This window comes from Oncorhynchus gorbuscha, linkage group LG07 (assembly GCF_021184085.1).
Source record: "Oncorhynchus gorbuscha isolate QuinsamMale2020 ecotype Even-year linkage group LG07, OgorEven_v1.0, whole genome shotgun sequence".
Classification (NCBI taxonomy): domain Eukaryota; kingdom Metazoa; phylum Chordata; class Actinopteri; order Salmoniformes; family Salmonidae; genus Oncorhynchus; species Oncorhynchus gorbuscha.
Genome location: NC_060179.1, coordinates 66,159,895 through 66,231,983, shown reverse-complemented (window position 1 = coordinate 66,231,983; position 72,089 = coordinate 66,159,895). Strand labels below are relative to the sequence as shown.

The 72,089-nt window shown below is 42.5% G+C and overlaps 3 protein-coding genes across 3 annotated transcripts; 2 read left to right on the top strand and 1 right to left on the bottom strand.

Moving 5' to 3' along the window:
* Positions 1–5,482: 5,482 nt before the first annotated feature.
* tmem101 (transmembrane protein 101) lies at positions 5,483–9,639 on the bottom strand. Its single transcript, XM_046355291.1, has 4 exons — positions 9,446–9,639; positions 7,388–7,568; positions 6,889–7,035; positions 5,483–6,574 (listed from the first exon to the last, which is right to left on the bottom strand). Exons 1-4 carry the CDS (start codon positions 9,574–9,576, stop codon positions 6,266–6,268), a joined length of 768 nt encoding a protein of 255 aa, XP_046211247.1. The 5' UTR covers positions 9,577–9,639; the 3' UTR covers positions 5,483–6,265.
* An 8,368-nt stretch (positions 9,640–18,007) lies between these two features.
* Positions 18,008–19,452, top strand: gngt2b (guanine nucleotide binding protein (G protein), gamma transducing activity polypeptide 2b). Its single transcript, XM_046355290.1, has 3 exons — positions 18,008–18,138; positions 18,623–18,711; positions 19,060–19,452. Exons 2-3 carry the CDS (start codon positions 18,628–18,630, stop codon positions 19,186–19,188), a joined length of 213 nt encoding a protein of 70 aa, XP_046211246.1. The 5' UTR covers positions 18,008–18,138; positions 18,623–18,627; the 3' UTR covers positions 19,189–19,452.
* A 13,629-nt stretch (positions 19,453–33,081) lies between these two features.
* si:ch1073-13h15.3 (inactive all-trans-retinol 13,14-reductase) lies at positions 33,082–43,096 on the top strand. The gene is given in 11 exon segments (XM_046354915.1): positions 33,082–33,339; positions 35,725–35,857; positions 35,860–35,931; positions 36,126–36,335; positions 39,841–39,960; positions 40,111–40,245; positions 40,352–40,685; positions 40,687–40,726; positions 40,854–40,883; positions 40,886–41,015; positions 41,430–43,096. Coding segments are annotated over 11 exon segments (1,599 nt in total). The 3' UTR covers positions 41,567–43,096.
* Positions 43,097–72,089: the final 28,993 nt, after the last annotated feature.

Here is a 72,089-nt window from a genome sequence, read left to right as displayed (position 1 = left end):
GATCAGTGCAGTAAAGTTCAGGGAATGAATGTACAGCTGTGGGAGGAGTGTTGTCATGATCAGTGCAGTAAAGTTCAGGGAATGAATGTACAGCTGTGGGAGGAGTGTTGTCATGATCAGTGCAGTAAAGTTCAGGGAATGAATGCTTGTACAGCTGTGGGAGGAGTGTTGTCATGATCAGTGCAGTAAAGTTCAGGGAATGAATGCTTGTACAGCTGTGGGAGGAGTGTTGTCATGATCAGTGCAGTAAAGTTCAGGGAATGAATGTACAGCTGTGGGAGGAGTGTTGTCATGATCAGTGCAGTAAAGTTCAGGGAATGAATGTACAGCTGTGGGAGGAGTGTTGTCATGATCAGTGCAGTAAAGTTCAGGGAATGAATGTACAGCTGTGGGAGGAGTGTTGTCATGATCAGTGCAGTAAAGTTCAGGGAATGAATGTACAGCTGTGGGAGGAGTGTTGTCATGATCAGTGCAGTAAAGTTCAGGGAATGAATGTACAGCTGTGGGAGGAGTGTTGTCATGATCAGTGCAGTAAAGTTCAGGGAATGAATGTACAGCTGTGGGAGGAGTGTTGTCATGATCAGTGCAGTAAAGTTCAGGGAATGAATGCTTGTACAGCTGTGGGAGGAGTGTTGTCATGATCAGTGCAGTAAAGTTCAGGGAATGAATGCTTGTACAGCTGTGGGAGGAGTGTTGTCATGATCAGTGCAGTAAAGTTCAGGGAATGAATGTACAGCTGTGGGAGGAGTGTTGTCATGATCAGTGCAGTAAAGTTCAGGGAATGAATGTACAGCTGTGGGAGGAGTGTTGTCATGATCAGTGCAGTAAAGTTCAGGGAATGAATGTACAGCTGTGGGAGGAGTGTTGTCATGATCAGTGCAGTAAAGTTCAGGGAATGAATGTACAGCTGTGGGAGGAGTGTTGTCATGATCAGTGCAGTAAAGTTCAGGGAATGAATGTACAGCTGTGGGAGGAGTGTTGTCATGATCAGTGCAGTAAAGTTCAGGGAATGAATGTACAGCTGTGGGAGGAGTGTTGTCATGATCAGTGCAGTAAATGTTCAGGGGGAATGAATGCTTGTACAGCTGTGGGGGAGGAGTGTTGTCATGATCAGTGCAGTAAAGTTCAGGGAATGAATGCTTGTACAGCTGTGGGAGGAGTGTTGTCATGATCAGTGCAGTAAAGTTCAGGGAATGAATGTACAGCTGTGGGAGGAGTGTTGTCATGATCAGTGCAGTAAAGTTCAGGGAATGAATGTACAGCTGTGGGAGGAGTGTTGTCATGATCAGTGCAGTAAAGTTCAGGGAATGAATGTACAGCTGTGGGAGGAGTGTTGTCATGATCAGTGCAGTAAAGTTCAGGGAATGAATGTACAGCTGTGGGAGGAGTGTTGTCATGATCAGTGCAGTAAAGTTCAGGGAATGAATGTACAGCTGTGGGAGGAGTGTTGTCATGATCAGTGCAGTAAAGTTCAGGGAATGAATGTACAGCTGTGGGAGGAGTGTTGTCATGATCAGTGCAGTAAAGTTCAGGGAATGCTTGTACAGCTGTGGGAGGAGTGTTGTCATGATCAGTGCAGTAAAGTTCAGGGAATGAATGTACAGCTGTGGGAGGAGTGTTGTCATGATCAGTGCAGTAAAGTTCAGGGAATGAATGTACAGCTGTGGGAGGAGTGTTGTCATGATCAGTGCAGTAAAGTTCAGGGAATGAATGTACAGCTGTGGGAGGAGTGTTGTCATGATCAGTGCAGTAAAGTTCAGGGAATGAATGTACAGCTGTGGGAGGAGTGTTGTCATGATCAGTGCAGTAAAGTTCAGGGAATGCTTGTACAGCTGTGGGAGGAGTGTTGTCAGCTGTGGGAGGAGTGTTGTCATGATCAGTGCAGTAAAGTTCAGGGAATGAATGTACAGCTGTGGGAGGAGTGTTGTCATGATCAGTGCAGTAAAGTTCAGGGAATGCTTGTACAGCTGTGGGAGGAGTGTTGTCATGATCAGTGCAGTAAAGTTCAGGGAATGCTTGTACAGCTGTGGGAGGAGTGTTGTCATGATCAAATTGCCATTCAGCTCCTCGTGTTGTCATCTGTTTGAAATACAGCATAATGTCCAATCCATCGAGAGGGATAAAGTTCACAAGATACGGTTCTGCTACAATGACACATGCAGGCAAAGGAATTATGTTTCTCTGCATATAGAATCCACTCCAAGAAGAAGCCCAATCACTACACGGTATTGTCTGCAAGACAAAAAAATTGACTATTGAACAGTTGGAATTACAGTTGAACTGTGCCAGCATAACATCAACATTAGCGTAGAATAGTTGAACATGCATACATGTTACATTTAGAACAATAGCAAGCCTAATAGAAATAAATATTGCATAACCCTCAACCTTTGCACAGTGAACAGCCCGTACAAATGTACCTAGGTACTGTAGGCAGACAGTATCTAAATGCACAGCCATGTCTATCAGGCATGCTTAGGCAAATATTTTATTTATAGTAAAACCAGTTTCAATTTGAGATTTACAACAGTAAATTGTTGTATTGTTTCTTCTCACTGCTATCTAGTAAACTTAGCTAGCTGGATAGCCAAAAATTGTTATTTACATCTGTTTGGAATCCTATCTTGTGTCAAACCTATACATTTTGTGAGATTGACATGCATCCATATTCATAATCATAACCAATGTCAAACCTTTTAAATTGTTATATAACTAGCTACTAAAATGATTTACAGTTGCTGATGTTACACGTTTTCTAACAAGCTACAAACGCAAGGCACGGTGCATAAGTTAGCAGGCATCAGTATAACGAGCTAGCCAACTCCAGTCGTGCTAACGTTTGCTGGTAAACCTAGCTGAAACTTTGTAGCTTCCTGTTCAATCAAATCAAAGTTTGTCACGCGTGCCGAATACAACAGGTGTAGTAGACCTTACAGTGAAAACTTACAGGCTCTAACCAATAGTGCAAAAAAGGTATTAGGTGAACAATAGGTAGAAATAAAAGAAATAAACAGTAAAAAGACAGTGAAAAATAACATTAGTGAGGCTATATACAGTAGCGAGGCTACATACAGACACCGGTTTGTCAGGTTGATTGAGGTAGTATGTACATGTAGATATGGTTAAAGTCACTATGCATATATGAAGAACAGAGAGTAGCAGTAGCGTATAAGAGGGGTTGGTGGGTGGCGGGACACAATGCAGATAGCCCGGTTAGTCAATGTGCGGGAGCACTGGTTGGTCGGGCCAATTGAGGTAGTATGTACATGAATGTATTGTAATGAAACAGCAGGAAGCAAGTCTCGAACCCTCGACCTTCGAGCCTGAGGCCGGCGCGCTATCGACTGTGCCGCAAAAGCATGCTCATGCGACAGAGTCGATTTCCGCGCTTGTAAACCCAGGGGTGTTACACTATAGTTAAAGTGACTATGCATATATGATAAACAGAGAGTAGCAGCAGCGTGAAAGAGGGATTGGGGGGGGGGGCACAATGTAAATAGTCCGGGTAGTCATTTGATCACTTGTTCAGGAGTATTATGGCTTGGGGGTAAAAACTGTTGAGAAGCCTTTTTGTCCTAGGCTTGACACTCCGGTACCGCTTGCCATGTGATAGTAGAGAGAACAGTCTATGACTGGGGTGGCTGGGGTCTTTGACCATTTTTAGAGCCTTCCTCTGACACCGCCTGGTGTAGAGGTCCTGGATGGCAGGCAGCTTAGCCCCATTAGTAGCCATATCTAGGACTAAAGAGAAGAGGTTTTCAATTCAGATACAATAGATGTCCAATTTATAAAACCGCTTCTATTTTGCCATATGACTAACTCTAGTTGTTTAGCTAATTTAGCTATCCTGCTAGATTAGCTAGCTACCTAAATTAGCAAACAGAAAAGGTATTTGATCCCCCCCCCCCCCCCCCCCTGTTACACAGTAGTATGTTAGCCAGCAATACACACTATGGGTTTCAGTAGATTAACTAGTTAGCTAGCAGGTGGCTTGCAGGAAAAATAACTTACTTAGTCACTGTCATTTGTCATCTGCCCTCTTGGTGCTGGCATCAGCTGTAAATGAGCTTCTAGCTAAATCCAAGTCTTCAATTTCCAAACCGCTTCACTATATCTGGTTGAAACATGGTTAAATGTCACCATGTAGCTAATAGAACATCAAAAAATGCTCCCTTGTCAAATTCATGTTGATGAAAGGAATTACTTGAAGTCATTGCCGTCTGGTCAGGCCCTTCAGTTTTGCCCAAAAAAGCCACCACCCCACCCGAGTTGTAGTCTTTCAGAGATTGGAAATAATGTCAGTTTGTATATTTAGCAATTCATCCTCTGATAGGAACCTCACTGAAAGACATCCAATGGCTCTATCGAACAAGGACAACCATATCTACATGCACAAAAACACATAGTGCAATCAGTATAACAGTCTTCACGAAATGCCACAAAGCAGGATTACATTTATTTTATCCAACTTCCCAACAGGGTGGGGGGGCCTAGCCCCCCTCTGGACAATCCCGCAGCCATCCTCACATACTTTGTGCCCCCTCAGATTTTTGAGGTACATGACACCCCTGGATATTTCTACCATTTGTCCATTAGTTCAGGTAATCACTAGTTACGACTGACACAAAGTTAAAATTGGCTGTAGTAAAAATGCATGCAATCTAAAATGAGCTTTTTGGTCTTAATTTAAGGTTAGTCATAAGTTTAGCAGTGTGGTTAAGGTTAGGGTTAAAATCCGATTTTAAGGGACATTGTAGAAATTGGCTGGGTTTATGACTTTGTTACTGTGGTAACTAATGACAACCATCAGGTCTTTTCTGATTTCGTTGTGCATAAAAATACAGATTGATAAATAATGAATTACTATTGTGAAAAGTGAATATACACAGAATACACAATATACAAAACCAAACCAGTAGTTGTTTATTTAGTTGTATGACAACCTACACTCAGGAATGTCGTCAGGAATGGAAACAAATGATATTGAAAAATAAATATGATCCTATATTCATATTGCATTAGGTACAAAAGGAGTACACTGTAGTTCTATTATTTGATAGAAAATATGCAAAATGTCAAGTTGCAGTAAAACATTTGACAACTAAACCACGATATAACCCCCCAAATACTCAAACTGAAATCTGCTATAGCCATATGTAAATACCAGGTTTCCAAACATAATTTATTTTTTACAGAATTCTAGCTAAGTTAAATATACTGAACAAAAATATAAATGCAACATGTAAAACTGAAATAAAAGATCCCAGAAATGTTCCATACTCACAAATCTAATTTCTCCCAAAACTTGTGCACAAATTTGTTTACATCCCTGTTAGTGAGCATTTCTCCTTTGCCAAGATGATCCATCCACATAACAGGTGTGGCATATCAAGAAGCTGATTAAACAGCATGATCACTATACAGGTGCATCTTGTGCTGGGGACAATAAAAGACCACTTTAAAATGTGCAGTTTTGTCACACAACAATGCCACAAATGTCTCAAGTTTTGAGGGAGCGCGCAATTGGCATGCTGACTACAGGAATGTCCACTAGAGCTCTTTCCAGATAATTTAATGTTCATTTCCCTTCCATAAGCCACCTCCAACAACGTTTGAGAATTTGGCTGTACGTCCAACCGCAGACCCATGTGAAACCATGCCAGCCCAGGACCTCCACATCCGGCTTCTTCACCTGCAGGATCATCTGAGACCAGCCACCCAGACAGCTGTTGAAACTGAGTATTTGTCTGTAATAAAGCCCTTTTGTGAAATCCATAGGTTAGGGCTTAATTTATTTATTTTAATTGACCGATTTCCTTATATGAACTGTAAAATAGTTAATTGTTGCGTTATGTATTTTTGTTCAGTATAAAAAAATAAAAAAACTCAACAGGGCTCATATCTATTTTCTGCAGAAGCAAAGTTGGACAGGTAGTTAACGATAAGGTCTACCCACATGGCTGTCTGTCAGGCAGGGATTAGCGTCCAATCACCATGTATCTCCTGCTGTAAGTGAGGATCAGTTCATCTGAGGATCCAGAAAGACTGTATAAGTCTCACATGGCACCTTATTCCCAATATAGTGCACTACTTTTGACCAGGTGGCACCGTATTCCCAATATAATGCATTATTTTGGCCAAAGCTTTGGTCAAAAGTAGTGCAATATATAGGGAATAGGGTGCCAATTGAAACACTAAATGTAGCTTCAGTCACATGTTAAGTATTGGCATCTCTTCTGATAGTCTGCCAAGGTGTCCATTCCATTCAACCGTCTGTAGCCAGAATCAGCACAGCCCCGAAAATACCCACGTTATGCCCCATCAGCTTCAACTGGTTCCAGAACTCTACATGGCGCGTGTTGTGCCAGTAGCCCAGGTTACCGTCGATGAAGAGCAGGATGAGGGGCAGGACCACTGCCAGGATCTGTGAAGCTAGACGGATATAACAGCCAGAGAGGAAGGCCAGGGCCAGCACTCCAAACAGCACCACCAGTAGCATTAGGGTGATCTCCCCACCAGGGATGTGGTTCAGGTAGGCCATCCTGTCCTCTTTACTGTGCTGGAGGGAGTACACCTGGTGGAGGGAACACAGCGCTGCATTAAGTTGTTATTTAGGCTGCTACTGTATATTTGTTGGACTCACCATTCAGTTTATTGCACCTAGTTGTACAATGATTTGATCTCTATCTCTCTCATATCTGATTAGGACACAAATGTCAAACTTGACACTGGGCTATTTAAATCAGGGAAAATCTAGGCCTTTTGCTATCCAGGTTTCTAGGTCTGCAGTAATTGATTTTAAGGATGGAGGAAGGGGATTCCCACCACAGTGCTTCTTTCTAGGTCAAACACTGTAGCTAATTCAATGATGTAGGTTGTTTGTCTTACCATACAGATGAGGTAGACCCCTATGAAGACCTGTCCGGTGGACTGCAGCGATCTGGTGCGATGTTTCTGTCTGTATACCTCCCCCGCACCACTGGCTAGGACCAGGAAACCCCCGATGATAGCCAGGGTTCTGGAGTACATCCTTACCTACAGGATCACATAAGACACAGAAGGTCAGTTGAGCATTCCTAGAGATGTAGTGAAGTGGGGATGCAAACACTTACTACATTTCTTCAACACAATGTTTTAATTCGTCCTAAAATAGGATCATCTTAGTCATGTCCGTTTTTTTTGGCCCAGCACCCAGTATTAACCCACAATAAGTTATGACTAAATAGAGCCCACTATTTATTGTCTTTCGACAGGTGGTGTCATTCCTACACAATGCACAGCTCTCAATGTAGACAGAGTTGTCACTCTCCACAAAACATTTCTTACCCCCAGGATACTTCAGCTGGAGTTGTCACACTATATACTCCTCCTCACAGGCAGTACTCACCTTCAGCCAGTCACTATAGTGCACTTGTTCACCAATATAAGAAGCGTAGGTGCTGATAGCTAACTGTATGGCGGCCCCCAGTGCAAACCACCTCCTCTTCACCCCAAAGGACATGAAGCTGGCACAAAGAACTGATACCCCCATGTCAAAGTACAAGTAGGGAACCTGGATGTCAGGTTTCCTGGAGATTAAGAAAAAAGCACATATATTACAACACTGAAATGGTTAAATATTCAAAAATCATTGTTCAAATCAACTAATTGATTACACTCATGGTTAACAATAGCTATGATTTCATACCTCCAAAGACAATGATTTGTCTCACTTAGCTACCTTGAAGTGGAACTGACAGCGTTTTAACTACTTTGCAGATATGAAACAAACATACAATCATAATCAGTCAAAAATATCAAATTTCCAGTTCATGCTACAAAACCAACTTTATAAGAGGAGGCTATAAAAACAGTTTATATTTGACTCAATTCCATGACGTTCTGTAAGGCATTGTTGGCAGTAGTCTCAGGTGGTTTACTGTGTATACACACACTGGGGTATTTGGAAAAAGCCATGGGATGGTTTTCAATACCGTTGAATCTATTTATTTGAAAGTTTTAATACATTTTGAATAATTGTAGCTACTTTAAGTAAACACCTGCAGTCAACTTGTGCAATATGTTAGGAGATAAAGAACATTGCATTCTTCATTTCAGCTGTCACACTGAGTCACAACTGTTTGCCAGCTAGATATCAGTAACAGTAATCATGAGTAGAGGTCGACCGATTCATCGGAATGGCCGATTGATTAGGGCCAATTTCAGAAGGCTACCTGAAACGTTTGACCCAAGTTAAACAATTTAAAGGCAATGCTACTAATTGAGTGTATGTAAACTTCAGACCCACTAGGAATGTGATGAAGGAAATAAAAGCGAGAATAAATCTCTACTATTATTCTGACGTTGCACATTCTTAAAATAAAAGTGGTGATCCTAACTGACCGAAGACAAGGAATTTTTACTATGTCCGGAGTTCCCAAATATAAGAAGACTCCTGTTTTATTTATATATTTGAAGAAATCTATTCAGGTGTATTTTGTGAATGCATTCTAATGATCTAAAGTTGCTCTGTTGCTACTTCATGTAAACACACAATCCAGTTCAAAGTTAATGATGGCAGGCCCATGTGGCAAATGGTTTATTTGCATATAGGCCTACTGTAGCTCTGATTGGATATGGCACACTGGTCTGTGTAGACTCCAGTCCTGGACAAGATAGGTGTTTCTAATTAGGTTTGATTCACTGCAGTGTCTGTTAAATTGTCCAAGCAAAACAGCCACTTCCAACTCTATATTGATATAGAATTTTCAGAAATGCTGTACTATACGTAATTCCCAAACATTCTATGAATTTATGAAAATTACCATATAGTGCTGGCTTGTCAGATTTTTTTTTTAACAACATGTAATATTATTACTGAGGGTGTACATGAACAGATTTGAATACGATTTCATGTTAAAATGCTGTCAGTTCCACTTTAAACTGAATACACCAACTGTAAATCGCTCTGGATAAAGCATCTCCTTAATGACTAAAATATTAAGGACTTGGCATTCTTCGAAAAAAACAATAATACATGAATGAATGGTTTATATGCCACGTGAGAAGATATGCCACACAGTCACTGTTACTGTATATTTACAGTTGTAGACCATATCAAAGTAAGGTAACTGGAGACTCCACCAGCTAGATTACAGGGTGGTGCACTCCTATTTAAAGATGACAGAAATATCACCCTGCCATAACTAGAGCCAGATGGCCCACAATCCCGGAAGTTGTAGCTTCTGTAGTTCTATGTTCTTTTACACAACCAAATGACCACGTTCATAACCCAGAAAACAGTACCTGGCATAGAAAAGCCACACTAGTGTAGTAAATATATCTGTCAATAATGTAGCTCAACTAACAAGCAAAGTGACGCTGTAAAGCCAACCCTCTGTTTAGCCGATTAGCGGCTAGCCGACGTCTGCAGAAACGTACTCACATACATATCCACCGCGCTTACCTTTTTACATCCGCGCGCTCGGCAAAGAGCATCAGCATTGTAAAGCAGTTCCAGAAACCAAATCGGGTCAAAATAAAGGCGCCAAATTGACAGAGGCGCCGGAGAACTTGCCTACTGCTAGGGGCAGCCATTATTGTTACTACAGTGTTACGTCGGCAGTGGGCAAACACTTTACAACTTCCTGTCTAGAATTTTCGATAATTTTCAAAATAAAAGTTTACCATTTTACATTAAAGGTAGACTCCGCGTAACGACATTTCCACGAGCAGCACCGCATGCGCACGTCCAAGCGGGTCACGTAAATTGTCTGGCTTGTCGACTGCATGAACTTTACAAAAACCATGTCAAAGGTCATGAAATTGCAGTTGCTCTTCACCAAATTCATCCTGCAGCCATTTCCTGCATTGTAGGAGGCTCTATAAAAACGGCACAGTGGACATATCATAATACCCACAAAACTTAGCTGTAGGTAATGTTCCAATAATGTTTTCCCAATTCATTTGTGCTTCTGGAATTTTAGAACTACATTACATTACATTTAAGTCATTCAGCAGACGCTCTTATCCAGAGCGACTTACTACTTCATATACAGTGCATTTGGAAGGTAATGCCAACCCCTTCCCCTTTTAGACATTTTATTACATTACCCTTATTCTAAAATTGATAAAATACATGTTTTTAATCTACACACAATACCCCATAATGACAAGTTAAAAAGGTTGAGACATCTTTGCACATTTAAAAAATGTAACTATTCAGACCCTTTGCTAGGAGACTCGAAATTGAGCTCAGGTGCATCCTGGTTCCATTGATCATCCTTGAGATGTTTCTACATCTTGATTGGAGTACACCTGTGATAAATTCAATTGATTGGACATGATTTGGAAAAGCACACACTTGTCTATATAAAAGGTCCCACAGTTGACAGTGCAAACCAAGCCATGAGGTCGAAGGAATTGTCCGTAAAGCTCCAAGACGGGATTGTGTCGAGGCACAGATCAGGGGAAGGGTACCAAAACATTTCTGCCGCATTGTAGGTCCCCAAGAACAGAGTGGCCTCCATTATTCTTAAATGGAAGAAGTTTGGAACCCCCAAGACTCCTCCTAGAGCTGGCCACCTGGCCAAACTGAGCAAATGGGGGGAGAAGGGCCTTGGTCAGGGAGGTGACCAAAACCCAATGGTCACTCTGACAGAGCTCCAGAGTTCCTCTTTGGAGATGGAAGAACCTTCCAGAAGGGCAACCATCTCTGCAGCACTACACCAATCAGGCCTTTATGGTAGAGTGGCCAGATGGAAGCCACTCCTCAGGAAAAGGCACATGACAGCCCGCTTGGAGTTTAACAAAAGGTACCTAAAGGACTTTGACCATAAAAAACAAGATTCTCTGGTCGGATGAAACCAAGATTGAACTCTTTGGTCTGAATGCTAATCGTCACGTCTGGAGGAAACCTGGCACCATCCCTACGGTGATGCATGGTGGTGGCAGTATCATGCTGTGGGGACGTTTTTCAGTGGCAAGGACAGGGAGACTAGTCAGGATCGATGGAAAGATTAATGGAACAAAGTACAGAGAGATCCTTGATGAAGTCCTGGATCTGCAGAGAAGAATGGAAGAAACTCCCCAAATACAGGTGTGCCAAACTTGTAGCATCATACCCAAGAATACTCAAGGCTGTAAATTGCTCCCAAAGGTGCTTCAAGAAAGTACTAAGTAAACAGTCTGAATACTAATGTAAATGTGATATGTTTAAAAAAAATTGTAATACATTTGCAAATATTTCTTAAATCCTGTTTTTGCTTTTTTATTATGGGGTATTGTGTGTAGATCAATGTGGGGGAAAAAACTATGTAATCAGTTTTAGAATAAGGCTGTAACGTAACTAAATGTGGAAAAAGTCATGGGGTCTGAATGCACTGTAAATTCTGTGTTTCGTGTAGGATTACCCTGGCGTGACATTTTGCTAGCAATGTAATTGTCTCTTGGACAAAGTAAATTCTTCATATACTCAAAAATTCTAAATGCTAATTAGCAACAGGGAATCTGGGTTTGGCAGATGCCATGTGAATGCTACCTGCCCCAATGCAGTGCCAACTAATGGTTTTTGGAGGAGGAATAATGGTCTGGGGCTGTTTTTCATTGTACGGGCTAGGCCCCTTAGTTCCAGTGAAGGGAAATCTTACATTTAAATTTAAGTCATTTAGCAGACGCTCTTATCCAGAGCGACTTACAAATTGGTGCATTCACCTTATGACATCCAGTGGAACAGTCACTTTACAATAGTGCATCTAAATCTTAAAGGGGGGGGTGAGAAGGATTACTTATCCTATCCTAGGTATTCTTAAATCTTAAATGTTACAGCGTAAAATGACATTCTAGTTGGCTTTGGGGATGACCAGTGAAATAAATTTGCTGGAGCGTGTGCCTGGGTGGGTGTTGCTATAGTGATCAGTGAGCTGAGATAAGGTGGGGCTTTACCTAGCAAAGACTTATATAGATGACCTGGAACCAGTGGGTTTGGCAACGAATATGGGCCAGCCAACGAGAGCATACAGGTCGCAGTGGTGGGTAGTAAATGGGGCTTTGGTGACAAAACGGATGGCACTGTGATAGACTACATCCAACTTTCTGAGTAGAGAGTTGGACACTATTTTGTAAATGACATCGCAGAAGTCAAGGATCGGTAGGATAGTCAGTTTTATGTTTAGCAGCATGAGTGAAAGAGGCTTTGTTGAGAAATAGGAAGCCAATTCTAGATTTAATTTTGAATTGGAGCTACTTAATGTACACTTTCATAGTATTACCACGACAACCGGCAAAACATTTAGTCTTTCAATCACCCACGTGGGTATAACCAATGAGGAGATGGCACGTGGGTACCTGCTTCAATAAACCAATGAGGAGATGGGAGAGGCAGGACTTGCAGAGCGATCTGCGTCAGAAATAGGAATGACTTCTATTTTAGCCCTTGGCAACGCAGACGCTCGTTGTCGCCCGCGAGCAGTGTGGGTGCAATAATTGAAAAACAGATTTCTAAATTTATTTTGCAACGCTCGCACACGTGACGTGTCTGGTCTGGTCAGCATGTTAGAATGTAGTGATTGACAGAATTGAAAGCCTTGGTCAGGTCGATGAAGACGGCTGCACAGGGTTTATATACATCATTGTTCAATGCTCTTAGTTGTTGCGGAAATTGGAGCGGCAGTTAACATGCAACCAATATCATGGTTCTATTCAAAGTTCTAGAAGGATCTACTTGAAGAAAAACAGAGCGCCCCTGGAGGCCAGGGTCATATTCAGTAGTGCACACTAAAGCAAACTGTAGCAAAGCGGTTTTCAACGGAAACCGTTTGTCACGTTAAAAGATTTTGCGACATGAACCGTTTGCTACGCTGTGCACTAATAACTACGACCCATGGGTCAGCCTGGGCATAGTTACCCTGGAACAGATTATGGGTTAAGTTCCCTGCTCGAGGACATAACAGCAGGAGAGGGTATCCAGAATACATTTCTTACCAAATATTCCCAATCAACCTGATTTCACTACCACTGTGTAATGAATTTCATCTGCTGTTTGAAGAGAGTCAGACCGAAATGCAGCGTGTAGGTTACTCATGACTTTTAATGAAGAATAATGCGGTACATGAGATAACTGAAAATACGAAAACAACAAACGAGTGAAACAAATACAGCCTATCTGGTGACTAACACTAAGACAGGTACAATCGCCCACGAAATACAACGCGCACTCAGGCTGCCTAAATACGGTTCCCAATCCGAGACAACAAGAATCAGCTCAACAAGAATCAGCTGACTCCAATTAGGAATCGCCTCAGGCAGCCAAGCCTAACTAGACACACCCCTACTAATACACACTCCTAATTAATACAAACCCCAACACGAAATACAACATATAAACCCATGTCACACCCTGGCCTACCCAAACATATAACAAAAACACAAGATACAATGACCAAGGCGTGACACACTGGCGAAACGATAGGGATTAAGCTCTAACTTTATTAACCAATTAACCTGAGAAGTGACTAAATTACAGCCAACGTAGATAGTTTTAATTGCCTTATGGCAGTAATAAACTTGAGGGGAATATGTTATAATGCACTGTAGCTCTGCTGCATTTGAAGCAACAGAATACTTTATTGTATTTCACACACTGTGTGGAAGAGCAATTCAGAGGTATCCATATGAATAGAATATATCATACTTAAATTGTTCAGCTGTTCAGTTAAGACAGAAATTCTTCCTCTGGAATGCACAATGGAATACACAGTCCAATTCAGAACTGGCTCTGCAGCACAGTCTTAGTTTACAGTAAAGGTGGTCAGTTAAGTCGCTTTGGATAAAAGCGTCTGCTAAATGGCATATATTATTATTATATTATTAAGTGGTAGGCCTATCTTTTGCCTCACAGGTTTTGTCCATTGTTTAACTCTTACCATGTGGCTTATCAGGTGAATGTCTGCGAAAGACAGACCCACCTGCGGTACATTAAGTCCAGAGTGACGTCCGTTTCACTGCCTAATCTATTTGGGGAGGGGGGGGTGAGACTAACCCAGATCCTGAAATGTCATAGGGGCGAAATGAGTGCCAGTTGAAGGCTTTTCCAGGGATCAATGGCCGAGAAAGAGAGACAAGACACACAGAGTGAGAGAGTGTGAGAGAGAGTGCTAGTGAGCAAAACCAGGCTACACCGGACTAGTGTAATATGTTGACTGTCAACATTAGAATGTATAACATGCCTGATTGGATATTGGCTATTGGCTATTGAATCTGTGTTACATTCTTTCTTGAAAGGCAATGTAGCTTAATTATGTATTGCATTTTACAGTTAGTTGTTCTTCACTATTTATCCTATACAGTCAGGTTGGAAGTAGATTTAATTTATTCCTGTTACAGGACCTCTCAGGGGTGTCATGCACCCCAAAAATCTGAGGGGGCACAAAGTACATAAGGATAGCTGGGGGGGTGGTCCGGAGGGGAGCTATGGCCATAAGTTAGAGAATTTTGCATTTTTCAAACACCTGAAACAGCTTTTTCCTGCAGTCTGGAGCCATAATCATTATGCTTAATTCTGTCCAAAATATGTTTATCATCTTAGCATACCTCTTGAGCGGTCTGTGGTTCTTTAAAAAAAAGCTTAATATGCTTCTCTGCTAAAATATGGGTGAAAGATATATTCCTTTGAGTCTTATTTAGTAATTGCTTGCTTTTCTAGTCTAGTCTACCAACCTTGCCAGCGGGCATGCCAGCTAAGATAGTTAGACAAGCTAGCTACTCAAATCAAATCAAATGTATTTATATAGCCCTTCGTACATCAGCTGATATCTCAAAGTGCTGTACAGAAACCCAGCCTAAAACCCCAAAAAGCAAGCAATGCAGGTGTAGAAGCACGGTGGCAAGGAAAAACTCCCTAGAAAGGCCAAAACCTATGAAGAAACCTAGAGAGGAACCAGGCTATGTGGGGTGGCCAGTCCTCTTCTGGCTGTGCCGGGTGGAGATTATAACAGAACATGGCCAAGATGTTCAAATGTTCATAAATGACCAGCATGGTCAAATAATAATAATCACAGGCAGAACAGTTGATGAAACTGGAGCAGCAGCACGGCCAGGTGGACTCTAACTTGATTGATAGCCTGAAATGGCTTCCTGGTAGCTAGTTATGAGTTTGGGAATCTATCTGGGCTAGCTAAAGCCGACTTCATGAAAATGCTAGGTGGCTAGTAGTATTAGAGAAACAACAAAAAAAAAATTATAGGACAAATCTGAGGGGACATGTGCCCCAAAGATTTGGATGGGCCAAATCATAGAATCCCTATTAATTCAATGGGATCTCTGTGGGCCTTGTCGAAAGATTTGTCATTTACCTTTAAAAATGTGCCCCTTTTATTACCTGTTATTGTGGCATAAACACAACCATTCATGATTTCATCTAATTGTCTGACAATCACTTCAAAAAGGGCTCCACCTGCAACATATTTCCAGCCTCCAAACACTGGTGAATGGAGAGAGACATCTGTTACAACAAAACATCAAAAAGTGTTATGACATTTGGCCACAATTTATGCGTCAGTGTGCTTATCAAACCACATCATATTTTGGAGCATATACCACCTGTTTACTATTCCTCTGACATGCGGTAATGATAAATAATGGTGTAGTTCTTTTGATATTTTGTTGGAATTATTGCGATAGTAGCGTACCGCCACTATTTGTTTTTCCGGAATGCCGTACCGAACTGGCTTACTTTCACCCCTAGATACAGTATGATCAATACTTGTTGTATAACCGTATTACATTTGATTGGAATATGACTTAATGGAGGTGGGCCCATGATTACACTAATTATAGCAGACTATAGGCTACATCAGGGGATCTGACATCATTTGGTTGGAATGACAGAGAGATGCGGTGAACGGATTGGATTGTGTATGAGATCAGATCCTCCTCATGTAGACTGTAGTGTTCTCTAATTGGTGTAATCATGGGCTCACCTCCATGTGTGGTATGCCAAGGGCCTTTGGCATTAAGTGAGGTTAATGACGCAGGGACTGCCAGGGATTGTAATTGTTTGACCTGCTCTATGGTACTTCTTTTTCATTTCCCTCTGAAAACTGACAAAACAAGTATTATTCTTTATGCTATTTACTATGTGATTGTAGGACCATGTTTGAAATGTTGGTTTGCTGAATTAGAATTAAATCTGATAACATGAAATTATATACAGTACCAGTCAAAAATTGACACCTACTCATTCCAGGATTTCTTTATTTTTTACTATTTCCTACATTGTAGAATAATAGTGAAGACATCAACACTATGAAATAACATGGAATCATGAAGTAACCATAAGTGTTAAAAATCTAAATATATTTTATATTTGACATTCTTCAAAATTAGCCACCCTTTGCCTTGATGACAGCTTTGCACACTTTTGGCCTTCTCTCACCCAGCTTCATCACCTGGAATGCATTTCAACTAACAGGTGTGTGTTGTTTAATGTGGAATTTCTTTCTTTCCTAATGCATTTGAGCCAATCAGTTGTGTTGTAGTGGTGGTATACAGAAGATAGCCCTATTTGGTAAAAGTCCATATTATGGCAAGAACATCTCAAATAAGCAAAGAGAAACGACAGTCCATCATTACTTTAAGACATGGTCAGTCAATACGAAACATTAAGAACTTTGAAAGTTTCTTTAAGTGCAGTCACAAAAACCATCAAGTGCTATGATGAAACTGGCTCTCACGAGGACCGCCACAGGAAAGGAAGACTGAGTTAGCTCTGCTGCAGAGGATAAGTTCATTCGAGTTACCAGCCTCAGAAATTGCAGCCCATATAAATGCTTCACAGAGTTCAAGTAACAGACATCAACCTCAGCTGTTCGGAGGAGACTGTGTGAATTAGGCCTTCATGGTCAAATTCCTGCAAAGAAACCACTACTAAAGGACACCAATAAGAAGAAGAAACTTGCGTGGGCCAAGAAACACAAGCAATGGACATTAGACCGGTGGAAATCTGTCCTTTGGTCTGTTGAGTCCAAATTTGAAAGTTTTGGTCCCAACCGCCATGTCTTTGTGAGATGCAGAGTATGTGAATGGATGATCTCTGCATTTGTAGTTCCCACCATGAAGCATGGAAGAGGAGTTGTGATTGTGTGGGGTGCTTTGCTGGTGACACTGTCTAATTTAGAATTCAAGGCACACTTAACCAGCATGACTACCACAGCATTCTGCAGCAAAACGCCATCCCACCTGGTTTGCGCTTAGTGGGACTATCATTTGTGACCCAACACACCTCCAGGCTGTGTAAAGGCTATTTGACCAAGAAGGAGTGATGGAGCGCTGCATCAGATGACCTGGCCTCCACAATCACCCGACCTCAACCTAATTGAGATGGTATAGGATGAGTTGGACTGCAGAGTGAAGGAAAAGCAGCTAATAAGTGTTCAATATATGTGGGAACTCCTTCAAGACTGTTGGAAAAGCATTTCAGGTGAAGCTGGTTGAAAGAATGCCAAGAATGTGCAAAGCTGTCAAGACAAAGGGTGGCTACTTTGAAGATTCTCAAATATATTTTGATTTATTTAACACTTTTTTGATTACTACATGATTCCATACGTGTTATTTCATAGTGTTGATGTATTCATTATTCTACAATGTAGAACATAGTAAAAAAAGAAAAACCCTGGATTGAGTCGGTGTCCAAACTTTTGACTGGTACTGTATGTACAGTATGTACAGTTGCATACATGTTATGTACAGTTTATGTACATGCAGACATTCTACGTGATAGCCTATGACGCCCCCCTGAACTGCACAGGACCCAATTGCTTGTTATGACAATACCACCCACTCAGTGTCCGAATCCTCTAAGATGGTACATACACATTGATGTTATGTGTGTTCGTCTCATCCCGCTCATGGTGCTTGTGTTGAGGATTCGGAGGTTTACAGCCCCTTGATTGTTTAATTAGATCATAGAGGATTGGTGAAAATCCTGTACCGACCTCTCCCCAAAGCAAAGCCTACCTGGATCAGCTTTGCAGCTGAAGAGGGGTGAGGCGGAGACCCATCAGCAAGTCAGTCAATGCAGTTACTGTCTGTCAGAAAGCAGCTTACAATAGCCAAGCCCCTAGGAGCTAAGACTCTCTCTGTTGGATACCCACCATTCAACAGGTAAGAGCTGGGTTACTTTAATTCTTGTGTATTCCTTTTATTTCTGATTAACATGGTCTGTTTAGAGTAGTCCGTTTTGGTTAGATAAATATTTTTATCAGATGAATGTGCAATAATTAGAGCAACAATAGAATATGGATTTTGTTTTAAACCTTTATTTAAACAGGCAAGTCAGTTAAGAACATGACGGCCTAGGTGGGTTAACTGCCTGTTCAGGGGCAGAACGACAGATTTGTACCATGTCAGCTTGGGGGTTTGAACTTGCAACCTTCCGGTTACTAGTCCAACGCTCTAACCACTAGGCTACCCTGCCGCCCCATTGAAAATGTTGAGGATGTATGTGAAAGAGAAACTTGAATTGATGAGCCTACATTAATGGATTAGTCTACATTACTCATCTGCCAGTGATGCTCTAGCTGTCTAAATACCACATCTATTCCTGTTTTCCTACTAACCTTTTTCTGCGTACATTTTCCTTTCAAAGGCAAGATGGCTCGTGATATGTCTGATAAGGAAATCCTGCAAATGGAACTGGCTCAGCTAAAGATTGAAGTTAGCACAACACGCACAGCTGTGAGTATCTCTTTACAATATTACATCATATCTGAAGTGAAATGTTGCCAAATCATAGAACATTTATCATGAAAGATGGCAGTATAACAGTGTTCTATTTGATTTAGATCGAGATAAATCAATATACGTTTCATAGAAAGATGATTACAAGGAGTGAAATAAACATTTGTAAGAATGTACAGTTAAATAATATTTCACTGCACACAATCTGCATTTGTATTTCCTGTTGTACTGCAGATGAATGTGAACATTACATTTTTTATGTAACCACAAAACAAGCAAAGAAATCGTGGTGCATTCTCTTGCATGAGAAAAGTATTCTCATTCTTTTGCTCTTCACATCACCAGGTGTCAGTAAATTGCAAGGAGACAATGGAATGGGTGGAGGCCCAAACAGAGGGCGACCCACTCATAAAGGGCGTGTCAGATGACAAGAACCCCTACAAGGGAGACAAGGGAGGCTGCATTATAACCTAGAATACACAAACCCAGGGAAAAGAAGCCACACATTTTGATTTAATGAGAAACAGTGGAGGGCATTCAACCACATATGTAATCTGATATTTGGACAGACAGATAGACAGCTCAGAGACAAGGACAACTACAACATTTGTGGTGATGTTGTATTGTTACAAGACGCCAGATTTCCCTTTTCCCCATCTCTGGATATTTTCTGCTGATATCATTGTGTCTCTGTCAAATTGTAAATAAACACATCTAGGTGTGTAAGGCTGTTACCTAGCTCATCTTGTGGTCTTATTCACTTTACTCTGCTAAATTAAAAGCACCTTCATTGTGATTAGTCTTCTTGCTGCTTGATGAAACTATAACAAATATTGCGGTATAGTAAGTATAATAATTGACATGTATACTATGTATGGAAAGTATAGTATCCACACTTAAACATGAACAGTCTACGGGAGTCGGGACAGTATCACGATGAGACGATTGAATCTCACAGCAACAGTCACACCATGGAGAAACTGTTTTGTCTTACTTAAACAATGGACTACACATGCCCTTCACCTTCTTCTGTGATACCTGACAGCTGTAAAAGTAATCTCAGTAGTTCTTAGTAAATGTACAATAGGATCTATGAGTCAGGACAAGGAGGGGGCCTTATGGGCCTCTACTTTATAGCTGCCTCCTAACCTCCAAGTACTTAGCTTATAACCAGTACTTCAGCCCTGGCTTCCATTTAGAGTTTCTCATCTACTCTTAGACCAAATTTCACCCTCTAGAAAACTGTACACACACAAAAACGTTCAAAAGTTTGGGGTCACTTAGAAACGTCCTTGTTTTTAAAGAAAAACACATTTTGTCCATTAAAATAACATCAAATTGATCAGAAATACAGTGTAGACGTTGTTAAATGTTGTAAATGACTATTGTAGCTGGAAACTGCTGATTTTTTAAAATGGAATATCTGCATAGGCGTACAGAGGCCCATTATCAGCAACCATCACCCCTGTGTTCCAATGGCACGTTGTGTTAGCTAATCCAAGTTTATCATTTTAAAAGGCTAATTGATCACAAGAAAACCCTTTTGCAATTATGTTAGCACAGCTGAAAACTGTTCTGATTAAAAAAGCCATAAAACTTGCCTCCTTTAGACTAGTTGGGTGTCTGGAGCATCAGCATTTGTGGGTTCGATTACAGGCTCAAAATGCAGAAACAAAGACATTGCTGATGGGTCAATTTGATGTTATTTTAAAGGGACAAAAAAATGCTTTATCAGAAGCGAGGACATTTCTAAGTGACCCCAAACTTTTGAACAGTAGTAATATATATATCTCATGTGTAAGCTGTGATACTTTACAATTCTGGCATAAAGAATATGGAAACTAGGTAACTGATGCAAAAGGTGTGCAAGTCCACCTTTTCACTCTTTAAATGATCATTTGTCTTAAACAATGACATGTGCAGCTCAACACATGAAGATCTTGACTGCACCAGTCAGAGTTTAGAGAACCTGTCTGGAAAATATAGGAAACCACAGTCCAAACATATTGCAATATACTCCAAAACACAACCATTGAACCAATACTTCAACCTAATTGCAAAAGTGTTATAATATAAAAGGGTAAATGGTCAAGTGGTTCACTACTGAAGCTGAGAGCACCTTCAGCTCAACCAATTGACTAATTGCTTTAACAGCAACAAAACACACAGCTTACTGTAATCTGTGAATCCTCTGTTAGTGTGTGGCAGTGGGTCAAAGTGTATTTTAGTACTTGCACTGCAGACACAGGCCTTACCAGCCAACATGGAAAAAGTGCTAGATCAAACAATGATGAGGTGATATACAAAGTTAGGCTCAATTGCATGTAAAATTTTGATTTTTTTAAAGGCATATTTCAACAGGTTAAAGTTCAAATCTGAAAATAATGGAAATAGTGATAAATTTGGGTAAAAATCCTGAAATTCTCAAACTGAGTGGAATAACAAACAAACACAGTCTATGGAATGGATGGATTTATAGTTACTTTTCATATATCTATGATTTAAGACAAGCAAATATACAGAAATGATGACAATTCTGATGACGTAGACCCTCTTAGAAAACTGTGGTAGACCCAACTGAACCAGGATTACTTGACCTTGTAACAATCTGACTTTCTGGGCCAGAAATATTGAAAATGTAATGCTGTTTTAAGGGGTAAAACGTACAAGTAGCCAAATAGGATAGTCAAAGATTCTGAGCAATTTTCCTACATTAACTGAGAAAGGTCCTTGGTGGTGCTACAGTTGAAAACATTTGAATGTTCATCCTTTCTGTATTTGCTTGTCTTAAAGCATAATAAAACATATGAAAACATTGTCATGTGTTTAGTTGTTCAATTTCTGTATCAACCATGTACATACACTATAGTTCAAAGTCAACATCTACTTGTTTTAGGACTTCAAAGTCCATGAATAGATTATCAGCACTCTGCATTTTCTTATCAGATGGATAAGTGGAGGCTTGTGGGCCTCAATACATAACAATGACACATATGGAGTGATTTTAGTGTCACCAGAAATTGAATATGAATTTACTCATTCTGAATTGAAATTGTGTTTAAAATTATTTTCTTTTTTTTGCAATCATTAAATTGAACAATTTCATTCATAAATTGGACTTGAATTAATATTGCATTCAGTTTTCAAATTCAACTTTAATTGAATGTTCACATTGAATATATATACATTCATTGTCTGCGTATCATGTTTTCAAATGAGCATTTCAAGTTTATCAAAGTATACAGTTGAAGTCGGAAGTTTACATACATTTAGGTTGGAGTCACTAAAACTCGTTTTTCAACCACTCCACACATTTCTTGTTAATTTGTAAGTCGCTCTGGATAAGAGCGTCTGCTAAATGACTTAAATGTAAATGTAAATGTAAATGTTAAACAAACTATAGTTTTGGCAAGTCGGTTAGGGCATCTACTTTGTGCATGACACAAGTAATTCTTCCAACAATTATTTACACAGAGATTATTTCACATATCATTATCATATCCCAATTCCAGTCGGTCAGAAGTTTACATACACTAAGTTGACTGTGCCTTTAAACAGCTTGGAAAATTATTGAAAATTATGTCATGGCCTTAGAAGCTTCTGATAGGCTAATTGACATCATTTGAGTCAATTGGAGGTGTACATGTGAATGTATTTCAAGGCCTACCTTCAAACTCAGTGCCTTTTTGCTTGACATCATGGGAAAATCAAAAGAAATCAGCCAAGACCTCCGATTTCTTTTTGTAGACCTCCAGTAGTCTGGTTCATCCTTGGGAGCAATTTCCAAACGCCTGAAGGTACCACGTTCACCTGTACAAACAATAGTACGCAAGTATAAACACCATGAGACCACGCAGCCGTCATAACGCTCAGGAAGGAGACGCGTTATTTCTCCTAGAGATTAACGTATTTTGGTACGAAAAGTGCAAATCAATCCCAGAACAACAGCAAAGAACCTTGTGTAGATGGAGGAAACAGGTACAAAAGTATCTATATCCACAGTAAAACAAGTCCTACAATCGACATAACCTGAAAGGCCGCTCAGCCACTGCTCCAAAACCGCCATAAAAAAAGCCAGTCTACGGTTTGCAACTGCACATGGGGACAAAGATCATACTTTTTGGAGAAATGTCCTCTGGTCTGATGAAAGAAAAATAGAATTGTTTGACTATAGTTATGTTTGGAGGAAAAAGGGGGAGGCTTGCAAGCCGAAGAACACCATCCCAACCTTGAAGGACGGGTGAGGCAGCATCATGTTGTGGGGGTGCTTTGCTGCAGGAGGGACTGGTGCACTTCATAAAATAGATGGCATCATGAGGGAGAACAATTCTGTGGATATATTGAAGCAACATCTCAAGACATCAGTTATAGCTTGGTCGCAAATGGGTCTTCCAAATGACGCCAAGCATACTTCCAAAGTTGTGGCAAAATGGCTAAGGACAACAAAGTCAAGGTATTGGCGTGGCCATCACAAAGCCCTGACCTCAATCCTATAGAAGATTTGTGGGCAGAACTGAAAAAGCGTGTGTGAGCAAGGGGGCCTACAAACCTGCCTCAGTTACACCAGCTCTGTCAGGAGGAATGGGCCAAAATTCACCCAACTTATTGTGGAAGCAAGAGGAATGCTACCAAATACCAATTGAGTGCATGTAAACTTCTGACCCACTGGGAATGTGATGAAAGAAATTAAAGCTGAAATAAATCACTATTATTTTGTGGTGGTGATCTTAACTGACGTAAAACAGCGTTCAGATGTAGTTTTTAAATTCAGCTAAAGGCATAGAAGAATTGGGAAACAGAAGCTAGTGATACCAATGGAGTGGTTTCTAAAGCCAATGTGACAGGTTTAATAGTTTTTACCCCCCTCTGAATTGGCTCTAGCATTTGAACGGTTAGAGCAATACTTTTATGACCCCATTTCTGAAAGCTAAGGAACATGTTTGTTCCCTCTGTTATGCTCACAAGCCGCATGATGCTCACAGGACTCTGCAAGTTTTGTCCCAATCCCTTCCAATTTGGGATAATCAAACACTCTGTTGTAAACAGAAGCTTTCTCATAGCCCCTCCAGCCTTTCCAATCGATGAAATCTTACGCTTGTGACTGACTGGGTTTAACTAGGTCTCCTGCATGTCACAAGACTGCGTTAACCCTGTTATTAAACCACCTTACTAGTCTTCAGATACTGCTACACTCACTAAGTATAGGGGTCATAGGCCTAGCTAAATGGTCTGCAACCTGATTTAATGTGTTTGTTTACCTGAGAAGTCAGAGCATGTGGACCGTGTTGAATGCACTTGTCCCAGAAGACCGCAAACTTTACCTGAATCCAGGGCGAGCTCCATCTTGACTCTTTAGTTATTGATGTTTCTAAGTGATTACCAACATATAGTAGTAACTGTCATGTTTGTCATTTATTATCATGTCTTGTCCCTGTGCTCCCCATGCTATTCGTTTCCCTCTGCTGGTCTTATTTGGTTCTTTCCCTCCTTCTATCCCTCTCTCTCCCCCTCCCTCTCTCACTCTCTCGCTCTCTCTTCTCTCTATCGTTCCGTTCCTGCTCCCAGCTGTTCCTATTCCCCTAATCATCATTTAGTCTTCCCACACCTGTTCCCGATCCTTTCCCCTGATTAGAGTCCCTATTTATTCCTTTGTGATCCGTTCCTGTCCCGTCGGTTCCTCGTTTTGTATTCACCATGCTGTGATTGTGTTTCGCCCTGTCCTGTCGTGTTTTTGCCTTCATCAGATGCTGCGTGTGAGCAGGTGGCTCTATCAACTACGGCCTGCGCCTACCCGAAGCGACCTGCAGTCTGTGGCCGCTTCTCTAGTTATTCCCCTCTACAGACTAGAGGATTTTTGTTATTCCCTGTTTGGATTTAGATAAACTCTGTTTCTGTTAAGTCGCTTTTGGGTCCTCTTTCACCTGCATGACAGAAGGAACCGACTGAGGAATGGACCCAGCGACTTCAGACGCTCGTTACACTGCCGTCGAGATCCAAGGAGCCATGCTCGGCAGACACGAGCAGGAATTGTCTGCTGCTCGCCATGCCGTGGAGAACCTGGCCGCTCAGGTTTCCGACCTCTCTGGACAGTTCCAGAGTCTACGTCTCGTGCCACCTGTTACTTCCTGGCCTGCCGAGCCTCCAGAACCTAGGGTTAATAACCCACCTTGCTACTCCGGGCAGCCCACTGAGTGCCGCTCCTTTCTCACGCAGTGTGAGATTGTGTTCTCTCTCCAACCCAACACATACTCTAGAGAGAGAGCTCGGGTTGCTTACGTCATTTCACTCCTTACTGGCCGGGCTCGAGAATGGGGCACAGCTATCTGGGAGGCAAGGGCTGATTGCTCTAACAAATTCCAGAACTTTAAAGAGGAGATGATTCGGGTTTTTGACCGTTCAGTTTTTGGTGGGGAGGCTTCTAGGGCCCTGGCTTCCTTATGCCAAGGTGAACGGTCCATAACGGATTATTCCATTGAGTTTCGCACTCTTGCTGCCTCAGAGACTGAGCCCATGCAGCTGGGAGGGATTCGCATCTCGAATAAGGAGAGGGAACGGAGGATCACCAACCGCCTGTGCCTCTATTGCGGAGTTGCTGGACATTTTGTTAATTCATGTCCAGTAAAAGCCAGAGCTCATCTGTAAGCGGAGGGCTACAGGTGAGCGCAACTACTCAAGTCTCTCCATCAAGGTCCTGTACTACTTTGTCGGTCCACCTACGCTGGACCGGTTCGGGTGCTACATGTAGTGCCTTGATAGACTCTGGGGCTGAGGGTTGTTTCATGGACGAAGCATGGGTTCGGAAACATGACATTCCTTTCAGAGAGTTAGATAAGCCTACGCCCATGTTCGCCTTAGATGGTAGTCATCTTCCCAGTATCAGATTTGAGACACTACCTTTAACCCTCACAGTATCTGGTAACCACAGTGAGACTATTTCTTTTTGATTTTCCGTTCACCGTTTACACCTGTTGTTTTGGGTCATCCCTGGCTAGTATGTCATAATCCTTCTATTAATTGGTCTAGTAATTCTATCCTATCCTGGAACGTTTCTTGTCATGTGAAGTGTTTAATGTCTGCCATCCCTCCCGTTTCTTCTGTCCCTACTTCTCAGGAGGAACCTGGCGATTTGACAGGAGTGCCGGAGGAATATCATGATCTGCGCACGGTCTTCAGTCGGTCCCGAGCCAACTCCCTTCCTCCTCACCGGTCGTATGATTGTAGTATTGATCTCCTTCCGGGGACCACTCCTCCTCGAGGTAGACTATACTCTCTGTCGGCTCCCGAACGTAATGCTCTCGAGGATTATTTGTCTGTGTCTCTTGACGCCGGTACCATAGTGCCTTCTTCTTCTCCGGCCGGGGCGGGGTTCTTTTGTTAAGAAGAAGGACGGTACTCTGCGCCCCTGCGTGGATTATCGAGGGCTGAATGACATAACGGTTAAGAATCGTTATCCGCTTCCCCTTATGTCATCAGCCTTCGAGATTCTGCAGGGAGCCAGGTGCTTTACTAAGTTGGACCTTCGTAACGCTTACCATCTCGTGCGCATCAGAGAGGGGGACGAGTGGAAAACGGCGTTTAACACTCCGTTAGGGCATTTTGAGTACCGGGTTCTGCCGTTCGGTCTCGCCAATGCGCCAGCTGTTTTTCAGGCATTAGTTAATGATGTTCTGAGAGACATGCTGAACATTTTTGTTTTTGTCTATCTTGACGATATCCTGATTTTTTCTCCGTCACTCGAGATTCATGTTCAGCACGTTCGACGTGTTCTACAGCGCCTTTTAGAGAATTGTCTCTACGTAAAGGCTGAGAAGTGCTCTTTTCATGTCTCCTCCGTTACTTTTCTCGGTTCCGTTATTTCCGCTGAAGGCATTCAGATGGATTCCGCTAAGGTCCAAGCTGTCAGTGATTGGCCCGTTCCAAGGTCACGTGTCGAGTTGCAGCGCTTTTAGGTTTCGCTAATTTCTATCGGCGTTTCATTCGTAATTTCGGTCAAGTTGCTGCCCCTCTCACAGCTCTTACTTCTGTCAAGACGTGTTTTAAGTGGTCCGGTTCCGCCCAGGGAGCTTTTGATCTTCTAAAAGAACGTTTTACGTCCGCTCCTATCCTCGTTACTCCTGACGTCACTAGACAATTCATTGTCGAGGTTGACGCTTCAGAGGTAGGCGTGGGAGCCATTCTATCCCAGCGCTTCCAGTCTGACGATAAGGTTCATCCTTGCGCTTATTTTTCTCATCGCCTGTCGCCATCTGAGCGCAACTATGATGTGGGTAACCGTGAACTGCTCGCCATCCGCTTAGCCCTAGGCGAATGGCGACAGTGGTTGGAGGGGGCGACCGTTCCTTTTGTCGTTGGACAGACCATAAGAACCTTGAGTACATCCGTTCTGCCAAACGACTTAATGCCCGTCAAGCTCGTTGGGCGTTGTTTTTCGCTCGTTTCGAGTTTGTGATTTCTTACCGTCCGGGTAGCAAGAACACCAAGCCTGATGCCTTATCCCGTCTGTTTAGTTCTTCTGTGGCTTCTACTGATCCCGAGGGGATTCTTCCTTATGGGCGTGTTGTCGGGTTAACAGTCTGGGGAATTGAAAGACAGGTTAAGCAAGCACTCACGCACACTGCGTCGCCGCGCGCTTGTCCTAGTAACCTCCTTTTCGTTCCTGTTTCCACTCGTCTGGCTGTTCTTCAGTGGGCTCACTCTGCCAAGTTAGCTGGTCATCCCGGTGTTCGAGGCACTCTTGCGTCTATTCGCCAGCGCTTTTGGTGGCCGACTCAGGAGCGTGACACGCGCCGTTTCGTGGCTGCTTGTTCGGACTGCGCGCAGACTAAGTCGGGTAACTCTCCTCCTGCCGGTCGTCTCAGACCGCTCCCCATTCCTTCTCGACCATGGTCTCACATTGCCTTAGACTTCATTACCGGTCTGCCTTTGTCTGCGGGGAAGACTGTGATTCTGACGGTTGTCGATAGGTTCTCTAAGGCGGCACATTTCATTCCCTCGCTAAACTTCCTTCCGCTAAGGAGACGGCACAAATCATTATTGAGAATGTATTCAGAATTCATGGCCTCCCGTTAGACGCCGTTTCAGACAGAGGCCCGCAATTCACGTCACAGTTTTGGAGGGAGTTCTGTCGTTTGATTGGTGCGTCCGTCAGTCTCTCTTCCGGGTTTCATCCCCAGTCTAACGGTCAAGCAGAGAGGGCCAATCAGACGATTGGTTGCATACTACGCAGCCTTTCTTTCAGAAACCCTGCGTCTTGGGCAGAACAGCTCCCCTGGGCAGAATACGCTCACAATTCGCTTCCTTCGTCTGCTACCGGGTTATCTCCGTTTCAGAGTAGTCTGGGTTACCAGCCTCCTCTGTTCTCATCCCAGCTTGCCGAGTCCAGCGTTCCCTCCGCTCAAGCGTTTGTCCAACGTTGTGAGCGCACCTGGAGGAGGGTGAGGTCTGCACTTTGCCGTTACAGGGCACAGACGGTGAGAGCCGCCAATAAACGCAGGATTAAGAGTCCAAGGTATTGTTGCGGCCAGAGAGTGTGGCTTTCCACTCGCAACCTTCCTCTTACGACAGCTTCTCGTAAGTTGACTCCGCGGTTCATTGGTCCGTTCCGTGTCTCCCAGGTCGTCAATCCTGTCGCTGTGCGACTGCTTCTTCCGCGACATCTTCGTCGCGTCCATCCTGTCTTCCATGTCTCCTGTGTTAAGCCCTTTCTTCGCACCCCCGTTCGTCTTCCCTCCCCCTCCCGTCCTTGTCGAGAGCGCACCTATTTACAAGGTACATAAGATCATGGACATGCGTTCTCGGGACGGGGTCACCAATACCTAGTGGATTGGGAGGGTTACGGTCCTGAGGAGAGGAGTTGGGTTCCGTCTCGGGACGTGCTGGACCGTTCACTCATCGATGATTTCCTCCGTTGCCGCCAGGATTCCTCCTCGAGTGCGCCAGGAGGCGCTCGGTGAGTGGGGGGTACTGTCATGTTTGTCATTTATTATCATGTCTTGTCCCTGTGCTCCCCATGCTATTCGTTTCCCTCTGCTGGTCTTATTTGGTTCTTTCCCTCCTTCTATCCCTCTCTCTCCCCTCCCTCTCTCACTCTCTCGCTCTCTCTTCTCTCTATCGTTCCGTTCCTGCTCCCAGCTGTTCCTATTCCCCTAATCATCATTTAGTCTTCCCACACCTGTTCCCGATCCTTTCCCCTGATTAGAGTCCCTATTTATTCCTTTGTGATCCGTTCCTGTCCCGTCGGTTCCTCGTTTTGTATTCACCATGCTGTGATTGTGTTTCGCCCTGTCCTGTCGTGTTTTTGCCTTCATCAGATGCTGCGTGTGAGCAGGTGGCTCTATCAACTACGGCCTGCGCCTACCCGAAGCGACCTGCAGTCTGTGGCCGCTTCTCTAGTTATTCCCCTCTACAGACTAGAGGATTTTTGTTATTCCCTGTTTGGATTTAGATAAACTCTGTTTCTGTTAAGTCGCTTTTGGGTCCTCTTTCACCTGCATGACAGTAACAGCTCTGCAAGCTGCCACACCCTGATCAACCACACCTGTGTACAATCAATACTTAACAAGACATCTTTGCAGCGCACAGCACCTGACCCAGTTGCTGGCAACTCTTTAGGTCTCAGACAAATTACTCATCATGCGAGCGTGTTCACTGAACCACTTGTGTTGCACTTCACCCTCCCCTTTGACCTCTTACTTGAAGAGACCGATCCATGTCACAGCACCTTGCTCAGCAAGCTAACACAGTTTTATACTACGAAGGAACCCAGTCAGTCACATGTTATCCTTATAATGAGTAACCTTACCAGACACTTGAAGACTTGTATTAGCTCCCCAAATGTATCCCCTAGGGATGTAGCTAAGTGGGCTAACACAATATTGTGACATACAGGTGACCCGGTTCAAACCCAGTCAGTCACAAGAGCAATATTTAATAAGGAGTGGAGATGTTATCTTAGGGATATGAGCTAGCTTCTGTTTCCCATATAGAGTGTTTGAGTCTATCAAATCAGATAATGCAGAATTGAGTTTTGTTGTCACACTCACTTCTTGGAATAGGGGCGTAATATTTTTTATAGCTCAAACCGTTCAAACAGTAGAGCCCATTCATAGGGAGAAAAATAATTCATCATGCCATATTGGCTTTTGAAACTGCTCCGTTGGTACCGCTAATTTATATTTCCCACAGAGAGCGTTTAATTCCATCTGTTCTCCTCTAATTTTGTCTGAGGGAAATTAAGTTATTAACTTCTACGGGATCAGTGTCTCGACCTCGGGACGGTTGAGCTAATGTAGGCTAATGTGATTAGCATGAGGTTGTAAGAAACAAAATAAATTCCCAGGACATCTGATATCCTTTCTTCAGGTCCCGAGCTACATGCAGTTAGATTTGGGTATGTCATTTTAGGCAACAATTGAAAAAAAGGGTCCGATCCTTGTTGAAGTTAAAATAAAGGATATACTGTATTTTATTGTAACGTTATATATGGTGATTAAGCGCTACAATCTAGCATCGTACTTATGTCATTGGGCCAAAGTTTTAATGAATAAGTTTACAAGCGATAAGGTTGTAATAAGGTTACAATAGGTGACAACCTTATATTTAATTAGTTTACAATATGTGGGTTACACGATATAACAGATACTGTGCCATACCAAACCAGTCTTGGTCTTTTCTGAATCTCGCTAAACCAATTCCAACTTGTTCTATACTTCAAGCAGGTAGATAAGCATTTAGAAAGGTAAACCCATTTGAACCTGTAGTTGAGGTAATAATAAAGTACATTCAGCAATTTGACTCCATTATTATGTGAATGCTATAGGCCCATATGTCACGTTCTGACCTTAGTTCTTTTGTTATGTCTTTGTTTTAGTATGGTCAGGGCGTGAGTTGGGTGGGTTGTCTATGTTAGTTTTTCTATGATTTGCTATTTCTGTGTTTGGCCTGGTATGGTTCTCAATCAGAGACAGCTGTCAATCGTTGTCCCTGATTGAGAACCATATTTAGGGAGCCTGTTTTCTATTGTTTTTCGTGGGTGATTGTTTTCTGTTTTGTGTTGTGTGTCTGCACCAGCCAGAACTGTTTTCGGTCATTGCTCTTTGTTATTTAGTATTTTCCGTGTTCATCTATTAAATATGGACACATACCACGCTGCACCTTGGTCCTCACCTTCTTCCACCACCAACGACCGTTACACCATAGGCGTATCCGATGGGTGTAGTGAAGGTAGCTAGCCTTGCATCACCACTTGGAATAGTATAAATGACATGTGTACAAGATAACTTTTAGGCAATTATTAAGAAGCTGAGAGACAAAGAGCTAATATCTTGCAATAAATGTCCTAGTATTAAATTATTGAGTTAACCTTAGCTCAGAGCTGCACGTTTAAAGGCCAAGCATATACAGTGCATTCGGAAAGTATTCTGACCCCCTTACTTTTTCCACATTTTGTTATGTTACAGCCTTATTCTAAAATGTATTCAATTATTTCCCCCCCCTCATCAATCTACACACAAAATCCCATAATGACAAAGCGAAAACAGGTTTTTGGAAATGTTTGAAAATGTATTACAAATAAAAAACAACTTATTTACGTAAGTATTCAGACTTTGCTATAAGACTTGAACTTGAGGGGGGTGAAGGGCCTTGGTCAGGGAGGTGTGCAGCCAGACTTATTTGCCATTCCTGTTGTCTCATCCCTCTCAACCATAAAATGGTTCAATTCCTCATCAATCCACTGGGATTTAACAGTTTAACAGTAATTTTCTTAATGGGTGCAAGCTTATTAGTAACTGAAATAAGTCATTTCATGAATGTGTCAAGTGCAGTTTCTGGTTGTCATCATTACAGACCAACAAAGTATCCTTAACATCAACAACATAGGAATCCCTACAAAACTTATGTTTGACCTCTTATACACTATATTAGGCCCAGCCTTTGGAACTTTGGTTTTCCTACATATGGCTAGTATATTGTGATCACTACATCTGATAGATTTGGATAATGCTTTAAAGCAAATTTCTGCTACATTAATAAATATGTGATCAATATATGTTGTTGATTTCATTACGATCCCATTTGTAACTACCCTGGTAGGTTGACTGATAACCTGAACCAGGTTTCAGGCACTGGTTACAGTTTGAAGCTTTTTCTTGAGTGGGCAGCTTGATGAAAGCTAGTCAATATTTAAATCACCCAGAAAATATACCTCTCTGTTGATATTACATACATTATCAAGAATTTCACAGATGTTATCCAGATACTGACTGTTAGCACTTGGTGGTCTATAGCAGCTTCCCACATCAATGGGCGTTAGGTGAGGCAGATGAAACTGTAGCCATTTTACTTCAACAGTAATTGAGATCCTCTCTATGCTTTACAGGAATGTGGTTCTAAATATAAACAGCAACACCTCCACTTCTGTATTTTCTGTAAATGTTATAACCATGTATTGCTCCCACTGTATCATCAAATGTATTATCTAAGTGAGTTTCAGAGATTGTCAGAATATGAATGTCATCTGTTACTAGCAAATTATTGATTTCATGAACCTTGTTTCTTTAACCTACATATGTTAAACGTGGGCTATTTTTAGCACTTTTTTAGGATGCTTGACTGTTTTCATTGCTTTACTGGGAAGCTTAGCAGGAGTAGACATGCTCATGTTATTTATGTTAGTGCAGGGTGGGCTGCACACAGTGGACTTCCTACTAGGGCACACTGGCTCAGTGCTACCAGTATAACTCTTGTTCATAGGCACATGATTACTGCATACAATAGCTGTAGGATCTGCAGAGGCATTCAGGGCAGCTAGATTAGTTTACTTACATTTTGTCTAACAACGCTCATAGGATAATGTACATTTGCTGAATCATTATGACAACTCAGCGACACAATGGTAGGGGTTAACCAAGCGGGGCTTGGGTCATTGTTTTGTCATTCTCATACTGATAACTACTACTGTATTCAATAGACACGTCATAGGACGTTTACTATGACTTATTCCAAGTATTAAATGTATGATGCATTGCTTTGGAGTGAACACATTTGAAATGAGCACAAATGCCATCTAAATGTAATTAATTTACAAACAAGAAGCTGTGTTGAGAAGAAGGGCCGCCTGCTTCTTTCTCTAAAAAGTAGATGGGCATTTGGCAAAGTCAAAATTGGCTATATCTTGAAAATGTACATTGGTCTTAATTTAAGGTTAGGATTAGGCTAATGTTTACTTAGCAATGTGATTAAGGTTTAGGTTTAAAATCTTTAAGAAGATTAATTGTAGAAACAGGCGGGTTTATGTTTTTGCCACTTTCCCAGATAGTGGTGCCCCAGTCAATGACTTTGTGACCTGATGTAACATCTTATTGAAGCATGATTTATTCCCATTGTCCCATCCAGGTCTCCACTTCATCGGCCAGCAGTCTGCTGCGTATTGTCTTCGACCAGATCACAGAGGGCCAGTTGGAGTTTGTGGAGCTGGACCAGCACTTTGACACCATCCAGATCGGCGAGGGAGAGGACAAACGCGAGTACACCATCTTCACTGGCAAGACAGAGATGGAGGCTCACCTGAAAAATCAGTTTCCAGATGACATCACTGCCATTGAAACTTTTTTCAAAATCATGAAGGTACTTTCTTTTTTCAGTTCAGGGGCTTTGTTGGTAATGAGAACACTGAAGTGATCAAATGAGTATCAATAGTATGGTAGTCGAATGTACCAATTTGTAAGTCGCTCTGGATAAGAGCGTCTGCTAAATGACTTAAATGTAAATGTAAATGTAGTCACCTCAACCCATCACCTAGCAACCTCATCCAGAGATTTTGATCTCTTGGCGTAACAGCTGAGGGCTCCGGGCAGCCGAGCGGAAATGGAGGAAAACTCGCCTCCCTGCGGACCTGGCATCCTTTCACTCCCTCCTCTCTACATTTTCCTCCTCTGTCTCTGCTGCTAAAGCCACTTTCTACCACTCTAAATTCCAAGCATCTGCCTCTAACCCTAGGAAGCTCTTTGCCACCTTCTCCTCCCTCCTGAATCCCCCCCCCCTCCTCCTCCCTCTCTGCAGATGACTTCGTCAACCATTTTGAAAAGAAGGTCGACGACATCCGATCCTCGTTTGCTAAGTCAAACGACACCGCTGGTTCTGCTCACACTGCCCTACCCTGTGCTCTGACCTCTTTCTCCCCTCTCTCTCCAGATGAAATCTCGCGTCTTGTGACGGCCGGCCGCCCAACAACCTGCCCGCTTGACCCTATCCCCTCCTCTCTTCTCCAGACCATTTCCGGAGACCTTCTCCCTTACCTCACCTCGCTCATCAACTCATCCCTGACCGCTGGCTACGTCCCTTCCGTCTTCAAGAGAGCGAGAGTTGCACCCCTTCTGAAAAAACCTACACTCGATCCCTCCGATGTCAACAACTACAGACCAGTATCCCTTCTTTCTTTTCTCTCCAAAACTCTTGAACGTGCCGTCCTTGGCCAGCTCTCCCGCTATCTCTCTCTGAATGACCTTCTTGATCCAAATCAGTCAGGTTTCAAGACTAGTCATTCAACTGAGACTGCTCTCCTCTGTATCACGGAGGCGCTCCGCACTGCTAAAGCTAACTCTCTCTCCTCTGCTCTCATCCTTCTAGACCTATCGGCTGCCTTCGATACTGTGAACCATCAGATCCTCCTCTCCACCCTCTCCGAGTTGGGCATCTCCGGCGCGGCCCACGCTTGGATTGCGTCCTACCTGACAGGTCGCTCCTACCAGGTGGCGTGGCGAGAATCTGTCTCCTCACCACGCGCTCTCACCACTGGTGTCCCCAGGGCTCTGTTCTAGGCCCTCTCCTATTCTCGCTATACACCAAGTCACTTGGCTCTGTCATAACCTCACATGGTCTCTCCTATCATTGCTATGCAGACGACACACAATTAATCTTCTCCTTTCCCCCTTCTGATGACCAGGTGGCGAATCGCATCTCTGCATGTCTGGCAGACATATCAGTGTGGATGACGGATCACCACCTCAAGCTGAACCTCGGCAAGACGGAGCTGCTCTTCCTCCCGGGGAAGGACTGCCCGTTCCATGATCTCGCCATCACGGTTGACAACTCCATTGTGTCCTCCTCCCAGAGCGCTAAGAACCTTGGCGTGATCCTGGACAACACCCTGTCGTTCTCAACTAACATCAAGGCGGTGGCCCGTTCCTGTAGGTTCATGCTCTACAACATCCGCAAAGTAGGACCCTGCCTCACACAGGAAGCGGCGCAGGTCCTAATCCAGGCACTTGTCATCTCCCGTCTGGATTACTGCAACTCGCTGTTGGCTGGGCTCCCTGCCTGTGCCATTAAACCCCTACAACTCATCCAGAACGCCGCAGCCCGTCTGGTGTTCAACCTTCCCAAGTTCTCTCACGTCACCCCGCTCCTCCGCTCTCTCCACTGGCTTCCAGTTGAAGCTCGCATCCGCTACAAGACCATGGTGCTTGCCTACGGAGCTGTGAGGGGAACGGCACCTCAGTACCTCCAGGCTCTGATCAGGCCCTACACCCAAACAAGGGCACTGCGTTCATCCACCTCTGGCCTGCTCGCCTCCCTACCACTGAGGAAGTACAGTTCCTGCTCAGCCCAGTCAAAACTGTTCGCTGCTCTGGCCCCCCCAATGGTGGAACAAACTCCCTCACGACGCCAGGACAGCGGAGTCAATCACCACCTTCTGGAGACACCTGAAACCCCACCTCTTTAAGGAATACCTAGGATAGGATAAGTAATCCCTCTCACCCCCCCCCCTTTAAGATTTAGATGCACTATTGTAAAGTGACTGTTCCACTGGATGTCATAAGGTGAATGCACCAATTTGTAAGTCGCTCTGGATAAGAGCGTCTGCTAAATGACTTAAATGTAAAATGTAAATGTAAATGCATTTGGTTGACAGTCCCAAGTTCTTAGGTTCAAGCCCTGGTTGGGACTACCCTCTGACTTCACTACAGTATAATAACTTTTTACCTCAAATGTCCTTTAATATCATGCCAGGTGTCAGTCAAGAAGACTCACTATCTGGCCTCTCTGAAGCTGATCCCCCAGTGGCTGGCTCTGTTCTTGCTGAAGTCTGGCATCAGAAACCTCTGCTCCTCCATCTATACCCTCTCTGGTACTGGAGCTACAGACCTGGCACCTTGACCACCAACAAGGACCTTCACGTCATCTTCAGTTACCTCTTCTACGGTACTTGGTCTTAATGTTCTAGATTCTATTGTATTGCATTCTAGACTAAACTATACTATTCCATTCCACTATTTCAGTATTATTCTATATATATTCAGAATGATATTCTATGCTTGGAAAGAGTCCAAGACAAACTGAGCCACAACTGGATTATGGCAACCAGGGAATATCTGACATAATTCATGAAATAGAACTGAGGTAGCTAATAGTTTATTTTATGCCCCCCCCCCCCCAGGATTCCAGTGTAATATTCAATGCTCTTCTGTTGCAACACTACAAGAGAGGAGCGTACTACCCTAAAGGAGGAGCCAGTGAGATCTCCTACCACATCATCCCTGTCATCCAGAAGTCTGGAGGCAACGTCCTGGTCAGGGCATCCGTCACTCAGATCCTGGTCAACAATGATGGGGCAGCATATGGTGAGAATACAGATATCGTCCATATCCGTTTCACAATGGACAAGTTTTAGTACTCACCACTGCATCAAAAGGTTGGATGGTCCTTATTGAAGTCCTGTAGATCACTTCATTACTTCCTTTAAGTTTATAAAGCTCTACTACACAAGCTTCCAACTGACATAACTTAATTGCTGAAGTATAAAAGAATGAGCTATCAAACCCACTTGCAGGGTTGGTTAACTCTTGAGGTCTCTCTGGTCTTGACCAATTTAGGTAAATCCTCCTTTAGTTTTAGTGCCCCTACCTCCTTGCATCTTGATTCCCTGGTGCCGCTAGGGAAGTTTAGGACTCTGGTGTTAAATGAATTAATTGAGGATTGCAGTTGTTTTGATTGTAATGGTTTATTTGTTGAAAGTGTAGTATTATAATTGTACCTTGTAGGTTTTTTATTCTTGTTTTATTTGGAATGTTCATTTTCTTGATTGTAAATATGTTTGTACATAGGGTACCATTGTGAATGATACTCTGGTCTCAATTGGGCTCCCCTAAATAAATAAAAGTTTACTAGGCAATTCAGTTAAGAAAACATTCTTATTTACAATGACGGCCTACAGCGGCCAAACCCGGACAACGCTGGGCCAATTGTGCACCGCCCTATGGGACTCCCAATCACAGCCGGTTGTGATACAGCCTGGAATCGAACCAGGATGTCTGTACTGCGCCTCAAGCACTGAGATGCAGTGCCTTAGACCGCTGATCCACTCGGCTGACAATCACGATATGGTCCATAGCAGGTTTCACAATGGACAAACAGAGTCCTATTGTTTTGATTCAGTCCCTGAAACATAGGACATATGTGAAAACTCTATAATAACAGCCCAAAGACAAATTACATGCACAGTAATTACTAGATGCTGTTCTTCCACTAACCTCACTGCAACTCCCCTCCAAGTCTCCGACCACTGCCTTGTATCCTTTTCCCTCTCGCTCTCATCCAACACCTCCCACACTGCCCCTACTCGGATGGTATCGCGCCGTCCCAACCTTCGCTCTCTCTCCCCCGCTACTCTCTCCGCTACTCTCTCCTCTTCCATCCTATCATCTCTTCCCTCCGCTCAAACCTTCTCCCACCTATCTCCTGATTCTGCCTCCTCAACCCTCCTCTCCTCCCTCTCTGCTTCCCTTGACTCTCTATGTCCCCTATCCTCCAGGCCGGCTCGGTCCTCCCCTCCCGCTCCGTGGCTCGATGACTCATTGCGAGCTCACAGAACAGGGCTCCGGGCAGCCGAGCGGAAATGGAGGAAAACTCGCCTCCCTGCGGACCTGGCATCCTTTCACTCCCTCCTCTCTACATTTTCCTCCTCTGTCTCTGCTGCTAAAGCCACTTTCTACCACGCTAAATTCCAAGCATCTGCCTCTAACCCTAGGAAGCTCTTTGCCACCTTCTCCTCCCTCCTGAATCCTCCGCCCCCTCCCCCCTCCTCCCTCTCTGCAGATGACTTCGTCAACCATTTTGAAAAGAAGGTCGACGACATCCGATCCTCGTTTGCTAAATCAAACGACACCGCTGGTTCTGCTCACACTGCCCTACCCTGTGCTCTGACCTCTTTCTCCCCTCTCTCTCCAGATGAAATCTCGCGTCTTGTGACGGCCGGCCGCCCAACAACCTGCCCGCTTGACCCTATCCCCTCCTCTCTTCTCCAGACCATTTCCGGAGACCTTCTCCCTTACCTCACCTCGCTCATCAACTCATCCCTGACCGTTGGCTACGTCCCTTCCGTCTTCAAGAGAGCGAGAGTTGCACCCCTTCTGAAAAAACCTACACTCGATCCCTCCGATGTCAACAATTACAGACCAGTATCCCTTCTTTCTTTTCTCTCCAAAACTCTTGAACGTGCCGTCCTTGGCCAGCTCTCCCGCTATCTCTCTCTGAATGACCTTCTTGATCCAAATCAGTCAGGTTTCAAGACTAGTCATTCAACTGAGACTGCTCTCCTCTGTATCACGGAGGCGCTCCGCACTGCTAAAGCTAACTCTCTCTCCTCTGCTCTCATCCTTCTAGATCTATCGGCTGCCTTCGATACTGTGAACCATCAGATCCTCCTCTCCACCCTCTCCGAGTTGGGCATCTCCGGCGCGGCCCACGCTTGGATTGCGTCCTACCTGACAGGTCGCTCCTACCAGGTGGCGTGGCGAGAATCTGTCTCCTCACCACGCACTCTCACCACTGGTGTCCCCCAGGGCTCTGTTCTTGGCCCTCTCCTATTCTCGCTATACACCAAGTCACTTGGCTCTGTCATAACCTCACATGGTCTCTCTTGTCATTGCTATGCAGACGACACACAATTAATCTTCTCCTTTCCCCCTTCTGATGACCAGGTGGCGAATCGCATCTCTGCATGTCTGGCAGACATATCAGTGTGGATGACGGATCACCACCTCAAGCTGAACCTCGGCAAGACGGAGCTGCTCTTCCTCCCGGGGAAGGACTGCCCGTTCCATGATCTCGCCATCACGGTCGACAACTCCATTGTGTCCTCCTCCCAGAGCGCCAAGAACCTTGGCGTGATCCTGGACAACACCCTGTCGTTCTCAACTAACATCAAGGCGGTGGCCCGTTCCTGTAGGTTCATGCTCTACAACATCCGCAGAGTACGACCCTGCCTCACACAGGAAGCGGCGCAGGTCCTAATCCAGGCACTTGTCATCTCCCGTCTGGATTACTGCAACTCGCTGTTGGCTGGCCTCCCTGCCTGTGCCATTAAACCCCTTCAACTCATTCAGAACGCCGCAGCCCGTCTGGTGTTCAACCTTCCCAAGTTCTCTCACGTCACCCCGCTCCTCCGTTCTCTCCACTGGCTTCCAGTTGAAGCTCGCATCCGCTACAAGACCATGGTGCTTGCCTACGGAGCTGTGAGGGGAACGGCACCTCAGTACCTCCAGGCTCTGATCAGGCCCTACACCCAAACAAGGGCACTGCGTTCATCCACCTCTGGCCTGCTCGCCTCCCTACCACTGAGGAAGTACAGCTCCCGCTCAGCCCAGTCAAAACTGTTCGCTGCCCTGGCCCCCCAATGGTGGAACAAACTCCCTCACGACGCCAGGACAGCGGAGTCAATCACCACCTTCCGGAGACACCTGAAACCCCACCTCTTTAAGGAATACCTAGGATAGGTTAAGTAATCCCTCTCACCCCACCCCCCCTAAGTTTTAGATGCACTATTGTTAAGTGACTGTCCCACTGGATGTCATAAGGTGAATGCACCAATTTGTAAGTCGCTCTGGATAAGAGCGTCTGCTAAATGACTTAAATGTAATGTAATGTAATGCAGTCCACACAGTCTTCCCTTGTTGTACTGGGAGAGTAAGTGTCCCATCACTTATTTCTGCATGCAAGAATTACAAAGACTTAAAGAAGCTTGTCCTATTTCTAATCACAAAATATATTTCCATGAGGAGATCATGTTGATATTTCAAAGGCATACAATGTCTTCCTGAGTCTTCTCCTGTTTGTTTCCATCGCCAGGTGTAAAGGTGAGAAAGGGACAGGAGGAGGTGGAGGTACATGCTCCTGTGATCATCTCCAACTGTGGTCTGTTCACCACCTTCCAGAAATGACTGCCCCCTGAGACCCAGACCAAACCAGGTGAGCTACACTGACAAACTAACAGCATGTAGGATTTCAATCAGTTGATTGATCGATTGATCAGTCGATAGGTGTTGCCTTATAATGTTCTAGCTTACTACTGTAAAGTGTTGCTATGGGTTGATGGTTAAACTCATATTTTGCTAACAGTCATCCAGGAATGTTTGGACATGATGAAACATGGCAGGTGATCATTATTGGTCTTCTCTGGCTTTGATGGAACCCAAGAGGAGCTGGGTATTGTCTCCACCAACTTCTGGCTCTTCAAAAAGAATGATATGGATGGCTCGTAAGGACCAGGCACCGAATCCTCTTTCAGAATTGACATGAGATGATATCGCCCTCTGTACTCACAAGGTGGCGCTGCTGCATAAACAATGAGTACAAGCAGTTACTATGGCATCACTACATAGCTTACAGTCCTACATGGAGATTAGTTTCATTGATGCGTCATCACTCCAGCATTGTTCAGATGTCTACAGCCTTGTTGTTTTGTGTAGAATGGAAGGGTTAAAGAGGATGCTCCTGATAAGTGTGTTGACTTCTTTGTGCCACAAATACGCTGCAGACGTGTCGGATGTATACCATGTTACATTTCCAGGGAAATCCTGCATGACGATGTTGACCATGGTGAAATACGAGTGGTTTGAGGAATGGACAGATACCTCAGTAAGGAAAAGGGGAGATGACTACCCCAACTACAAAATGAAATTGGCAAACAATCTCTGACTGGGCATGCACCCGATTCCCCAAGCTGAGGGAAAAGGTATGAACAAGTGTTTTTCAATGAACATACAGTAGTGTATATTGTCTCTCTGTGTGTCTGTGTTTGCGGCTTTTTAGAGGTTAATCCATGTTAATTGATAACGTCTCTATGCTCTGTTTGTTTCCAGTTGGTGTTCCAGGACGTTGCGAGCCCCCCCCTCCCCTGACTAACATGCACTACCTGCGAGCCCAGCGCGGGGCCATGTACTCTGCTGAGCACAACCTTGGCCGCTTCCATGCTGAGGCTGTGGCCAGGAAGCGTTGCTCCACCCCTGTCAAAAACCTCTCAGGTAACACTCCTGGAGCTTTTCCTCCAATGCTTCTCCATAAAGATTCAATCATTTATAAAGTGAGACAAAATGTGCATTGGCCGTAAAGTCTATTTTGTATGAGCTATATAGTCAAATTCTGTGAAGAATATTTACAGTTACAAACTCTTGTTTTGATTTTTTTCAAATGTATTGGGTGGCAGATAGCCTATTGGTGTAGAGCATTGGGCCAGCAACAATCCCCAAGCTGACTAGGTGGAAAAGATATGTTGATGTGCCATTGAGCAAGGCACTTAGACTCAATTGCACCTGTAAGTCGCTCTGGATAAGAGCGTCTGCTAAATTATGTAAATGTACTGTATGTGAAGGAGCTTGCATGTCTTCAGGCCGTCTTTGCCTTACCTTATATGGTTTGTGTGGATGTACCTTTTCCAGGGCAGGATGTGTTCAGCCGTGGGATAGCTGGAGCTTTGCACGGGGGTCTCCTGTGTGCCTCCACAGTCCTGGACCACATCGTCTACATCAACCTCCTCTTCCTCAAGAAGAAGCAGAAGGATGGCCAGGCTGGTTAAGAAGCTCGAGTGAGGAGACCACTCCATTTCTACGCTCCGGAGCGAAGTTTCCCCTATAATTTAACTTTCCTAACCTAAATCACAAGATGGGACAATTTAAAACTGACCCAAGATCAGCGTCTAGGGCCAGCTTCACCCTACACACTACTTCTACAGTAAGGTAGCCTATACAGGGTCGAAAAAGAAGAAGAAACCGCTAACATCCGGTTTTCAGGGATACAGCATCTTCAACATAGCTTCCGTTTCCTCTGAAAACCGCATGTAGGGACCACAGGAGGTTGGTGGTGCCTTAATTGAGGAGGACGGGCTAATGGCTGGAATGCAATAGGAGGAAATGAAATACAACAAACAGATGGATTCCATGTGTTTGATGCCATCAGTCGCACCGTTCCGGCCATTATTATGAGCCATCCTCCTCTCAGCAGCCTCCACTGGTAGGGACTGCTGAAGCGGTTCTTTTACGCCTGCTAGGTTAACAGTAAAGCTGCTCTCTACTTCCTCCGCAGGACTAAATCTGAACTGCAGGTTTCATTCTGATACGGTGACATCATGACAAGCTGAGGAGATGGAATCCCAACAAATTTCTGGTTACCTCTTCATTCCTAGAACATTAGTATGAATGTTCTGGGAGGGGTAAAATGGTTAACACTTTTGGTTAAAACGTTTCCCAGGGATGTATACATATTGTATGTCATTTTACAATTACAGATTGATTTGAAAATACAGAATCTGCCAATGGAAAGTAATCCTTGAATATGTATGCACCACTTACACTGTGTCAAAGTTTGAAATGTTTTAATGTGAATCATTTAATATTGTATTAATGTAAACATGTAACATGGTAAGACCAGGTTCCAGGATAAAGTGACTAAGGGGACAGTTGAAATCGGCTATCGGGCACAATTTTTGGGTTCTTGCATTGGAATTATATTGAATTCTGCTTATATCAGGTTATACCACAAACAGTTTAAACCGACACTCTGAGATCATTGAGTGCTTTTGAAGTGACAGGTTGGCATGAAATCTGTAGCCCATCTCAGCTGTGCTGTGTCAGCACAATGGACAGCGCCCTAACATACAAGGCCGTTTTGGTAATGAATATAGACTACAAGATGGACAGGGTAATTCACCTATTATAAACAGCCTATGTGAATGCAGTCTTACACACCGCTGTCTTAACAAAATAATACTAACTAAATGCTGAAAGTAGTAGCTTAGTTATTCATGCATGCTAGCAATAACACTGAACAGCAGTTTGGCTTAGAATACCGACACAACTGCGAATGCGAACAAATGAGAACAGAACAAAACAACGGTACCAAGTAGTAGGCCTAGTTAACTAAATATCAGTCCGATAAAAGAATGACACAATCTAGATTTAGGTTAGTTACATTAACAGTAAACAATGCAGTAAACAAAAGGTTCAATGGAGATCCAAATAACCCAAATCTAGCCTACAACCTACTACAGTTAGATGTAGACATGCACAGCTGTCTTTCCAAATAACCCAAATCTAGCCTACAACCTACTACAGTTAGATGTAGACAACTGTCTTTCCAAATAACTCTACCTACAACCTACTACAGTTAGATGTAGACATGCACAGCTGTCTTTCCAAATAACCCAAATCTAGCCTACAACCTACTACAGTTAGATGTAGACATGCACAGCTGTCTTTCCAAATAACCCACATCTAGCCTACAACCTACTACAGTTAGATGTAGACATGCACAGCTGTCTTTCCAAATAACCCAAATCTAGCCTACAACCTACTACAGTTAGATGTAGACATGCACAGCTGTCTTTCCAAATAACCCAAATCTAGCCTACAACCTACTACAGTTAGATGTAGACATGCACAGCTGTCTTTCCAAATAACCCAAATCTAGCCTACAACCTACTACAGTTAGATGTAGACATGCACAGCTGTCTTTCCAAATAACCCAAATCTAGCCTACAACCTACTACAGTTAGATGTAGACATGCACAGCTGTCTTTCCAAATAACCCAAATCTAGCCTACAACCTACTACAGTTAGATGTAGACATGCACAGCTGTCTTTCCAAATAACCCAAATCTAGCCTACAACCTACTACAGTTAGATGTAGACATGCACAGCTGTCTTTCCAAATAACCCACATCTAGCCTACAACCTACTACAGTTAGATGTAGACATGCACAGCTGTCTTTCCAAATAACCCAAATCTAGCCTACAACCTACTACAGTTAGATGTAGACATGCACAGCTGTCTTTCCAAATAACCCAAATCTAGCCTACAACCTACTACAGTTAGATGTAGCACATGCACAGCTGTCTTTCCAAATAACCCAAATCTAGCCTACAACCTACTACAGTTAGATGTAGACATGCACAGCTGTCTTTCCAAATAACCCAAATCTAGCCTACAACCTACTACAGTTAGATGTAGACATGCACAGCTGTCTTTCCAAATAACCCAAATCTAGCCTACAACCTACTACAGTTAGATGTAGACATGCACAGCTGTCTTTCCAAATAACCCAAATCTAGCCTACAACCTACTACAGTTAGATGTAGACATGCACAGCTGTCTTTCCAAATAACCCAAATCTAGCCTACAACCTACTACAGTTAGATGTAGACATGCACAGCTGTCTTTCCAAATAACCCAAATCTAGCCTACAACCTACTACAGTTAGATGTAGACATGCACAGCTGTCTTTCCAAATAACAAATAACCCACATCTAGCCTACAACCTACTACAGTTAGATGTAGACATGCACAGCTGTCTTTCCAAATAACCCAAATCTAGCCTACAACCTACTACAGTTAGATGTAGACATGCACAGCTGTCTTTCCAAATAACCCACATCTAGCCTACAACCTACTACAGTTAGATGTAGACATGCACAGCTGTCTTTCCAAATAACCCAAATCTAGCCTACAACCTACTACAGTTAGATGTAGACATGCACAGCTGTCTTTCCAAATAACCCAAATCTAGCCTACAACCTACTACAGTTAGATGTAGACATGCACAGCTGTCTTTCCAAATAACCCAAATCTAGCCTACAACCTACTACAGTTAGATGTAGACATGCACAGCTGTCTTTCCAAATAACCCAAATCTAGCCTACAACCTACTAGTTAGATGTAGACATTTCACAGCTGTCTTGCTTCATACATGGAAAATCATGCCGCTCATGAGTTTAGCAACACCTTGTGATATGGCACAATACACTTCTGTAAATCAAATTTGACCCACATAATCAATTACGCAATGCCAGCCTACCATAAACAAGTTTCCAATACTACAGTTCCATTTACAACCACAAATCAATCAAAAACCCTAATAGAATGTATCTATTTCTATGATGAAACATAAATATAGCTACAGTATTCCCAGGGGCGTCATTTGGGTCATTGCAATGGAATTATATGGAATTCTGCTTATATCATGCTATACCACAATAAACATACATTCAAATGCTTTTGGCTAAGAAGTGACAAGATTTCTTATAAAAAACAACCAGCTAGATGGTTTCTTACCTTTTCAGAAAAGTTGCGGCCTCCTTGATGCTCTGTGGAACTTCCTGAGTAATCGATCATTCGATTTTTTTGGAAGATCCCCCTCGAATACCAAATGGATTAGTTGAGCTTTCCTTGGGTGTAGTATGCTTCTTCTGTGCTGACTGAACACTTTTGTCAAAGTCAAATATTAGTTTTGCATGTAATATTAGTTTTGCATGTAGCTGTGGACGGCCCAAAAGTCAGTCCATCTTTCGGTGCAGTAAGCACGGTCGGCATAGCAGAGAGAGGCCCAAAGAATTGTTGCAGGAAATCAAGTGGGGTCCATTTGGAGCGAGGGATTTCAGTCTGCAAAAACTGTCGAGCGACACTAAACTCAGCTTCCACCAAATCTGTTTTGCTTAGATTCAGCAATGGCTTTATCTTTTTATTTTACATCTAGTAAGCCATGGCTATCTGGGTCATGGGCACACAGGGCCTCCCCTCGTTGGCTGTTGCGTTCGCTGAATCATTCCGACATTTCGCCAATGACCGCATCCAACATGCTGAAGTTCAGTATTTTAGACTCAGCCTCTTCTCCTCTGTCCTGCTGGCCTACTGTACTGTTCACCAGGTATTGCTGGAGATTTGTACCTACATAACATTGTTGTTTGCTTGGAGCTGGCGGTGCGTCAGTGCCATTGACACTGCACTGTGCCCAAATGGCTTCGAACTCGGTGTCAGAGCTCAGCTCGACCCCATTGACTGCAGTGTTAAGATTGGTTGCTTTTGCCTGGAGTAATTTGTTTGGAGGATGGAGAAGACTGAAGATTCTTTCCACCATGGTGGCTATAAACTTAAAGCCGGGGTCCGTCACCGCCTTCAGCAGCCCTGTAGCTGCTTATTTCTGTGATGAATGAACGCATGCATTCAACGTCAGATAAGAACTCCACAAGGCTGTCACAACTTTTATCAACCACTGACACAGTAGACAGGTGTCCGCTCCACCTTTGATCCAATAGCCGTTTCAAGGTTTCTCCAGTGTACATGGCAACCACTGTTGTTTCTTTAAGAACTTGTAGAGTGAGTCACAGACATTTAAACATTCCTCCAGCGCATTCTCAGATGGCATTGCGTGAACGACCAATAAGTGAAGCTGGTGGTTGAAACAATTGCATATATATAATTAACATATGGCACTCTGTTTACTTTTTCCTGCAATATTTTGCAGCTGGGCTTGGTGGGCGGCCTTGGTGGTTTGATGCTGCTGCTGGTCATTGCTCCCCTTCTCCTTTGGCTTTGTTTGGGTGCTTTGGCAAAGCCAATTTCTGATATCCATCGTGGCAGATTAGCTGGTTGGAGCTAGCTAAATCGTCTAAGGCTAATAACATTAAAGCTTTTTATAGCTTGCTAGGAAGCTAACTAAACTCTGTATTGGTGGGGCATGAGGCAGAGTTAAGTGAAACAGCTTCATCTGTAGGCTTGACCCCGCCCTTATAAATCCAAAGCAAATATTACAGGCAGCAGTGTATAACATTATACACTTAGCCTACCACAGCGTTTTTCCCACTTCTTATGGAAACCCAAAGGAGTCACCTAACCGCCCAGTGGCTTTCCATAGCCCCCCTACACACACTTCGGCAAGCTCTGGAAGTGTTGACAAAGCACAATCATTTGAACTTATTTGATATTTTTATATAGGGGCATTAAACTAAATCTGAGGGGGCACAAGTTTTAACTGAGGGGGCTAAGCCCCTTTTGCTCCCTCATGGAACAGTGTCCGAGCATGGTTTTCTATATTTTTGTATACTATGGACTAGTGTAGGGAAAATATGAGCATATCTAAGTTGAAAAACAATACAATAGGTGTAACAGTATAGACTTTACGTCCGTCCCCTCGCCCCGACCTGGGCACGAACCAGGGACGCTCTGCACACGTCAACAGTCACCCTCGATGCATCGTTACCTATCGCTCCACAAAAGCCGCGGCCCTTGCAGAGCAAGGGGAACCACTACTTCAAGGTCTCAGAGCAAGTGACATCACCGATTGAAACGTCACAAGTGAGCACCACCGCTAACTAGCTAGGCATTTCACATCGGCTACACTCACCCCCCTTTTGACCTCCTCCTCTTTCCGCAGCAACCAGTGATCCGGGTCAACAGCATCAATGTAACAGTATAGACTTTACATCCGTCCCCTCGCCCCGACCTGGGTGCGAACCAGGGACGCTCTGCACACGTCAACAGTCACCCTCGAAGCATCGTTACCCATCGCTCCACAAAAGCCGCGGCTCTTGCAGAGCAAGGGGAACCATGACTTCAAGGTCTCAGAGCAAGTGACATCACCGATTGAAACGCCACTAGCGCGCACCACCGCTAACTAGCTAGCCATTTCACATTTGCTACATAGGCATGGACTCTGAGCTCACAGAATGGAGAATCAATCAAAACATATACAGTTGAAGTCAGAAATTTACATAAACCTTAGCCAAATACATTTAAACTCAGTTTCACAATTCCTGACTTATAATCCTAGTAAAAATTCCCTGTCTTCGGTCAGTTAGGATCATCGCCTTCTTTTAAGAATGTGAAATGTCAGAATAATAGTAGGGAGAATGATTTATTTCAGCTTTTATTTCTTTCATCACATTCCCAGTGGGTCTGAAGTTTACATACACACAGTCAGTTTTGGGTAGCATTGCCTTTAAATTGTTTAACTTGGGTCAAAGTTTCAGGTAGCCTTCCACAAACTTCCCACAATAAGTTGGGTGAATTTTGGCCCATTCCTCCTGACAGAGCTGGTGTAACTGAGTCAGGTTTGTAGTCCTCCTTGCTCGCACATGCTTTTTCAGTTCTGCACACAAATATTCTATAGGATTGAGGTCAGGGCTTTGTGATGGCCACTCCAATACCTTGACTTTGTTGTCTGTAAACCATGTTGCCACAACTTTGGAAGCATGCTTGGGGTCATTGTCCATTTGGAAGCCACATTTGCGACCAAGCTTTAACTTCCTGACTGATGTCTTGAGATGTTGCTTCAATATATCCACATAATTTTTCTCCCTCATGATACCATCTATTTTGGGAAGTACACCAGTCCCTCCTGCAACAAAGCACCCCCACAAGATAATGCTGCCACCCCCGTGCTTCACAGTTGGAATGGTGATCTTCGGCTTGCAAGCCTCCCCCTTTTTCCTCCCAAACATAACAATGGTCATTATGGCCAAACAGTTCTATTTTTGTTTCATTAGACCAGAGGACATTTCTCCAAAAAGTATGATCTTTGTCCCCAAGTGCAGTTGCAAACCGTAGTTTTTTTATGGTGGTTTTGGAGCAGTGGCTTCCTCCTTGCTGAGCGGCCTTTCAGGTTATGTCCATATAGGACTCGTTTTTACTGTGGATATAGATACATTTGTACCTGTTTCCTCCAGCATTTTCACAAGGTTATTTGCTGCTGTTCTGTGATTGATTTGCACTTTTCACACCAGAGTACATTCATCTCTAGGAGACAGAACGCGTCTCCTTCCTGAGCAGTATGACGGCTGCGTGGTCCCATGGTGTTTATACTTGCGTACAATTGTTTGCACAGATTAACGTGGTACCTTCAGGCATGGCACCTTCAGCACCTGATGTCACAGGAAGGCCCAACAAATCATCAAGGACAACAATCACCTGAACCACTGCTTGTTCACCCAGCTATTATCCAGAAGATGAGGTCAGTACAATTGCATCAAAGCTGGCACCGAGAGACTGAAAAACAGCTTCTATTTCAAGGCCGTCAGACTGATAAACAGCAATCACTAACTCAGAGAGGTTGCTGCCTACATAGAGACTCAAATCACTGGCCAATTTAATAAATGGATCACTCGTCACTTCAAACAATGCAACCGTAATAATGTTTACATATCTCACATTACTCATCTCATATGTATATACTGTACCTTATACCATCTATTGCACCTTGCCTATGTCGCTCGGCCATCACTCATCCATATACTTATATGTACATATTCTTATTCCATCACTTTAGATTTGTGTGTATTAGGTAGTTGTTGGGAATTAGTTAGTGCAGTAATATCTAACAAGTAATCTATCTGAACTATGTAACCATGTGTATGTGTCCAATAAAACTTAATTTGATTTGATTATAAGTGACCATTTAAAATTCATTGTAGCCCACTCTCAAAGTGGATATTTGTTTCTGTGTAAAACAGAATGTATCTCTGTATTACCAATACAATATCATATAATAACAACAAAACTGAACACAAATCTATTTATTTTCTACAATGGACATGATCATATTGAAATGAAAATAAACATGAATACATAATGGTTCACTATGGGACATTTACAGGTCAGAGGACAAAGCTATTGAGGAAACTCCACACAATTGCAATGCTGTATGTGAAGGGAGACGTTTAGAAAGATTTTGAAGTTCAACTGCTGTAGCCTTTCAAACCAAGAAAATATTCACTTCAGAAAATACTTAATTTTACTCCTTCAGTGATGTCATTGTGACATTTTACCAAATTCCTCTACTAATGACAACATTGGTCAAATTTGAACAAAGTTGAACATGCTAGTGTCTCTCTCACTACACACTCGTCCCTCCATCCATCTATACGTACTGTATGTATCCCTCATCTGCATCTAGGCCTGCTTTTAAAACTTAGGGTAAATTAGATTCATTGCAGAAAAATAAAGTGAAAATCACTCTGAAAGTGCACAAACACAAATCAGAAAATATGCAATTGGGTTTGAATTCCGGCCTTATTGCTTCAATTCAAACCTGAGAATCACATTTTTAGGACTTTTAGGTGTGTAAACTCCCCTCAACCCGGGACACACTGCTGTCCAAATCACTTCAGAAAATTCTTAATTTTCCTCCTTCAGTGATGTCATTGTGACATTTTCCCAAATTCCTCTACGAAATGACATCAGTCAAAGTTGAACAAGTTATTACACAAAAAAAGCTATTAGACTGCATCCCAAATGACGTTCTCTGTGTAGTGAAGACAGTTTGACTTGGACCAATAGGGACATACAGTGGGGCAAAAAAATATTTAGTCAGCCACCAATTGTGCAAGTTCTCCCACTTAAAAAGATGACAGAGGCCTGTAATTTTCATCATAGGTACAATTCAACTATGACAGACAAAATGAGAAAAAAAATCCAGAAAATCACATTGTAGGATTTATAATGAATTTATTTGCAAATTATGGTGGAAAATAAGTATTTGGTCACCTACAAACAAGCAAGATTTCTGGCTCTCACAGACCTGTAATTTCTTCTTTAAGAGGCTCCTATGTCCTCCACTCGTTACCTGTATTAATGGCACCTGTTTGAACTTGTTATCAGTATAAAAGACACCTGTCCACAACCTCAAACAGTTACCCTCCAAACTCCACTATGGCCAAGACCAAAGAGCTGTCAAAGGACACCTGAAACAAAATTGTAGACCTGCACCTGGCTGGGAAGACTGAATCTGCAATAGGTAAGCAGCTTGGTTTGAAGAAATCAACTGTGGGAGCAATTATTAGGAAATGGAAGACATATAAGACCAATGATTATCTCCCTCGATCTGGGGCTCCACGCAAGATCTCACTCCATGGGGTCAAAATGATCACAAGAACAGTGAGCAAAAATCCCAGAACCACACAGGGGGACCTAGTGAATGACCTGCAGAGAGCTGGGACCAAAGTAACAAAGCCTACCATCAGCAAGGGCATTGAAGATGAAACGTGGCTGGGTCTTTCAGCATGACAATGATCCCAAACACACCACCCGGGCAACGAAAGAGTGGCTTCGTAAGAAGCATTTCAGCCTCATGTTTTGTCTGAGAGAGAGCTCTTGTCCTTTTCCTTCTGTTCGTTTAAAAGAGGAGATCACCTGGAGTGGCCTAGCCAGTCTCCAGATCTCAACCCCATAGAAAATCTTTGGAGGGAGTTGAAAGTCCGTGTTGCCCAGCAACAGCCCCAAAACATCACTGCTCTAGAGGAGATATGCATGGAGGAATGGGTCAAAATACCAGCAACAGTGTGTGAAAACTTTGTGAAGACATACAGAAATCCTTTGACCTCTGTCATTGCCAACAAAGGATATATAACAAAGTATTGAGATAAACTTTTGTTATTGACCAAATACTTATTTTCCACCATAATTTGCAAATAAATTAATTGAAAATCCTACAATGTGATTTTCTGGATTTTTTTTTCTTCTCATTTTGTCTGTCATAGTTGAAGTGTACATATGATGAAAATTACAGGCCTCTCTCATCTTTTTAAGTGGGAGAACTTGCACAATTGGTGGCTGACTAAATACTTTTTTGCCCCACTGTATGCTAACTTAGAACCCAAAACAAACCGGCACTACAGCAATAAATACACCTCAAAATTCACTGTGGTTTTGGGAGCCATTGCATTGTTTACAGTAACAACTCAACCACAGAAGACAATTAAGTTCTTTAAAAGGTAAATGATGTTACATTTATCTTGTAGACCCTATTGGGCCTACCACTACTATTCTCACCTATGTTGTTATAACCTGTGTAACAACCTTCTTTTTGGACTAGACCTGGGCTCCATCCCAAATGGCATCCTATTCCTTATCTATTTAGTGCACCACGCTTGACCAGGGCTCATAGGCCTCTGGTCAAAAGTATTGCACAATATAGGGTTCCATTTGGAACGCATTTCTGAACTACAAGGTGTGGGAAACCACAGACTTCCTGGACTAAATGAACATTTCCTCCCGGACAGATTGGTGGGCATGCTGTGGGTTGGTAATGGAGGTAATGGAGGACTGGGGAATCTGACCCAGGAGGACAATGCCTTCTCTGTTAGGGTTGGCTCAGGCTGTGGGATGCTAGTGCCTCTCTCACTACACCCTCGTCCCTCCATCCATCTATGCGTATTGTATGTATCCCTCATCTGTATCTAGGCCTGCTGTTAAAACTTAGAGTAAATTAGATTCATTTCAGAAAAATAAAGTGAAAATCACCCTGAAAGTGCCCAAAAACAAAGCAGAAAATATGCAATTAGGTTTGAATTCTGGCCTTATTTCTTATATTCAAACCTGAGAATCACGTTTTAGAACTTTTAGGAGTGTAAACTCCCCTCAACCCGGGACACACTGCTGTCCAAATCAAACACGCATTAACATGCATTACCCCAAATGTCAGATGTGTTAAGATTGAATTCCATCCTGAGTGTCAGGATACAGGAGTCTGGACAGAGGACTGGGTATGAGATATGTTACATTTACATGTAATTCTTATTTTCCTAAAGAGCACTAGTCTGAGAATTAAAATAGGCAGGTCAGTTGAGGATGAAACCTATCTTAAGGAATATGGTGAGTGTGTGCACTAATACACTAATACATTTTTTTAGTAAGGTACAATGTCTTCGGAAAGTGTTCAGACCCCTTGACATTTCCAGATTTTGTTACGTTACAGACTTATTCTAAAATGGAGAAAAAAACAAATTCCCTCCTCAATCTACACATGATATTCCATAATGACAAAGCAAAAACAGATTTTTAGAAATGTTTGCAAATGTATAAAAAAGCAAAACAGAAATACCCTATTTACATAAGTATTCAGACCCTTTGCTATGAGACTCGAAATTAAGCTCAGTTGCATCCTGTTTCCATTGATCATCCTTGAGGTGTTTCTACAACTTGTTTGAGTCCCCCTGTAGTAAATTCAATTGATGGACATGATTTGGAAAGGCACAAAACTGTCTATATAAGGTTCCACAGTTGACAATGCATGTCAGAGCAAAAACCAAGCCATGAGGTCAAATGAATTGTCCGTAGAGCTCCGAGACGGGATTGTGTCGAGGCACAGATCAGGGGAAGGGTACCAAAACATTTCTGCAGCATTGTAGGTCCCCAAGAACAGAGTGGCCTCCATTATTCTTAAATGGAAGAATTTTGGAACCCCCAAGACTCCTCCTAGAGCTGGCCACCTGGCCAAACTGAGCAAATGGGGGGAGAAGGGCCTTGGTCAGGGAGGTGACCAAAACCCAATGGTCACTCTGACAGAGCTCCAGAGTTCCTCTTTGGAGATGGAAGAACCTTCCAGAAGGGCAACCATCTCTGCAGCTCTACACCAATCAGGCCTTTATGGTAGAGTGGCCAGACGGAAGCCACTCCTCAGTAAAAGGCACATGACAGCCCGCTTGGAGTTTGCCAAAAGGCACCTAAAGACTCTCAGACCATGAGAAACAAGATTGAACCCTTTGGCCTGAATGCCAAGTTTCACGTCTGGAGGAAACCTGGAACCATCCCTACAGGGAAGTATGGTGGTGGCAGCATCATGCTGTGGGGATGTTTTTCAGTGGCAGGGACTGGGTGACTAGTCAGGATCGAGGCAAAGATGAACGCCGCAAAGTACAGAGAGATCCTTGATGAAAACCTGCTCCAGAGCACTCAGGACTTCAGACTGGGGCGAAGGTTCACCTTACAACAGGACAACGACCCTATGCACACAGCCAAGACAATGCAGGAGGGGCTTCAAGACAAGTCTCTGAATGTCCCTGAGTGGCCCAGTCAGAGCTCGAACTTGAACTTGATCAAACATCTCTGGAGAGACCTGAAAATAACTGTGCAGCAATTCACACCATCCAATCTGACAGATCTTAAGAGGATCTGCAAAGTAGAATGGGAGAAAGTCCCCAAATCCAGGTGTGCCAAGCTTGTAGCGTCATACCAAAGGTGCTTCAACAAACTAGTTAGGAAATGGTCTGAATCCTTATGTAAATATAATATTTCTATTTTATTTTATACATTTGCAAACATTTATAAACACCTGTTTTTGTATTGTCATTATGGGGTATTGTGTGTAGATTGATGAGGATAAATCAAATAAATATATATTTTTTAGAATAAGGCTGTAACTTAACAAAATGTGGAAAAAGTCAAGGGGTCTGAATAGTTTCCGTAGGCACTGTATACTTAAAAGTAACGCCCCCACTAAGCCACGCCTCTAATAATTGCCCAGTATGTCTTGCCTTTTCGATTGAATTGTAGAGTTACCACCCATGACTGTATTTGTCACTTCTCGAAGTGAGTTCCTAGGCCAATATTATCACTATAATTGAACCTTTATATATATCATAAGGCCTTATACAGTGGCCTGAAGCTCAAAGTTTACAGGCCACATCAGGCCTTCTAGTAGGGTTGCAAAATTCCACGAACGTTCCCCCCCAAAATTCCAGTAATCTTCAAACCAGTATTTCTGGAAAAACCTGGAAATTGACCAGATTTTAGCAACCATAAATGTAGTTCACATTATGCTGGCTTGCAAAGTGATGTGTAATTCCTATTGGAATCTAGTCAGCGTTAAGCTATCCAACATTTGATATTTGTGTTCACCCGCAACCTGCAGTTATGATGACTGTTTGGGTTAAAAGCAGTGACAGGAAACTACCTAAGCCATTTAAACTGAAATAACCATTTCAGTCATGGGTGCAAAAATGAAATGATCGGATTAGTTCAGAATTGTTTTTTTCTCTTTGTGTAGCATAACATTTTGTACGTGCAAAAATACAGATATTAAAAACAATTCCCCAAAAGTCCACCTGTAGTAGAGCATGCTGGGATTTTTATCATATCTTAAAATAAATTAGCTGGTGTAACTTCTCATTTAGTCTTGAGTCAGTACCACAAACATTTTAAGTAATAATGATGTTTCATTAACTTTGAGTTCAACTTACTAGAAGTATTTGAGTTAAAAATGCCTTGGTGTTTTCCGTGTGCGTGTGGTATTACTCTCTAGAAGGAGTCTTTAAAAACTGTAAAAGTAATCAACTCTGTAGGAAGATAATTGGACACTAACTTTTTCCATGCCATTTATGGGGCAGAGGCAGTACAGTGTGGTAGTAATTAAAGATGAATTAAACGTCCTGAAAGAGTAAGCCTGAACGTATTCATGAAGGCAGTAATACAAATAACTTATTTGGTACTGTACAGCACCACTTTATCAGAGGATTATTGGATAGGCGGACCTCTTCTATATCCTCTTCCCCATTACTGCTATGAGCTGTTCATAATGTAAGCGATATGCGGAGGCACATGCTTGTATCAAGGGAGAGCAGTGGTGTGGTTTCTCTTCAATGGGCACTGTTACCATCACTATGGTTGGTCAAAGACCTAACAGATTATGGCCTACTGTAGACATAGGGATATCATCCAAATTATGACTGGCCTCTATAGTTTAGTTAATTATTCAATGTTGTTGAGAAGTAAATACCTTCTTTGAAAAATGTGAATAATGGAATAGACCCCAACCCCCCAACCCCTTTACAGAATTCAATTAAAAAAGTTCCCAGAATGTATTTTCGACTCCTCCTTCTGACTAACTCGGCAACATGGTGATCTTCCATTGGCTCAGAGCAGCAGCAGCGGACAGAGAGAACAGACTTGTTGCTGGGGTCTCTTTTGTTTCACCACTTCACTTTCTCTTTCCTTGGTTCCAGATGTTGACTCCTCCCCTGGGCTTGCCAGACCCAGCCTCTCTCTCCACAGCACTATGTGTACGTGTGTTTCTCCTCAGCGCTGTACTGCAGCCAGCATCCACAGCTGGTTCCAATCTGAGGGGCCTGAGCAGACAGCCGAGACGAGAGGAAGGCTCAGTCAGAGCAGCGTGGAGAGGACACCAATGGATTACAGACACAAGTAGTGGATCAACCAGACGTAATAATGATGGTGCTAAAGAGCGGGGGGTGTCACAGCCAAACTGACAAGCCTTTTCACCTATTCCCTCCATCTCTCAGAGCAGTCTCTTGGGATTTCACATCTCAACCATTTACCCGCTTTTTGTGTGATTCTGATTTTGCAGACATTGAGTGTGTGTGTGCGTGCATGCTTGCGTGCGAGTGTGTCTACATTGTTCTGCCAAACCATGTAAATCTGTAAGAAATAAAAGCGAGTAAACACATTTTTCTCCATGTCTGTGTTTCTTTCTGTGGAGGAAACCAAACCAGACTTCTTTTTTTGGGCTCTGCTGAAATGTTTGTGCTTTGACTTTGGCCAAACTCTATCGACTGTGTTTATCTAGCCTAGATGGAAAGTCCCATCCATTGAAAGTGTCCAGTCCAACCATTTTCACTTTTTAAAAGGCCCAATAAATGTAAAACACTGCCACTTTCCTCTTTCTTCCACGTTGCATATGCCAGGTTGAAAACACACACAGAACACACAGACTGTTCAGATTAGCTGTGCATCAGTAGAACAGATGATTCTTTGGAATGGAACTCATCTGACTTTGGCCGTGTTAAGTATCAGGCCCCAAGTCAAGACGAGTTCAACATTGTCTGTAGCTACACCTTCTTCATTCCATCCGGAGAGAAAAACACAGACAGGCCCCAGTCATAGGGTAAGTCCGTAATGACACTAATGCACTAAATAGGGAATAGGGTGCCACTTGGGACATAGAACGTTCTCTCACGACACAAATAGTGGAGTTGAAGATGCCAGCTCCCTGTAAAACTGTGGGAAAGACTTAGATCACCTCAGGCACTTCATTTTACTGCATGGCAGGCTGTATGGTAGCTAGAGGAAGTTAGCTAGTTGTTTATGAACATTCCAACAATCTTGCAAAAATAATGGCCACATCTAAGCTTGACCAATAAACTAACTAGGGCAGACTAGTAGCCTACATCCCACTATTTGTTCTATAAACCAATTATGTGTTTATGAATATATAATAGTCATTATGCATTAATAAAAGCTGGAGCCATGGGCTGTAATAACAGCCTGCTGTAAATGTTATCTTGGATGATTCCAACAGTTGTAAAACAATTTTGTCTTCATATTACCTATATAGTGCACTACTTTTGACCAGAGAATAGAGTTCCATTTTGAACACAACTTAAGAGAACTGAACCCTGAATACACCTTTGTGTTTTTCCTCTCCTATTTTACTCACAACCTCTGCAACAGTACCTGTCTGGACTGGGCAGCATGCTTCATGCTGGCGTTCCAGCTCCAGGGATCTGGCAGTGGCGTCCTGTCACTTTGGAGGAGTCTCGAATAGCTCCCCTGAGCTTTACGTCTGACTCAAAGCAGAGGAATGCATCTTGGCAGCTCCTCCCCTTTCCCTTTTCAGCAGTCCCATGCTTCCTGTGGGACTGCTGCTCATTTTAAATTATGTTTCATGTTCTTCTCTGGAGGAGGAGAGTAGTATGAGAGAAAGAGACTGAGGCTTGGAGAGGAGAGTATAGGAGGCCACAAAAAGGAGAACAGTTGGTGTATGCTGTGATTTGTGTAAACCAAGGCAAGGACACTTCTTTGGAGATGTTTGGAGGAACATTTTTCCTTTCTGTTCAGTTAGTGTAAACATTGTGGACTCTTTCCGAAAAACACCATTTTTGTTGCATATGACATGTCACAGAGTTTAGTCACAGTGTTAATAGAGATAGATCAACCATTGTTTTTCCATTCCACTGTCCATTGTAATGTGGCTGTAAGAAGAGTGTAGAGGCTAGAGGTGATCTCGTGCTTTACTCAATCTGGATGGCTGAAGCGTTACAGATTGCGTGATAGAAATGTAAAGGTCATTTCCGATTGAGCCAACATATGCAGCGTTTCCCATGAATGCAGTCTCCGCTAAAGTGGGAACACTGCCTTTAAACTTCAATCACACTGTAATGCTGAACGTTCGCGATACGGATTGAATAGAGCCCATAATCTGAGTATGTGTTCTTTAGAATGTGTGTACTGTAGAATTTGGTAGAGTGCCTCAAGTCTCTTCTGTTCTATGTCTCAGGCATGAGATTCCTGCACCTGGCAACAACAACTGTCTGACCCTTGCCCTCCAAACCAAGCCCAGGAATGGGGAGATGGAGGAAGCCGATGCAGTTACAGTACCTATAGGAGTAATAATTTAAGTCAAAGTAGAGGAACGAGTTGGAGCAAAGACAAGCCCCTTTTCGGCAAGCAATAATAGAGTGAAAGGAGAGAAGACCTCCAAAAGAGGAGAGCAAAAGACATACAGTACTTCTCTCTAAACCCTGATGAAGGTCTACTGACCAAAACACTAGTTTAAGATCCAACATTGAGGAGCATACAAGAGTGTCCAGCGTGCTGTCGATAGTTTGTTTATTCAATCTCAAACTGAGTGACACTGACAGATCATAGCCGCAGGATAGAAACACATTCCATCTTGCCACATGAAAACAATACAAATCACTCCCTCCAAAACCACAGTACCACAATCTATTGTGTGTTCCCAACTTACATTATAGATTAAAGTAGCAGGAGGATAAGAATATATATATATTTTTCCAGGGCTGAAAACTGATGAGTGGAGAAGTTGAGCTTGCTGATTTCCCTTTGTTCTCAGAATTGTAGATGTACACAGATGAAAGAAGGACAAAGATCAGCACACTTATGTAATCGAGATGTATCTTTTGAGATGTATCTGTACAGAGATGTATATTTCTGTTCTAATCTATGCCATAGACAGAGTTGGGTAAGTTACTTTCTAAATGTACTCCGTTATAGTTACTAGCTACTTGTCCAAAATTGTAATCAGTAACGTAACTTTTGGATTACCCAAACTCAGTAACGTAATCTGATTACATTGTTACTTTTAGATTCCTTTCCCCTTAAGAGGCATTAGAAGAAGACAAAAATGTATGTTACCAATTGAACAACATCTATTGCAGGATAAATCAATGTTAAAGTTTACATAGCTGGTCATATATGGATTTTAAATTTTAGTTTATAGGTTGGTTATGTAGGCTTCTTCTAACCCATCGCTTTCTACTACATATAATAATATGATTAAATGATATCTTTACATTAAAAACCAAAGTCTATCAGAATTCCTGTCATTACAATAAATGTTATACCCCTTGATCTTCAAGACTAGGACTTGGAAATATGTATAAGTATAGACTAGCCAAATTGTTTTACATGAGCATAGCCCCAAAACTAAGGATTTATGAGCCAGCCCTCCTCTGTTGTTTATGTCATGGAGGACTGATTGGGCTCATTGATTCGAGTTGAAAAATAAATGCTGCGCTCATGGAATGGCACGCTTTGAGCACTGCTGAAAAGTGCTATTTACATTTGAAAAATGAATGCCATGTGCTGAATTTGCTATAGGCCTATTGTTTACCTTTTTATTGGTGACACTTTGACATCTTGATCATATGCAGCTGTTTAAAGAGCAAATCCACAGATGAAACAATAACAAAACGGCCACCCTGCCTCTGTTTTGGTAAAAAGCTGAAGGATGGGCCTGGAGTATTGTAACCACTCTCAGATTAATAGACAGAGCAAGGACTGACCATCCTTGATATCAACATTATTGTTGTAACCATGTTGTGAGGCTATATGTTGTTCATCTACATTTACAATGTTTACAAACATTGGAGAAAAACAAGCTTATATTTTGGGATCTCATGGAGTGTGACAGTTGAACTAAGCTCATGAAGCATTTATAAATGATAATGTTCAAGAATCAATGAATATACAGTACCAGTCAAAAGTTTGGACACATCTACTCATTCAAAGGTTTTTCTTTTCTTTTACTATTTTCTACATAGTAGAATAATAGTGAAGACATCAAAACTATGAAATAACACATATGGAATAATGTAGTAACCAAAAAAGTGTTAAACAATGACAGCTTTGCACACATGTAATCAGTTACTCCCCAACCCTGCGTAAAAGGGAACTACAGACAAAAAAGTTGTCAAATCCCCCAAAAAGGTAAGGGGTGATAACAACAGTAAAACTATAAAACCAGTTTTGTGTTTGAGAGCCACAGTTTTTCTCCCGAGCTCTTTTCACACTCCTGTAGAATACATGAAGCTGCACCTCCCTCCTATCCTCCTCTCAGACGTTTCCCTTGCTAATAATACAGAGTATCATATTTCTCTATTAATCTTGAAGCTCTACCCTAACCCCAACCCCCACACAATAGCCCCCTCATCCTCCCGTACAGCCCCATGTCTTCCTGTATATACAACAACTTGTGTTAGTGAGGCAGCTCCAACATGCAGATCCAGGGAGGGATATGGTTCACTGGTGGGCAACACACCAGACATAGGAACAGGCACTAGGGGGGGACCCTAGCTTCCATCTGAGAGAGAGCAGGGAACCTACGTACCAGTACCTTACATGGACATGCTGACTACATCTCTTACAGTTGGTTTAGATTCCTCAGACCACCACTGTTCATTTGTCTCATCTGGGTAGGCAAAATATTATGCTTTCTTAACACAGCAGGAACATTTATTTACCTAAACAAGTGGTTTAGGAACAGTTGGAAGAGTTTTAAAATGCTTTCACTTACAGCGTGCATTTACTGTATATACAATATATATTTAAAGAAAACCTTAAGTACATTTGTCCACTGCTTGAATGTGTAACAATCAGAGTTTACATAGAGATATTTAGCGACTAAGACAGGAAGACAGGAAGTGTTTGATGCACAGTAAGCCTACTCTGTAATCATGAAATCATCATGTGAGCACATGTGAAAACACAATTTCATGTGACATAAATGTGACAACATGTAAACATGACTATGATACTGAATGTGTTAGTACAGTGTGATGCTGTTTGCTGAATATAACCTCAATTGGGATTTGAACTCACAACCGCTTGGTTGCTAGCTACGTGAAGTTCCTGCTACACCACCAGGTCTGTAGACCTAGTGGTGATCGGCTATATATTTATTGTCAAGAATACACTTCTGCACTTTGCCTAAAGTTGCAGTAAAAATAAAGTAAATGTATACAACAACCTGAAGGTGTTAATTATATAATTGTGTACTGTGACCTAGCCTTAAATAGAATTTGAACTCATAACGTCTCATTCGCTCGCAAACTGAAATGTCCTGCTACAGTGCAGCTACACCACCAGATCTGTGCACGCGAAAGAGATATGGGCCACAGACTTATTGGCACTTTGCTAAAAGCTGCCCATAATCAAGTAAATAATTGTCAAATTATCACCACCAACATAACTAATGTAAAACTATCAGTGCTCAAGGACTGACGTCACAGAGTATATATTCATTCTTTGGGAATTTGAACTTGTAACCTCTTGGTTGAGAGTTCATCGATGCTTCTGTATTGTCACCAGGTTCATACTTATTGCTTGAAACATATTAACACACTCTCAAAAAAGAATGGCATGGTTAGGGTACACTACAGCATTGTTCCCTGGGGGTACAAAAAGGTCAAAGGTACACAACTAACATGGTACAGTTTGGTTCCTTTGTAGGCATAATGGGACATTTTTCTACCCTGTATTTTGAATTTAAGGTGCGATCATCACTCCGGTTTGAAATATATGTGAGGGCAATGTACGGGTGGGGACAGTAGTATATTTGGGGGCATGGTCAAATATATGTGCATTTGTGCCAACCGTCAATGGAAGTGTTGTAACAGTTGAAGTGTTTGATGGTTATGCCAATATAAGTTAAGTACCTTTGACACTGTCTATTCTTCAAATGTTGTAAAATAATGTGGCAGTAATGAGCTGCATTGTAAAGAGGTTATTGTACATTTCCAGTAAGTGAATGGTAACTTGTTGCTGTGAATTTGTCATTTTAACCTGGAAACTACTAGTTAGTAAGTTAAACATGAACTTCATGTGAACCAGCTGCCATTAAGCTATTTGAAAATGCCCAATAAGCACTTCACAGCTCTTGATTGTCACATGCTCTTACAAAGAATGCAGAACTGACAGTGTCAAAAGAGGTGGACAACCTTGATCAACGTAACAATAAAACCACGGAAACTGGTACAACATTCCGACTGACAGTTGGCACAAACACAACATATTTTAGACCATGCCCCCAAATATACTAATGAGTACCCACCAGCACACCTCCCCCACCTACATTTCAAAGTGCAGAATAGCCGCGTTCACATGCTAGTCGGAGCTAGGAAACTCTTGACATTTCCAACTTGCTAATTTGCTGAATGCGCCACTTGATTAACTACAACCAGTTTGCAAGTTGGACATTTCTGAGTTTCCTAATTTCGACTAGCATGTAAATGCAGCATAATGGTGCATTCGTAACTAGGTAGGAAGTGGGAATTTACCCTCCAGCTGGTAGTTACTAGTAGGAAATGTGTCTATCATCCTAAGTTCCCACTTCTCCAAGATGCTGACTTCTGACATCACCTACTAAGGATATTACCTTTATAACAGAAATTTAGGCAGTTAAATGCAACAACAAAACGTTATTAATAAACAGCAATCTATTATACTCGTCTTTGAACACTATATATACTGTACATATATATATTTTTTAAACCTTTATTTAACTACGCAAGTCAGTTAAGAACAAATTCTTATTCTCAATGATGGCCTAGGAACAGTGGGGTAACTGCCTTGCTTAGGGGCAGAACAACACAATTTTACCTTGTCAGCTCTGGGATTCAATCTTGCAACCTTTCAAGTTACAAGTCCAACTCTCTAACCACTAGGCTACCTGCCACCCAATTTGTGAATTTATGAAACCTGCGCCAGTGGAATTTTTTTTTGATGTGGGACGCCATCCTCAAACAATCGCATTTGACATTACACATTACACATGTGAATACAAGTATTTTCAGAAGACATCATTTGTGATATTTCACGTGAAAACATGTTTTTTAAACACTTAACATTTGAAACTTCACATGTGATCATGTTTTTCATGCATTATTGCTGTTCAGATAAAGTATGACCCCACCTGGGATTTGAACTCCCAACCTCTGGATTTAATGGATCCTGACCACTCTGATACACCAAATGGGCTATAGCTTTCGTCTATACATTCAATACCTATAATACATATCTGCACTTAGTAAAAGAGGGCCATTTGCACTGCTATTTTAGTTATTCTGACTATTCTCTCATCATTGATTCCATTGAATTATTTCAGCAATTTGGGGGTTTTCTGTATAGTTGTCTAATGTTGGTGGGGAATATTATCCTGCTTTAATGTTACTCCTGAATCACTATGATAAATATATTCGTTTTTTTCACGAGTGTTGTTTTAACAAGGCTGAGATTAACTTTGAAGTACAAAGTGTAGGAATACAGTTGAAATCAATTATTAACACATGCATGGTGTTGTAGCAGGACAATTGGAATGTTCAAATCCCAGGTGAGGACATTTTGAATAATAATAACTGTATAAATAAACATACACAATGTAGTCATCTACATCAGATATGTACTGTGTATTAAAATCATTGTATGTGTATCATAACAACTCATCTTTGTTTACAGGGCATCTGTGAAATCCCATGTGAAAATGTGAAATAACATCACATGTGAAGTGTTCCAAAAACACATGGTTTCACATGATTTCACAAGTGAAATATCACATGTGAAGTGTTTCAAAATCACATGGTTTCACATGATTTCACAAGTGAAATATCACATGTGAAGTGTTCCAAAAACACATGGTTTCACATGATTTCACAAGTGAAATATCACATGTGAAGTGTTTCAAAATCACATGGTTTCACATGATTTCACAAGTGAAATATCACATGTGAAGTGTTTCAAAATCACATGGTTTCACATGAAAAGACATGCTGTTCGTCATACCAAAACCAATCAATACAAAAATAACAGCATCTACCTTAATCTAGCCAACCATACATGGCAGTCTAGTGGCAATAAGATAATAACATGAAATGATATTCTAATAACAAGGTAACAAAAAGCCAACATGAACATGTGTCAACCCACTTCTTCCAGAAAATAACCCTGACACATACTCGGAGCAAGGTCTGGGTTGTTGTGTGAGGCCTTTCAGTTCTGTTCTCCAGCGGTGCGACCCTGGTTCTTCCATCCTGATTTTCAAAGAAAACAATGGGGTTGAGTGTGGGAGGGGGTCTTTTCTCTGGCAAGCCCTCAAGAGGGTCGTGACTGCGGTGGAGGGATGCGTCATAAATAGCACCCCATTCCCTAGATAGTGTACTAAACAGGGAATAGAGTGCCATTTAGGACACAGTCGAGGAGCTTACACCCTTGGCCCATCCAGACACGTTTATACTGCAGTGCAGAGATCTTGGGAGGATGTTGCCTCACAAGTTGCTTTGAGGCTGAACTTACTATTACAGTATAATAGAGCATGATGTTTTTAGGATAAAATGTTATTTACCAACATGATGGTAAATAATGGCCCTTTTCTTGTTTTCTTGATTTAGGACTATAATCATTTTTAAACGTTGCTTTATTGTTCTGTTATTGTCAGAGAGATCTCCAAATGAACCAGTTTTTTGTGTTTAAGTTTCATTATCTATTCGCTCCATTTTATTATTTTATTTTCTCTCCATTTTATAATCATCCCAAGTCCCCCCCCCCCATCTAGCCAGATGGCTGTTACTAGCGACTGGGGTTGGTGCTGAGAGAGCGAGAGAGAGCGAGAGAGAGAGGCAGAGAGCTGGGTTATTTGTTGAGCTGGAGTCTGTACTCCATTTTTTCCTCATTCTTTAGTTCATCCGCTCTATCCAGATGTGCACTAACTAGCAGCCGGGGCGTTGAGGCAGAGAGCTGGTGCTGCAGTCTGTTCTGTTCTGTCTGAGCTGCACGGACAGTGTGTTCTGCCTCATGATTCATCCTTTCCGCACACAAATGTTTAGTCTTCCAGCGGGACCAGTGCTTACAATAACATAGTCTGTGGCCCAAATGGAACCCTATTCCCTACACAATGCACTACTTTTGACCAGGGCTCTGGAGTAGGATTTCAATTGGGATTTCATTTGGGACACAGATTGAAAAGCTGTGCCACAGACTCAGTCCCAGACCAGAGAACACTAGGATTAATAGCAGCCTGACTCCATTTCTCAACCTTACTTTCTGCCAGTCAATGTGGGATTTTTATTGTGTTGAGACGGTACAGCAGCCTACAGTTTTTCCTGAACACTATTTGTGGTGTATGAGGTAGTCGTGCTGCTTGTCACTATATAATAAGGACAGACTCATTACTGACTTAGTGGCGGTGGTAACAGTTAGGGAGGTTAGGAGGGGTAAGGAGGAGTTGCCGGCTGGGAGAGAGATGGGATGGGTGTGAATTCAGACGACAACTTCTCCCAGAATATTTTGGTCTCATGACTGATTTTAATTAAAGATCATGTTGGTAGATTGAGTTGATTAAAAAAACTTTTCCATTCAGTGGTTACACCTATTGTTTATTCAGATATATAAGAATTGGTCAGTGCCAGCTCTAGCCTTTTGGGGGCCCTAAACAAGATTTGGTTGGGGGGCCCAACACTTCGCAGCAAAACATTTTATTTGCACCCCTCTTAACAGCGGAGAGAAACATTTATACACCTGCTTGAACATCTCATTGATATTCTGACACCTGCTTGAACATCTCATTGAAAAAAATCACAGGCATTTATATGGCATTAATATTGGTCCCCCTTCGCTGATTGAACAGCCTCCACTCTTCTGGGAAGGCTTTCCACTAGATGTTGGAACATTGCTGAGGTGACTTGCTTCCATCCAGCCACAAGAGCATTAGTGAGGTTGAGCACTGATGTTGGGCAATTGGACCTGGCTCGCAGTCGGCGTTCACGATTGGTCCCAAAGGAGTTTGATGGGGTAGAGGTCAGTGCTCTGTGCCTGTCAAGTTCTTCCACACCAATCTTAACAAACCATTTCTGTATGGACCTTGATTTGTGCACGGGGGCACTGAATCGTCTCGAATGTCATTGGTATGTATCAAATCAAATCAAATTTGATTTGCTGTAGCATTAAGATTTCCCTTCACTGGAACTAAGGGGCCTAGCCTGAAACATGAAAAACAGCCCCAGACCATTATTCCTCCTCCACCAAACATTACAGTCGGCACTATGCATTGGGGCAGGTAGCGTTCTCCTGGCATCTGTCAAACCCAGATCCATCCGTCGAACTGCCAGATGGTGAAGCATGATTCATCATTCCAGAGAACACGTTTCAACTGCTCCAGAGTCCAATGGCGGCGAGCTTTACACCACTCCAGCCGACACTTGGCATTCCACATGGTGATCTTAGGATTGTGTGCGGCTGCTCGGCCATGGAAACCCATTTCATGAAGTTCCTGACAAGCAGTTCTTGTACTGATTTGCTTCCAGAGGCAGTTTGGAACTTGGTAGTGAGTGTTGCAACCGAGGACAAACCATTTTTATGCGATGTGCGCTTCAGCACTCGCTGGTCCCGTTCTCTGAGCTTATGTGTCGTACCACTTCGCAACTGAGCTGTTGTTGCTCCTAGGCATTTCCTCTTCACAATAACAGGACTTATGTTGACCGGGGCAACTCTAGCAGGGAAGAAATTTGACAAACTGACTTGTTGGTAAGGTGGCATCCTATGACGGTGCCACATTGAAAGTCACTGAGCTCTTCAGTAGGGCCAATCTACTGCCAATGTTGATCTATGGAGATTGCACACCTGTCAGCAATAGGTGTGGCTGAAATGGCCGAATCCACTCATTGAAGGGGTTTTAAAGACCCAATGCAGTCAAAACTATATGTTTTTCCTTTGTACTATATTGTACAACAGCTGGTGAAACTAACACATCAGTGTGAAAAATAAAGATCAGTGTTATTTCCTGATAGCTGGTTGAAAATATAATCAGCAGGTTTGCATGAGCCAGGGTTTCAGCTTTCCATGGTGATGTCATCATATGGTAAATTGGTTAATAGACCAATAACAAAGAAGGTTCCAAACAACCTCCAATAACAGCTAGTTTCAGTTTCCCCTCCCCATTCAGACCACTCCCAGATAGTCCTGGTAAAATTTTAGCTTGAGAAATCATTTTTTTGGGGTAGAATGGAAATCTTTAACAGTATGGCACTAAATTGTTTCCCCCAAATAATTTGATATTGATACAAAAATGGCTGCTTTGGGCCTTTAAGGCTTATTCCCTGGAATTCTACACATTTTGTAATGACTTATGCCATGTTAATATTACATCTGGAGGAAAATGACCAACAAAATCAATGGGAGCACCCTGTCAGGACCCGGTTACGAACCCGGGTCTCCGGAGTGGGAAACAGTCACTTAACCAACTGAGCCACGAATAGTCGGCAGAACCCAGAAGATGAGGCAGACACAGCAGTACTTGAGACGGTGTATTTAATGAAGTAAAAAGTGAAGTTCTTCAGGAAAACATGTAACTCCACAACCTCAAAAGGAATCCTACAAGAACAAAGGTAATCCTCCAAGACAAAAAAGGTAAATCCACAAGGTGGAAGGTAAAGCACAAAAAGCCTCAAAAGATACTCAAAAAACAAACAAACAAGAACAAAAAAACAGAATTCCACAAGAGAGTCCACCGGGATCAACAAGAGTTCTCAGAGTACTAGGGCTGGGTGCTAACATACAAACACAGAGCAAAGAACAGAGGAAAACAAAGGGTTTAAATACAATCAGGGGAAACGAGGCACAGGTGCAAATAATAATGGGGATCAAGGGAAAACAAAAGGTCAAAAGGCACAATGGGGGCATCTAGTGACCAAAAACCGGAACAACCCTGGCCAAATCCTGACACACCCCTGGAGCGCAGGGCCCCTGGGCACGTACCATGCGTCAGTATTCAGCCATGATTACTACAAGTTTAGATAGCTGGCTAGACCCTAGTGCCCGGGGCCCCCTAGTGCCTAGGCGACTGCTTATGTTGCTTATGCCTGGAACCGGCCAAGGAATTTGGCCACAGGAGGTCATGTAAAAAGAATGCTTGTCGTGCCTGGTGTTGTGTACTGGAGCGAAGATATCTTAGATACAGAAATGTAGGAATCTTACATCACATGCAAGCTAAGTAGTTACCCGTAGCAATTGTAAAGTGTGATGTGAGAAAACATGGCCCTAGTTTAGTAATACTCATTTGAATTAGACAATGAAACATTTCAAACTATTGTCAAAATTGTGCCAACCCAGGCTTATTTAACTTATTTCTGCTTCTCCAATCCCCAGTCTGGTCTGGCACCATTACATGACAAACCACATGTTTATACTTGGTTCTAAACAAATACATTCAGAAGTAAAGAAACAACTGATAAACATATCTAATAAATGATGGGGAGGTAATGCTATCTATTACAGCTGAGTATATTCAATATGTTCTGAATTGAGTGTTGAATCTGCTTAAGGGGCCCAGTTCCTACTTAGAAAATGTGTTATTTCTTATGCACGCCTGTCCTATGCAGTAGTTGGTATTCAGACTTACCTTATGAAGGAGCGTAAACAGGCTTTGCAGGAGTGGTTCCCTTACGCGCGGTGAATAAATGTAAACACCAGCAGCATACCACCCTTCATCCCTCTGCTGGCTTGCCTCTGAAGATAAGCAGGGTTGGTCCTGGATGGGAGACCAGATGCTACTGGAACTGGTGTTGGAAGGCAATTAGGAGGCACTCTTTCCTCTGGTCTAAAGATAATATCAAAATGCCCCAGGGCAGTGATTGGGGACATTGCCCTGTGTAGGGCGCTGTGTTTCAGATAGGATGTTAAACGAGTGTCCTGACTTTCTGTGGTCACTAAAGATCCCATGGCACTTATCGTAGGGCTGTTAACCCCGGTGTCCTGACTAAATACCATCATGGCCACCTAATCATCTCCTGTGTAACTATTCCCCAGATCATTGCAGTAAATGAGACTGTGTTCTCAGTCAACTTACCTGGTAAAAGTGTAATTCAACTGCTGAAAACCCTCCCACTTGCTGACCAACAGATTCTCTTGTGGAGTTTTCATTCAATGGGGATTTTAGTACAAGACATCCCTTTAAATACTGTGTACCTTTAATTAGAATTTTGTCGACAGACTAGAATACATCAAGAGAACGGGTTTAGAAAACAGGGATCAATGAAAGAATATCATCTACGAATCTTCGTCTCCGTTTCAGCACCAACTGATAGATAAAAAAATACTCTGATCTTGTAGATTATTTAGGCATATTTTAAGGTTAAGAAAGTATGTATGAATCATAACAAACAGGTTTGGAGAGCACTAAATATATTGATGAATAAAAAATACTGTGTTGTTTGATTCATTCATATTCAAGTTCAATCCATTAAATATTGGATGGTGTAAAAAAGTGTACAATAGGGGTTGAACTATAGTCCTATAAATCGACCCTAATTTTCACTCATCATGAAGCTGTATGACAACGATCCACTTGTTGTGAACCGTGTGCCAGGCTCCAGGTTTAACCTGCTACGTGTGGTCTGAGTTACATAATGATTCAAATAGGCTACATGACCCAAATTATTGCACAACGTTAGCCTAACATGATCCACTATTGGTAGCGACCCTCAGGAATAACTACACTGTGACGCCCTGACCTTAGAGATCCTTTTTATGTCTCTATTTTGGTTTGGTCAGGGCGTGAGTTGGGGTGGGCATTCTATGTTTTGTGTTTCTACGATTTTCTATTTCTATGTTTTGGCCGGGTATGGTTCTCAATCAGGGACAGCTGTCTATCGTTGTCTCTGATTGGGAAACATACTTAGGTACCCTTTTTCCCTACCTGTGTTTGTGGGAGGTTAACTTTGTTTGATGGCACATAGCATTGAGCGTCATGGTTTGTTGTGTATGGTTTATTGGTTTTTAGTCTGCGTCATTTGTAAATAAAGTAAAATGTACGCTCACCACGCTGCACCTTGGTCCTCATCCTTCAACAACTGTGACATACACGGTGCAATGAAATTATGCAAAATGGAAGAAAACTAACACTAAAGTGAGTTATAAATGTATGTGGGTATTACTAACAGTGGCTCCCGATAGTGACTAATATTTAACCTGACACAAAATGGAGAAAAGCCTGGGAAAGGGTTATAATTAAAACATTGTAGAACTCAGTAGGTTCAGCCCTACAGCAGCCTATAGCTTGAGTTTCCAAATTGTATCTAAGCAAATTGAGGGCACACAATTAAAACTCATGAATTAAAACTCATAAAAAAACATATTACAACCTATGTGTTGTGTGATAATGGAATTGTTTACTCTATAACCTGTTAATTCAAAGACAGAGACAATAAGAAGACACAGTGGCATAATACATTCAACCACACCTTTGTTTTATTACAAAACCGGATAGCAACCTCTGTCCAGTGAAGTTCATTAAGTATATTGCATGTACAGTAACAGGAAGTTACATGACCTACAGCATGGTCAAGCAAGTTCATGTTTCTGACATTTTCGGTCCGCTAAACAACTATTGCAAGTCGCAAAGAAAATAGGAGCTGCCTCCACTATTCAAGCACCATTTCAACTTCAACATTTCAACATCATCAAATCACCTCTGCTTAGTCTAATACAGTGACAACTAAAAGATTGTAAAAACAATTTAGTTCAATCAACGTAAGCTAAATATGATGTGGCTCTCCATGGTTCTGATTTCTGTGCGTGTGTGTGTGTGTGTGTGTGTGTGTGTGTGTGTGTGTGTGTGTGTGTGTGTGTGTGTGTGTGTGTGTGTGTGTGTGGGTGCGTGCGCGTTCATGCAATTAGAAGAACATGTTGGCCCCCCCTACTTGTAGAGAAACGCCAATGTCATCCTCTTATCACTCTGTCATACAGTACATGTTTTTATTTGTTGTTGTCCTAGGCTACTTGGCTAAAATGCTTGCTCGCTAGCCTAACTTCCATTCATGAGTAACGTTAGCTAGTTAACATTAGCCTTCTACATCTAGATACATATTGAACTTCCATCCTCTCAGTCCAGGGGCACAACAATGTATGATTTAATGTTTGAATCTGAATCGCCATTACAATCATTGGCCAGTACAGAGAATGAAGTAACACCAAATCCCTATCTCCATCCATGGCTAATTCAGGAAAGGGATGATTTTAGCTAGCTAGCTAGCCACCGGAGGACGACTACACAAGATGCAACAATTTAAGTTTGTCTGTCAATGATGTATGCTCTCAATGTGATTTGATAGGAGTGAGGCCAAAATCCAAACAGGCTTCCCTTGACACTTTATTTTTGTGTGGCAGGACCAATCACAGTTGAGCTCGTTCAGTTTAGTTCAACGCTGATTGGTTCATTTTTATACTTTTTTTGTCAAGGGAGGCCAGATGCTCGCTGGCTTTCCTTGCCTTCAATGCTACGGGCGGCTTCCCTTGGCAGCCATGAATACACGCCACTGCAATTGTTACACTTCCTGGGTCGAGCTAGGATTTAATTTTCATGCAAGAATCGCGTCATGTAAAATCATGTATTTTCCAATGAGGTTAAATAGTGCACAATAAGTAAAGTGCACTGATTCATTTTACCTGTGAGAATGCAACAAAACACTAATTTTGATAAATCAATCAGGTTCACTGCCGTTACTATTTTTCCCTGTAAATGTTTTGTTACCACAGCTGAAGTCATACAGCAGACCTCTGCTAAAACGGATCCAGCAACATGAAACTAAGTGATTCCAGATGCAGGAGGAATTGAACTCGTGTGTCTATGAGAGCAGAATGATGCTCTCCTTTCCTTCCTCAATCTGCCATCCCTTTCTCTCACCTATGGTCTCTATTCAATCCGTATCACAGAAGTTGAGGGCTATAGCGTGGTTGAAATGTAAAGATCATTTCTGATGGAACCGACATATGCAGCGTTTACAATGAATGCAGTTTCCTCTAATGCGGGAACATTGCCTTTAAATGTTCATTCAGGCTATGATACGGAACTTCAGCGCTAACGATTCAATCAAACCTTTTATCTTCATCACTCGCATGCCTGAACTCATCTTAACAGGACCTGAGTCTGCTCCCTCCTATAGCTGTAGGCATCATGAGGTACTATTAGGGGTCTTTGGTATAAAACAAAAGCAGGCAAACACATGGATGGTAAAGCTGTGTTTGAAACCATGAAGAGATCAAGTTTCAAGAATATGGAATGGAAAAACTTAGACTCATTGGGATGGAGAAAAACTGGAACAAAAGCCAACCAATGACTGGAAATGGGAGAGCCGTTTAGAGGACTAGAAAATTGTTCTATGCTTTTTTTTCTTCAGCTTCTTGCCTGAATACTGTACTCCAATCCTCTGCTTTAATCAGTAGAAAGTACAGTAACTCAGTGTAACAAACATCAT

Bases quoted from the DNA above. Each gene is read 5' to 3' on its own strand.
- tmem101 (XM_046355291.1), bottom strand. From the start codon at position 9,576: ATGGCTGCCCCTAGCAGTAGGCAAGTTCTCCGGCGCCTCTGTCAATTT. The intron at 7,569-9,445 runs GTAAGCGCGGTG...CTTAATCTCCAG, and splicing joins GAGCGCGCGGATGTAAAAAG to GAAACCTGACATCCAGGTTC. The intron at 7,036-7,387 runs GTGAGTACTGCC...GTGATCCTGTAG, and splicing joins ACTATAGTGACTGGCTGAAG to GTAAGGATGTACTCCAGAAC.
- gngt2b (XM_046355290.1), top strand. From the start codon at position 18,628: ATGGCTCGTGATATGTCTGATAAGGAAATCCTGCAAATGGAACTGGCT. The intron at 18,712-19,059 runs GTGAGTATCTCT...TCACATCACCAG, and splicing joins TTAGCACAACACGCACAGCT to GTGTCAGTAAATTGCAAGGA.